Raw genomic sequence first — 72,089 nt, 5'->3', positions numbered from 1 at the left:
CTGTGATCTCACTAATGTGGGTATTCGTTAAAACATATCTAGTTATCTAATGTGAAAAAATATATCTTTTGACTTTCTTAGATTAGGGGAACAGGTTGTAAAAATGTGTTCACAAATCCAGTTACAAATTATTCTCTCTCTATAGTAGAAAAAAATAGTTTTCCCTTGCTTTGCTCAGAGTCTAGTGACAAGCCTAATTGAAAAGTGAGAAATCCATGATCTACCTCATTTTGGTAGGTGTGTTATAGAAATCAAGGCCATAGATCATTACAGGCAAACAGAAATGGTAGGAATTGAATCTTATAAGGTTTAAATTCCCATAAGTAATTCCCTTGAGCTATTAAACCATTATCCAATTTAGCAGTGTGAAAAAAAGATTCTGAGTATAATTAATTCCTTTTATAAAGTCCAAGGTTTAGAAACAAAACAATTACAAAGACAATCAGGGTCATCAATTTTATGTAGTCAGCATTAGTGAAGAACCAAATATTCTGTTCTAATATGGATAGTTAAAATACTCCTGACAATTTCACATAAGTAGTTAATGTGTTCATAGAGTTTTTGAATTGAAAATAATTCAATGCCAAAATTAATATAAATTGTATAATGTGCTACATTATAAAAAGAACTTAAAAGCTTGTCTTATGGTTCAATTTGGCATGATTTGAGGAAGGAGAAATGATAGTAAGGACACACTACATACTCAGTAAGACTGAATTTCAGGAATTGGATTTTCAAAGCATTCATGAGATGAAATTGGTAAGCTATTGCTACTCAACTAGAGAATCTAGAATCCAGGGTCAGGAGAGACTTCAACAAATGAGCCCTCTTCTCCACTGTTCTTGCTTTATCCCTGGAGTTTCTGAGCTATACAGTTTGAATGAAAGCCCTGTTCAAAGTCATCTGGCCCCAGTCTGGCCTCTGAAATTCAGTCTACTTTGCCAGTTGCCTATCAGGCATTTCAAACTGGATGTCTTGGAGACATTTCAAACTCAATATGTTTAACACTGAATTTGTGATCTTTTCCCTCAAAACTTTCCAAACTTTCCTATTTCTATAGAAGGCACCACCATCCTTCTAGTCTCCCAGGTTTATAACTTTGGCATTATCTTCAACTCCACACTCTTCCTAACTTCATATCTCCAATCAGTTGTTAAATCTTACCAGTTCTACCTTGCAATATCTTTTGTATCCTATACCTTTTCTCCACTTACAAAGGCTTCATCACTTTGTGCCTGGTTTGTTCCAATACCCTCCTAATTGATCTCCCTGCATTGTGTCTTAGCACTCTAGCTTGTGTTATATGCTGCTGCCAAAGGAATTTTCCTTTAAGCACAGTTCTGACCATGTGAGTCCTCAATTTAATCAACTCCAGCGGCTTCCTATTGCCTCTAGGATAAAATGCAAAGTCCCCTGTTAAGCTTTTAATGACCTTCACAACCTGGCCCCAAACTGTCTTTCAACCTCATTCCATGTTACTCCTCCTCCCACACACTGCAATCTAGCCAAACTAGCCTCTGTTCTTCACAAAGCATTCTCCAGTCTCCAAGCCTTTGCACTGGTGATCCTACATGTCTTGAAGAGATTCCTTCTTTGCTTCCATATCATCGAGTCCCTCTCTTCCATTACAACACAGCTCTAGCATAATCATCTCCCTGAAGCCTTTTAGTATTCCCCCAACTTCAAGTGCCTACCCTACCAAATTACTTTGTACTTAACTACTTTGTATTTATTTGTTGTAGTAGTAGGAGCAATATTTAATAATAATAAATCATTATTAATAATGAAATGGCGTTTAATAATGGGCAGCTAGGTGGCACAGTGGATAGAACACCAGCCCTGGAGTCAGAAGGACCTGAGTTCAAATATGGTCTCAGACAGTTAACTAGCTGTGTTATCCTGGGCAAGTCATATAACCCTGTTTGCCTCAATTCCTCATCTGTAAAATGAGCTGGAAAAGGAAATGGCAAACTACTTCATCATTTCTTTCAAGAAAACCCCAAACAGGGTCATGAAGAGTCTGACATGACTGAAATGACTCAACAACAAAAATATTTATTTCATGCTTCAAGGTTTGTAAAGTACCTTATGGATATCTCATTTTATCATTTATTGTATCTATTCACTTACTTTTATTATGTAGATAGATATAGATATATACTTGTCACGCCATTAGAATATAAGCTTCCCAGCATCTAGCAAGGTACCTGGCACGTAGTAGGTACTTAATGAATACTTGTTGATTGGTTGGCTGAATGACCAAAAATGCAAGTTGTCATGAACCCATAAACCTTGCGAATTAACTCTAGAACTGGAAATTATCACATTTGAAGGTTTGCTATCCTTCAAAATTTAGTCAATGGCATTCCATCTCATCCATTTCCTTCAAGGTCCATTTAGGTGCCACATCCTCTAGGAAGTCCCCTAACTCCAGGTGGAAATGATCTTGCCTTCTTTATATTTATCTTGGCACTTTGCCTGGAACTCTTTCTTTTATCTTAGCTGTTTGAGGGCAAATTTTTCATCCCATTAGATAATTACCTCCATGAGAACAGTGTCTGGGTCCTATTTCCCTTTGAATTCCTAGATGTGCACAGTGCATTGCACAAAGCTAGCACTTAAGGAATGTTTATTGAAATAGATTAAGTGAAGACAGCCTCACTTGACTTTGAGCAGGAGGCCTTATAGGAGATGGAGGAGACATCCATATTTATCTGACCTCATAGCATCCCAATGACATGTCTAAATTTGACCACTAATCAAGATCTTCCAATTAATTACACAAGAAAATCTTGACCACATACACCAATGATTACAATGGGAAGACTTTTACTGATGTTTTTTCTAGGATATGTTCATTTTAATACCTTTTATTCTTTAAAAAGATACTGATTTTGTATGAGGCCTTTATTACAATTTTATTTTATTTCTTTCAGCAACTTGAAAGCTAAAAGTGAAATAGATTTGCAACACAGATCTTTTTTTTCTTTTCTATCACATTTATACTTTTTCTCTTCATTTTTTGCAGCTACAGAGTTGTTTCTATAGATTAGCCTGTTAACATGACAGCACTGGAAGATTTATTTCAAAAGGAAAAAACCCCCAGATTTTTAAGAAACGGCATAAACTTTCCATATATATTTAGGGGGAAAAAAGAAATAAGTTATGCAGTGTAAGTGACTCTGGCCTTACTCTTCTGGAGCCACACCAGCTCCACTTCCCCCACAGGGTTCTAGTGATTCCGTTGAGAAGTCTGGAGTGTCTTTCTCTAATACTATTGGCTAAAACCCCCATTCTGGTATGTTCTTTCCTCTATTAACTGACAGTAATTAATGCTTCAGTTCTATTGAGCCAATTAAATTTACAGTGAGGTATTTACTTCTAAGATATAGAAAGAATGGAAGCATAAATTTACCCCACCCCACCCCAATACTTGGGCACACCTTCTTCCCTATACCATCTAGCTGCCTGGGGAGAGTGAACTCTAACTAGGTTTCTATGTAGCATTTTCCACACCTGAGTCCACATTTTAGCTACCCCTGGTCTGGGTCCAAAAGGTTATTTCTCAAGTTATTGAAACTGGCCTGATTGACCACTAAGCCCAGCATGGACTCCACTCTCATACATCCTTGTAGGTCACTCTCTTGACTTTTTAAAGCTTATAAGGCAATAGACATCTCCAATCTCCTTTCATTAGAAGCAGGAAGAATAGACACAACATTGAGAGAAACAATAGCATGTTCATGTGCTCACTGGCCATATTATAGCCATAATTATAGACACAATGGCTTGAGGCCTCTCTCCTCCTAGAGTGCTTAGTTCTTACCTCTTCATTTGAACACAATCTCAGGAAAATGTAAGACCAAGGGACAGAGAAAGGTTGACTAGTACCTTTTGAATATATCTCAGTTCCCACTTCATAACCAGTCAAAACAACTCTTCCACTTCATGGTTAGTGGACAAAAACTAGTTATAGAAAGTCTGCACGTATTCCAAAGTCCACATGAGGACTGGATCAGCTAAGCATGCTCAGGAGGGCTGGGCTAATTGGCCAGGCTTCTGTTACAGCTGGTATTTACAATTTTATTCTGAATAGTAAAATTTAAAGTTGGTTTAAGATCAGTAGTAAGAAGATCTGGATCCTAGTTAGTCCATGTTCTGGCACTAATTAACTATTTGTCTTCAGGCAAGGTAAAAATTTTCTGGACCTTAGTTTTCTCAGTTATAAAATGAGGAATTTGATGCATATTATTTCTGTGATCTCATAGCTGTATTGGGAGGGAGACAAGGCATAGTCGAGAGAATCAGAAAGATATAGGCATCTGGGTAAAGTTTAAAGCAGGGGTTTTTAGCTTTGTTTATGGCTTGGAAGCCACTGGCAGTTTGATGAGGCCTTTGAATCTTTTGTTAGAATAGGGCTTTTAAATTCATTAAAAAAATTACGTGGGGTTACAAAGGAAACCAATTGTTAGTGAAAATAAAGAGATAATTTTTGCCCATCTGAGTTCACCCAAAAATTTATCCAGAGATCCTTTGGAGATTCATGTACTCCAGGATAAGAATTCCTGGTTTAAAGTGTGAGTAAGAAATTATTGTGGAAGAGGAGAGAGGACAGATTTAAGCATAGAGAAGACAGGGAGAAAAGAGAGGAATAAATCTATGAGAGCACAGAATGTTTTCTGGGAGCTGAGATTAGTTTATTTTGGAGAGCAGAATGTGTGGAGGGGAATAATATTGAGACAGGGCTAGAACTTTGTATTTTAAACTAGTGGAAATAGGAAAAGATCATGATTTGGGTGATTAAGGATGCCATTAATGACCTTAGAGAGAGTAGTTTCAATCCAGTGCTCAGAGCAGAAACTTGATTACAAGAGGTTAAGTAAAGAGCAGGTGGTGTAGACAACTTTTTCAATAGGTTTAATAGTGTCCAAGAGAAAAGATATGTGATAACTGGGTAGCCTAGAATGGTAAAGAGAAAGCTTCTTTTGGATTGAGGAGATATGAATATATGAGAAGGAGGAGCCAATAGTGAGTAAGAGATTGAAAATGTATGAGATAAAGATATTAAGGTCTTGGAGGAGGTAAGAGAGAATGGATTCTAGGGTATAAATATAAGCATTAACCATAGTCAACTCTAGGGGATTGACATATCTTCATGGCAACCTTGTGGGCAAATGGGCAATCTAACACAGAATGGGTGTTAGGTATAATCTGACAGGTACCTGATATTTGTGCAAAGTAGATTTCAAATGGTTCAAAGAAAGGATGTGTTCAATGACCTAATAGTGTTTCCCCAGGAAAGTTGATCCAAAAGAGATGGGAGGCTCTGAAAATGAAACTCTAAAGAACACAAGCAGAAATGATACCGATGGGCAAAGGGGGAAGAGGCTGATAAGCATGTTTATGTAAATCATCAACTGATTTTTTTTAAATTATAGGAAATGGAAGCAAACACAGTACAATGCTATAAGAATAATGGCAAAAATGCTAAAGACAAAAATTAATTGAAAGTGGAATTGAATTGGAAGGACAGAAAAAAATTACTTCTTTAGCTATGTTGTAGGGAAGAGGAGGAAGAAAGGACCATTGATTAAGGCAGAAGGTATTATGATAATTTACAATTGGATTCAACAAACATTAAATGCCTACTATGTTCAAGGCACTGTGCTGGGAACACAAAGATTAAAATGAAACCATTCCTGCCCTCAAAGAATTTATATTCTTTTGAATGAGGATACAAAATGTATGCAGATAAGTAAATACACTAATTCTAAGTAATTTTGAGAAGGAGAAAGTACTAGCAACTGAAGGGATCAGAAAGGCCAAGATGTTTATTGTAGGTACAAACAAAATGGTCAGCATGTTTAGAACTCATCCTTAAACTGTAGAGGTAAAATTAGAGAGAGCAAGCAACCATGGCCTCTCCCAAGCAATTCCTTTGATGACCACCTTGAATAACTACATTTAAAAATAGTTTTGTTATGTCTTCTGTTTTTATATCACAGTAATTTCCAGATGTTGTCCCCCTTCTTCTCTCAGAGATCTTTCCCTTGCAAAAACAAACAAAAACCAGTTAAACAAAACTAGTCATGCAACATTGTACATCCTGAGATCTCCCACCTCTCCAAGGAAAGGAAGTACTCCTCTTCATTGAAAGATTAAATTGTAGAAGATACATAACATTAAGCTGATCTGGGGTGTCATTGTCTTGATTTTTCTCTTCTTGTATTTTAATTGTCAACGAACCAGATATATTTGTAGCCACAGAATTTCAATTATACAGGGGGTTTCTGGTTTAATGCTATTTCCATTCTATTTCCAGAGCATGAGCTTATACTTGTCCTATAAGGATTTTATTTTTATAGGAACATAGGACTATAGAGTTTGAAGGACCTTGGATGTCATCTACTTCATGGTTGGAAAACTACAGCCCACCTCTTATTTTTGTAGCTTATGGCTGTACAAAAACAGATTTCACCCTCAGGCTGTAATTTGCTAACCTCTGATACAGTGTAACGTCTTTACAAATAGAAAGCTGGGTCTCAGAAAGATTAAGTGACCTGTAAAATGATAATACAACAAAGAGTACTGGCTTCTTCAATTCAGGATGATGAGCCCAATCATTTACTCATTTCTCTGCCTATACAGCCCTGGAAGGAATATCACCTGCTGGTCAAACTTCCCAGTGTCATGGCCAAGCCTCTCTATTCTCTCATAACCATGTGTGACCACTCAACACATATTCTTTATATTCTTCCCAGAGCCCTACTTCAACTCCAAATTCAAATATCAGGCTGACCTCTGGGTAAAAGTCTGCACAGTTGCCATGGTTACTTCTAGCACTTCACATTCCCATGACAACGCTCGCTAAACTCCAGGCCCAGAGGGGTTATATACTTTCCTAGGGTCAGAAATCAGATGATGTACACTTGAAATCTGCAAATACATATCAGAAGCATCAAATGAAGCAACAACACTATAAAATAATAAGTATTATTATTCCAACATTCTAGGTAATCATCTTGGATGTGTATTTACTGCAAATATGCATTAAAATACAAACAATAGTCATAGTATAACACAAGGTATCACTTGACAAGTAGTTTTTATGACTAGATATATAACTTAAATGCAGGATATGATACAACCACATTCTAAGAGTCAACAAGCACGTACTAGCACGTACTAACCACTGGTGATATAAAGAAAGGCAAAAGAAGTCCTTGCTCTCAAGGAGGTTACATTGTAACTGGGGAGACATTATGTAAATAACTAGGTACATACAAGACACCTATGGAGTAAATGGAAGGTAGTTAGAGAAAGGAAGGCACTAGCATTTGGGGGGACCTGGAAAAAACTCTTGCAGAAGGTGAGACTTCAGGTGAATCTTCAAGGAAGTCAAGGAAACCCAGAGGCAGAAGTGAAGGGACAGAGCATTCCAGGAATGGAGACCAACCAGTGCAAAGGCATTGGGTCTTGATAGATGGAATAAGGTGTGTGAGGTTACTGAGGATGGTGGTGGCACTGACAGTAATAAGAAAATGAAGAAGAAGGGAGATTTAGGGGTGGGGGTGAAGATTGCTTTTGAACATGTCAAGTTCAAGATGCCAATAGGACATCCAATTTAAGACATTCAATAGTCAGTTGGTGATGTATGAATGTAGCTCAGGAGAGAGGCTAGAGCTGAATATATGGCTTTAGGAATCATCTGCTTAGGTATGAACCATTGACTTGTGGAGATCACCAAATGAGAAAGCATAGAGTGAAAAAAGAAGAGGACCCAGGATAGAGCATTGAGACATATCAACAGTTAGTGGGTTAATATGGTTAAAGATATGGCAAAGGAAAATGAGGAGAGGTCAGACAGATAACTAATAAATAATAATAATAACAACCAGCATTTGTATAGCACTTTAAAATTTGTAACACACTTTACATATGTTAGATTAATTGATCCTCACAATAATTCTGAGAGGAAGGTGCTATTATTGTACAATTTTACAGATGAAGAAACTGAGGCACAGAGAGATTAAGTGACTTGCCCAGAGTCAGACAGCTAGTCAGTCTCTAAAACAGAATTCTAACTCAAGTCTTCTTGACTCCAAGTTCTGTGCTATATCCAGTGTGATACAGGAGGAGAATGAAGAAAGAGTAGTATGGGGGGACCTAGAAAAGAGAGAGGAACTAGAAGAAGAGGGTGATCAATAGTTCCGTATGCTACAGAGAGGTCAAGAAGGAGTAGGATTGAGAAAAGGTCATTAGACCGGGCAATTAAGAGGTCAATGATAAACTTGGAGAGGGCAATTTCAGTTGAATGGTGATGTTGGAGGCAAGTTACACAGGGTTTATTTAGAAGCATTAGAGGGGAGGAAATGGAAGTACTGAGTGTCAATGGCTTTTCAGAGAGTTTAGCCATGAAGGAGAGGAAAGCTATAGGATGATTGCTATCAGTGATGGTGAGAATGAGTAAGGTTTCTTAAGGATGGAGAGACAAGACCATGTTTATCAGCAGGAAAAGAGCCAATAGATAGGGAGAGATTAGAAGTAAGAAAGAGTGGGGATGGTAGTGTTGTCAATTTGCTGGAGAAATTGGGAGGGGAGGAGATCTAGGGTGAATGGAAAAGAATTAACCATGGAAAGTAGAAGGATCATCTTTTCATCTGAAATCAGCATCAGCATGAAGGAGGAAATAGTGGGGGAGAAGATGTCTGAATGAAGTGAGATGAAGATGGGAGAAGTAAGGGTTCTCAGTGAATGATTGCAGTTTTTTCAGTGAAGGTTCTCATCTGAGAAGAAGGAAGCAGGGAGTGTCATGGAAGGGTGCAGGAATTTTTGGAATAGACACTGAGGAGAGTGGGGTTGTGAATAAATGAGGGAGGAATAAATTATTTGTCTCACTGAAATGAAAGACCAGTTGAGACTAGATAACATAAATTTGTAGTGGTCCCAGTGAGCACGGTTTCATGATTTCCTCCAGCTCTGTTCCATAGCACATGAATAGGAAGTGAGTAATGAGGGTAATGTAAGGTTGGGGTTTGGCAAGATGTAATTGGTAATAGGACAAGGGGGAAAGGGATCTGAGAACAGAGTTGAGTTGGTTCACCAAGGGGTCAAGATAGAGAATGGAAGTGACTGTAGCCATTCAAGGGTGATAGACTGGGAGAAAACTGAGATGGAGGCAGGAGAAGTCACTTTGAGGCTGAAGAAAAAACTTAGGGATTGTGAGGCACAAGGAAAGATGGAATGACAAGTTTACAATCATATAAAGGAATTTCAGAGTTTGCAAACAAGAACACTTGTGGGTCATGGAGGAGTAGTAAGGAATTGAGTAGATTGAGGAACTGGAAAATAAGGCATGCATATGCATATCTAAAGAATACAAGGAAGTCATGATACATATTAATCTAAAACAAAGCTATAAATTACATTGCCTATAATAATCCATTTGCCTATAATTGCCTATCCATTGCCTATAATAATTACATTATATGTACATTGCCTATAATGTCCATTGCCTATAAATATCCATTTGTAATATAACATATCCATTGCCTATAAAAGTACATTATATGTAAGTATTATGCACAAATAAACAGCTAAATAGGCCATCACTAACAGACAGATGTTGCTTATACTATATACATAGCACTAGCATATAAGTAAATAAACATTATAAATAATAAAAAATAAAACAATAACTAGAATAATAAATAAAATAAGAAAGAATAATAAATAGAATAATAATATTAATAATAAAAAGAATAACTGAAAACATGCAGTAATTTACATTCTCATCAACAAACATATGCAAGTATATGCAAAGCAAACATTACATTGACAATCCCTAGCCTTGTTGTCTAGCTACATGTGTAACTACTCTTTTAATTTCACCTGTAATATGATAAATTAATGTAGTTTCAGTGCATATGAGTCTAGCTCTCTTGTAATCCACTGTTCTTTCTGCTACTGTACCTTAGTTGGTTGATGATGCGGCCTCAATCATCATCTTCTCATGCCTAAAGTCCTACATCTCTACACCTGTATTTGCTGAGGGCCTAGGATCGCTATCAACATTTCAGTGTTCTCTGAAGTGTGTCTGTACCCCAGAAGTCTCTCTAACTGAAGTTCTAGGCAGCAGGGGTACTGCCTCTGGATATATTCCTCCTCACCTGTCTGAACTGCATTTCTTTCCATTTCAGGGTTACGGTACAAAATATCTTTTTCACTAGACACAGTGAACCTGTATTCCCATTCAGAGTCTTTGTATAACTTTGTATAACTGAGTAATCTCTTGCTCTGAAGTGTGTTAATCACTTCTGTTCTGTTCATCAGTGAGTCAGAATAATTTCCGTATGAAGAATAACTCTCCTATGAGCAATAGTGGTTGTGATCAATTGTCTTTATATGGTCCTTGACACTCTTTGGGTCTATTATGTAAGCAGGCAAGTCCAGACTCTCAAGATGTTGGTATGGAGTATGCTGCTTTCTATCAGTCTATTAACTTGTATTTCCTTTGAATACCAAGATTTCTCAGGAAAAAACTCCGTCATCTTCTTGGAGGTCTTGACAATACCCTTGGGAGTTATATGATCATTTGTTTTTGTCAGAGCTCTTCTTAGCTGAGCTATAGTAGTTGATGGGCTCCTGTCAGTTTCTCTCTCAGCTAAATGACATACTGATTGTGAATATTTACATCTTCTCTTTTTTTTTGAAATTTCCAAGTAAAAATCAACAGGTCAGTGTGGCTCTCACTTCAACACCAGCAAAATAAGCTGGTGGCAACATTCCTAGGAATTGTCATCTATGTACTGGAAATGCCATGTGTTGATTACATTACGATTTTAGTGCTGGTCTTAGAGTTCCTAAAAGAGGCTGGATGACCTGATATCAGTAATGTTGTAGAGAGGAGTCTTGTTCAGGTATGTATTGGATTATATTGCCTCTGAAGTCTCTTCCACCTCAGGTTCTATGATCTTCTGTGGTAAGAGGAAAGGAGGAAAAGAGAAAACGATAATCTTAAGAAGGTTTGAAAAAGAAGTCAGGTACTTATTAGATTTGACTTAGGCTAGGGGCAGCTAGGTAACGCAGTAGATAGAGCACTGGCCCTGGAGTCAGGAGGACCTGAGTTTAAATCCAACCTCAGACACATAACACTCACTAGCTGTGTGATCCTAGGCAAGTCACGTAACCCCATTTCCTACTCCAAACCGCCACCCAAAAAAATAAAAAAAAGATTTGACTTAGCCTTGACCATTCCATTCCCCTAACCAATAAGCTCCAGTACCTGTTTATTGCTTCTGGGATAAAATATAAAGTCATCTCACTGTCTTTTAAAGCTCTTCATATTTGAGCCCCTTCTTACTTTTCCAACCTTTTTACACATTACTCATCCCCACACGCTCTTGGATCCAGTGACACTGACCTCCCTTGTTATTCCTTGCACAAGACACTTCATCGTCCAATTCTGGGGATTTTTATTGGCTATCTCCCATTTCTGGAACTCTCCTCATCTCTACCTCCTAAGGTCTCTGGCTTCCTTAAAGTCTCAGCTAAAGTTCCACTTTCTGTAAGAAACCTTTCCAGATCTCCCTTAATGCTAATTCCTTCACTGAGGTTTTCTCCAATTTATCCAATATGTAACTTGTTTTTACACAGTTGTTTGTAGTTTGTCTATCCCCTCAGACTGTGAGCTCCTAAAGACCAGGGACCATTTTTACCTTTCTATCTCCAATGCTAAGTACAGTGTCTGGCACTCAGTAGGTGATTAATAAATAATTTTTGAGTTAATTTTTCCCTGAGTTTCCTTCTAACTTTGAGATTTGTGAATTTGTGAAGGAAATTCACTTTGGATGGTCTCAATATTCTTCGTGAAGTAGAAGCATTTGTCGTGTGCAGTTGCAATATGGTAAAAGAGGAATGATTTGGATCAATCTCTACTCCTGGAGTCCTTTAATAAAGGCCCAGTGTAATATCTCTTCTTGCATTAAGATTAATTTAGTTCCTGAATGCTTTATTAGTGGTGTACACTGACAGATCATACTAACCTGGGAAGATTTTGAGGACAGGCTTTGACAATAGATTGAATGTCTTGTCATTTGATGATGGAAATTGCAAGGCTGAACTGTCAATAAATATTTATTAAGCACCTACTATGTTCTAGACACTGTGCTAAGTACTAGCTGTAGAAAGAAAAGAGAAAGACAATGCCCACTCTCAAGGAGCTCACAATCTAATGGAGAAAGACAACATGCAAGTGAATTTGCACAAACAAGATATAGAAAGGATAAGTTAAGGATTAAAAAGCAGAGAGAAGGTACTAGAATGAAGATTGGGAAAGGATTCTTGCAGAAGGTGGGATTTTGGCTGAGAGTTGAAAGAAACTAGAGTAATGTGTTTTTGTTTAATGACAGTTAACTCTTGAAGACCACCTCCTAAGTTGCAGAAGAGCTGTGATCTGTGTCAGTGGAAGGCATATTCACATCTGTACAATCATAGATCCTTAAAGTACTGAAATTAGATTAAATTACTAAAATTTAAATTAAATTATCAAAAATTATTTTGCCAAATTAGAAAAAAATAATAAAATTCACTTGGAAGAACAAAGACTCAAGAATATAAAAGGAACTAATGAAAATAAATGTAAAGGAAACAGATTCAGCAGTACTCAATCTTAAACTATATTATAAGGCAGTAATTGTCAAAACTATCTGGTACTGGCTAAGAAAGGTGGATCAGTGGAACAGAGTAGATATATCATTTACAGCAGCAAATAAAAATAGTAATCTTGTATTTGACAAGTATAAAGACTTAAGATTTTGGGATAAGAATTCATTATTTGATAAAAAAAATTGTTGGGAAAACTGGAAAGCAGTATGGCAGAAATTAGGCATAGACCAATATCTTACACTATTTACCAAAATAAGGTCAAAATGGATATATGACCTAGATATAAAGAGAGAGATTATAAGAAAATTTGAAGAACTTAGAATATATCACTTATTAGACTCGTGGATAGGTGAACAGTTTATGAATAAGCAAGTAATAGATAACAGTGTGAGGTTTAAAATGGATAATTTTGATTACATTAAATTGCAAAAAAATTTGTACAAATAAAACAAATGTAGCCAAGATCAGAAGAGAAGCAGAAAATTGAGGAAAATTTTTATAGACAATTTCTTAGTTGTGCGTGTGTGAGTGTGTGTGTGTGTGTGTGTGTGTATTTTATGGGGGAATAATGTTCAAGGAGACTGGCGATATAGGTTGGGGCAAGGTTGTGAAGGGTTTCAAAGCTAAATAGTGGCACTTACATATATACATACACACATACATATATACACATACATATACATACACACACATACAAATGTATGGAAGATTGGGAGGATGGTGGTGACAGGAACGGGAAAATTTGCAAGAAAGGTGAGTGTGGTGGTGGTGGTGGGGAATTCTGTTTCAGACATGTTGAATTTGAGATGTTTCTGGAAAATCCAATTTGAAATGTTCAATACATAGTTATTGATCCTGGACTGAAGCTCTGAAAATAATTAAACTTTGTTCTATGGATTTCTGAGTCATCAACATGGAGATGATAACTATACCCATGGGAACTGATGAGATCACCAAAAGAGACAGTGCAGAGAGAGAAGAGGCCTAGGACAGAGCTCTGGAGAACACTTACATTTAGGGGGTATGATATGGATGACGAGCCTATGAAGGAGAATGAGTAGTAAGAGGAGAACCAGGAGAAAGTAATATCAGAAAAATGCAGAAAGGAGAGAATATCCAAAAATATATAGGGTAGCAGTCGATAGGTTTAGAAAGATGAGTCTGAGAAAAGAGCACCAGATTTGGCAATTAAGAGACTGCTGTTAGCTTTGGAGAGAACAATCTCAGGTTAGTGGTGAGATTGGAAGCTAGATTTTAAGAAGTAAAGAGTAGGTGAGGTAGGAAATGTAATCAGGAAGCATAGATTTCTTTGGGGGGTTTGAGAATGGGAGGAGAAATATAGTTTGAGAGGATTGTAGAGTCTGGTGAGGAATTTTGTTTGAAGCATTGGGAAGATCCATTGCACATGCATGAAGACAGTAGAGAAAGAACCAGTAGATAGGGAGAGATTGAAGATAAGAGTGACAATGGTTGAATTGCCATCTGATGGAGAGGACAAGAAGGGGTAAGACTGAGGGCACAGTATAACCATTGGCTTTGGCAAGAAAGGCCACCACATTGTTAGAGACTGGACAAAGGAGTAGATAGTTGGGGATAATGTAAAAGGGTTTGAAATGAAGAGAAGGGCAGAGGTGGAAGCTTATGTTGAATGGCCTCAAATTTTTCAATAAAGTGAAAGCCATCAACTGAGAGAAAGGGATGACAGGCAAGTGTAGGAGGCAAGGTTAAGAAGAATTTCTGTGGGAAATGAGATAGGGATTCAATGAGAACTGAAACAAAGTAGATGCTTAAAAATTGGAGAATGGCTTGACAAGTTATAACACATGAACATAGTGGAACATTACTGTCCTATAAGAAACTATGGGGGGCAGCTAGGTGGCAGCCCTGGAGTTAAGAGGACCTGAGTTCAAATCGAGCCTCCGACTCTTGACACTTACTAGTTGTGTGACCCTAGACAAATCACTTAACCCCAATTGCCTCACCAAAGGGAAAAAAAAAGAAACTATGAATATAATGAATCAAGAGAAGCATGGGAATCATAGAATTTTCACAGAATTTAAGAGTTGGAAGGATCTTCGCAGTCATCTAATCTAACCCATACATAAAAGGAATCCTCTATAAAACATACATGACAAGCCAGCCTTTTCTTGAAGACCTCCAAGAAGAGAGAACCCATGACTTCTCTAGGCAGCCCATGCCACTCTTAGGCAGTTCTGATTGTTAGGATTTTTTTTTACATCAAGCCGAAACTTACCTTTTTGCAACTTCCAATCATTGCTCCTAGTTTTTCCACTAGCATTAAACAGAACAAGTTTCATCCCTCTTCTATATGCCAACCCTTCAAATGTTTGAAGATAGTTATCACGTCCTGCCCCCCTGCCCAAGTCTTTTCTTCTCCAAGCTAAACATATCTAGTTCTTTCAATGGACTCAAGGATTTTTTTTGGCTAGGCAATGGGGTTAAGTGACTTGCCCAGGGTCACACGGCCAGTACATGTTATGTGTCTGAGGTCAGATTTGAACCCAGGTCCTCCTGAATCCAGGGTCAGTGCTCTATCCACTGTTCCACCTAGCTGCACCTGATTAAAGGATTTTCACTCTACTGGCTGACCTCCTCTGATCTATCTAGCTTACCACTACTCCGGTGCAGTGAGACTTTCTGATACTGACTCTGTTATCCATGTTTTTAGTTATCCCTCCCAATTTTATGTCATCTACAAATTTGATGAGCATTATCTTCTACCTTTATCCAAGTCATTGACAAAAAGGTTAAACAGCACAGGGTCATGCACAGAACCTTGGGTTCTCCACTGGAAACCTCCCACCACATTGTCATTAAACCATTAGCAATGACTCTTTGAGTCTGGCCATCCCACCCAATCAGTTTGGAATCCATCTGATTAAATTATTATCTAAAACAAATCATTGCATCTTCTCTTAAAAAACAATATGAGGTACTTTATCAAAAGCTTTGCTTAGATCTAGGTAAACTATATCCACAACATTCCTTTCACCTACTAGTCTAGTAATCCTGTCAAGAGAGTAAATGTGGTTAGTCTAGTGTGACCTATTTTCAATGAAACCCTGCGGGCTCTTTATAATTATCACTTCCCTTTCTAGATGTTTGCCAACCATCTCTTTAATCATCCATCCTAGAATTTTCCCAGGAATTAAAGTCTAGGTCACTGGACTGTAGTTTTCAGACTTCATTCATTCGGTGATACCTCTCCTGTTCTCCATGATTTTTCAAATATCAATGACAGTAACTCAACAATCACACCTGCCAGTTCTTTAGAGGGGAAAAATGTTTATATGAACTGATGCAAAATGCAGTAAGCAATAGATCCACAATTACTACAACAATGTAAATTAAAAGAACAACCACAACAAAACAATTTAAATCAAATGCTACAAAATTTAAATGACCAAACTTGGCCCCTAAAAAAAGAAATGAGAAGGCACCTTATAACTCTCTTTGCAGAGATATGAATATGTATGCAGAATACTTCATGTATTAGGCTTTTTGATGTAATAGTTTTGCGGTATTATTTTCTCTCTTCTTTATACTTTTTAATGTTGTTCTTACTCAGTCATTCAGTCATGTCCAACTCTTTGTGACCCCATAAACCATCTCTCAAAGTCTGTCCAGCTTCATGTTCATCATTTTCATAATACTATCTAGCTATCTCATCCACTGCCAACCCCTTTTCCTTTTGTCTTCAACCTTTCCCAAAATCAAGGTCTTTTTCAATGAGTCCTGTCTTTTCGTTACGTGGCCAAAGTATTTATAAGGCATAGCTATTTGGAAGAGGTAAGTGAGAGAGATACATTGGGAAATTTGTGACATAAAAACAAAGATAAATTGTTTTTTTTTTAATTTAGGAGAATGACTCAGAGGAATGCAGATGATAGCAATGAGTGGAATGGATGGTATAAGCAGGTTGCAAGTTATTTGCTCATTTAAAAATGGTGATACAGAAACGGCCCTTAAGCAATAATGTGGACACAGGAAGGGTATCCGGGAGGTGTAGCGAAATGGGAATAGTGACATGTGATAGAGAGATTTCAACATATTTGTTTCTTCATGGGAAAGGTTAAAGTGAGAAGAAATGTTTAGTTGAAATTCAAAGATGTAGGGAAATTTGTGGGCAATACAGAGAGGATTCAAAAGGACATAGTGGAATGGCCTGGGCAATGGATGAACTGGGTTGGAGTCAGGCTGGGAAAAGTAATTAGAGTAGAGGGGCGGGGGATGGGGTGGGGTGGCTCAGAAAGAGGTAATATAAGCAGTGAGACTAGATGATTAGGATTACAGAGTAGCAAAAAGGAGATTGGCATGACAACTTCTAAGCCAGCAGAACTCAACTGATGGAAGTTAAAAAGTTGTATCATTAGTTATCTCTACCTCTTTCTACTTCTATCATAACCTCCCTATCATTTATAGCTAAAACTATATCCTTTTGGATTAGACCTGTGATTTCATGGGTATAGGAAACTAGCAATGAAGAAACTGTGTCAACCAATGGAGATTGGCAACTGTTCTCCAACTTATAATAATAGTGAGTTGCTTAGGACATTAAAAGATTAAACATCTTTCTAAAGATCACACGGTCAGAGTATTTCAGAGGCAAAACTTGAACCTTGGTGTCTTCCTGACTCTAAGGCTAGCTGTCTAATCCACTCACTATGCCATGCTCCTCAACCCTTCCCTCACTCAACATAATGATAAAACTAGCATTTATTAAGGTTCTATAGGCCTTAACTAAATGCCTACAATGAGATAGGCTTAGTAGGAAACACAAAGAAGTATAAGATATGGTGCCTGCCTATGTGACTTTCAAGTTATTTTGGGAAAAAAGTTGTGTTTATGCTGTGCTGCAATATTTGAAACTGGTTAAATATGAAGATTTGAAAACTATGGTGATCTCGAGTCAATCCACCTTGCACAGAAGTAGATATTTCTTAAGACACACAAAAAGAAGCAAAGATTTTTAGTTTAAAATTAAATAGAAAATAGAAAGCATAGATTATTCTCTAGAAACATTTTTCCCATTACAGGTAGCCCATAGACTGTATCTAAATTCTTTTCTGTTCATAAGACACTGCATACTGCTGAATCATTGGAAACTTGATGGCTACCACTAATATGAAAATTCCAAAAAAAAATTGTTAATGCCTGAGTATAGAAAATAACTTCATTATCGAATACAAAAACCTGTCTGTCAACTAGAAAAGCTAATGACTACCAAGGTCACAATACATTTAGCAGTTGTGGACATTGATTCAATGAATCACAAGCATTAACTGAATGCAAAGTAGGAGCTTGGGTACAAAGAAGTATCACACACATATAATATCTATGCACACAATGTATGTGCATGCATATATGTGTACATATATGTAATTATGTGTGCAAACATATTTCCATAAGTAAATACATGGCTTCTAGTTCATTCAGCATGATTTGTGCTTTCTATTCCCTATCTAATCTTATGCTGCACATTTTTGGTTATCTTTGTGTCAGACTTATGAAAGACCTACTTCTGTAAAAGGTGGTTTGACTTGAGATTATCTTAGTTTTCAAATCTTAGCATTTTTTGATGCATACATTTTCTTTTGAGTCTAGCCTCATTTAAATGCTGATTTCTATTTTAATAGAGCTAGTTTCTTGTTCTCCTCTATATGCCCTCAGAACTGATCTGAGTGTGAAGATTTCATTCACTTCAAAGAAAACTTCAAGCTTGCATTCTCTTCACAGGGGGCACAGAATAAGACAAAAATGGTCTCCATTGCTTTTCTGCCTGAATCTATAAAAAATGCTTTCCCTCTACATTTAACATTCTAAGTAATTGAATCTGTCTGCCTGTCAGAACATATATGCACCTTTGCTATGTCATAATCTTAAATGGCCTTTTAACACTGAGAAATTAAATGTTTGCCATGGCATTGAAATATTCCAAAGTGGCTCTTACTTTCAAGTAAGCAATGCACTATCTTATTATTCTCATGTGTATATATTAAGAGTGATCATGCTGTGGGAAATAATTGAATACATGATAATCAACATCCTTTACATGCAAAAAATATCTTCAAGGGAGAACAAAAACCTATTACTATAATGTGGACAAATAGTATTTATTTATTATATAATTCTGTGTGTGTGTGTGTGTGTGTGCATGTGTGTGCATGTGTGTTTTAGTGACTAGTAAATTGGGGTTAGTATTTTCTTCTGCCTTTTCTGAACTCTACATTGGGCCTCTGAATATGCATAACTTGGAGACTACCATTTTGGTTGGGAAGTAGCTACATTGCCAATATTCATATTTCCGTTTCTCACATTTGTGTCAATTTGCATAATTTGAAGTGTTTTTTTTAAAGCAATGTAGATCTACCTTAATTTAAATGCAATCAAGCTTTCTCTTCATTCAATTTAAATTGAAACAAGAAATCAGTTTATAGGCCGTTCAAAGAAGGAGGTTAATATTTATATAGAGGCTGAGGTTAGCTTTTTAAAAAAGAAAAATATCTAAAGCCCAAACAGTTTACCGTGGCTTTTCGAGTTTTGTTTTGTTTGGGTTTTGCTTTTGCTTTCTGTCCCAGCATTGATAATTTGAACATTCTTGGCTAGAGCTATTTGTGTTTCAGTTGAAGGAAAAGTAATTGGGAAATAAACAATAGATTTAGAGTGAGAGGCCCTCAGTTCAAATCCCACCTCACCTACTTATTGCTCATGTTACCTGGACAAATTATTTAACCTCTCTGGGCATCAATTTCATCATCTGTAAAATCAAAGGGTTGGACTGGACGATCTTGAAATTAGAAACAAATGGTTAAACACAGTCTATCACAGAATTTATGCTAAGTCCCTAGAGAGCAATCTAGAACTGCATAACATGCCACAATAGAAAATAAAAATAGTCATAATAGCAGTAATAAAAATCTTTTGACAAAGGGGCAGCTAGGTAACGCAGTGGATAGAGCACTGGCCCTGAAGTCAGGAGGACCTGAGTTCAAATCCAGCCTCAGACACATAACACTTACTAGCTGTGTGACCCTGGGCAGGTCACTTAACCCCATTTCCTAACCAGAAAAAATAAAAATAAAAATAAAATAAAAATCTGTTGATAAACAACATCACATAGCAAATGGAAGGTCAGTTTTCAAATCGGGAGGATCTGAATTCACATTCTGTCTCTGAAACATAATAGTTTCATGAAGTAATAGTGTGATTATTGACAGTTAATTCATTTAACCTCACAGTGCTCCAGGAAACTCTAACACTGTAACTTTGATAAATTGCAGAATTAGATCATTAGGGAGAGTTTCCATACTGGGAGTTCCTTGCAGTGATGAAATGACAGGTCTGGACCAAAACAATAAGGATAGTAATAAAAACAGTAATAATATGACAACAAAAATGCCAACCCCTCCAAGATCCAACCAAGAGTGCCTGCTATGTGTCGGTGGTGGGAAATGGGGAGTCAGACTGCAAAGTATAGAAATACCAGCCAGGGTGATATACACTGGGAATTTCTGGGGTGTTGGATCTATTAAGGTAGTTTAAAAGGTCTGGCAGGAACTCTGAAATGCTGGAGAATTGAACTGTCAATATTGCCGATTGGATTTGCAGCCTTCTCAGTTTGATGCAACTGCTCCTAAGAGTAAAAGAAATAAATGGGGCAGCAGGGGGTTCAGGCTATTCCTACTTCAAACTGTCTTGGTGATCATCTTGACACAGAAGCTAGTGGCATTAGTGCTATCCTTTGGGTTCTGGTGCCACAAGAAGACAAGGTGAATCAGAACAAATCAGAAATACCAATAACCCACTTGATAGAAATGCTTCCCTGCAGATGGTGCTGATTAATTAGGTGGACAAACCACAAGTACACATGAAATAAACTGAAGACAGGAAATGTTCATTATGTGCTAGGATTATATCATAACAGCTTGGAAACAAATCTTACTAGTCATAGGCAAGGATTTCATGCTTCTTGTTTGCTTATTTGCAAGTGAATTCCCAGCTCCAAGTCACGTACAACCATATTGCATTCCAATGAAAATGACTTCATTCCTAAGCCTAAATTATATGGTATAAGAAACAAAATCAAGGAGTTACTAAAGTCTGAAGAGAGAAAAGTAGTACAAGCTATCACCATTGAAAGTCTTCATTTAACATAAACTCTAGAAATGCTACCTAAAAATGAAATGGATGAAAAGACAGTATCAGTATCTTAAATGATTTGAAAAGGAGGTGGGCTGCTGGTGGAGTTGTGAAGTGGTCCAACCACTGGAGAGAAAGAGAGAGAGAGAGAGAGAGTAAGGAAGATATGCCTCCCAAGATTCTGTCCTAAGACCTTATCTATTTTATAATCGTTTTGTCTAAGATCATGATCAACATCTCTACTTTTAAAAATTGACTTGAGGTATAATAAATTCTACTCCAATCCCTCATTTATGTGCCTTATGTCTCAAATGTTTCTTTTAAGTGACATATTGTTGAATTTTGATTTCTAATTCATTTTGCTACTCTTCATTTTCTGCGTGAGTTCTTCCCATTCCCATTCAGGATTATGATAGTTATTTCTGCATTTTCTTTCATCATCTCTTCTTATACTTTTTACTTTCTTTCCCATTCCCCCTTTACAAAGAAAAGAGTGGTAAAAATGAAGGAATATGATCATTCCTAGTGATTCATAATTTAGGTGGTCTGCACTGCCTTCTCAGTCCCTCCTCTAGTCACCTAGCACAGACTCTGATCACTGATCTGTCTCTTTAACCCTTCTGTTATGATCTATCCGATGAAATTGACATTTGTTTTTTCTTGTTACTATTCTCTCTCCAGCTCTACCAACTCTTAAATTCCTTTCCTCTCTCTCCTGAAACTTTCTGTTTCCATGCTAAATTTAATATATTTCCATATGAAACTCTGTATGTATGTATATTCAGACTTCACTTGCCCAGTTCAGATAAGAATGAGGTTCATGAATTTCCCAATCCCTCCACCCCTTCTCCTATGGTTTTAGATTCTTATGTATCCCAATTATGAAAAATAGTAATTTGCTCCCTTTTCCCTCTCATTTCTTTTCAAGCATATTCCTTTCCTCCCTCTTTCATTTCCTCCTTTTAAAAGCAAGATAGAAAAAAGAAAAATTAATCCTAGATCATGTATTTGTCCTTCTTTACTCTTTCTATGATCCTTGAAGACAATGGGCTTTTGAAGAGAACTTTGCCTTTTCCATCCCTATTAGGATTAGATTGCACCTCATCATCAGTTAGTCCCTTTGAATTGCTCAAATGTATTTACACAGAGTGTTCCAAAAAGTATTAGCTTAATAAAGCTCAAAACTGACTTTGGGGACACACTGTATTTCTAGGTTTCTCTTGTCTCCTGTGTTTGCATTTGAAAGCATCTACACAGCTCTAATCTTTTTTAATGGGAATGATTGAAAGTCCTATATCTACATCTATATCTATCTATCTATCTACCTATCTATAAATATAGGTAGATATATAGGGATAGAGATATTGGTATGTGTGTGTCGCTATATATGTATATATATGTGTGTGTGTATACATATACACACACACATATATAAATATATCATTTGATTATGTGTAGTTTTCAAGGATAAACTATTCTTGGTTATAATCCTTTTTTCTTTTTAAAAAATATTTTTTTAATAATTTTTATTATCCCCTCCCATTGCCTCCAATTTAGCAATGCAAAAATTTAACAAAATGAACTACTCACAAAACACACACACACACACACACACGCACAAACTAGTGTCTAAGGTAGGATTGGTATAGTTGGGTCAAAGAGTATGTAGTTTAGTACCTTTTGGGACATAGTTCCAAATTACTTTCCAAAAATGAATAACTACCAATTCATAGCTCTACCAACAGTGTATGAGTGTATCTGTTTTCCTTTGACTCTTCCAAGATATCATTTTAATCTTTTGCCTTCTTTGCCAATCTGATATGTATGGTGTAGAACCTGAACATATCTTTAATTTGCATTTCTTCAATTATTAGTTACTTGGAATTTTTCACATGGTTGTTAATAGCTTGGATTTCTTCCTTTGTAAACTGCCTGTTCGTGTCCTTTGACCATTTATCTATGGTTAGTTCTTTTTTGTTATTCTTAGTTTATGAGACCTTTATCTGATAATGTTTTGCAAAGATTCTTTCTGAGTTACAGACTTCCCTTTTTATTTTAACTGTATTATATTTGTTTGTACAAAAACATTTCAAGCATTTTGTTTTTTGGTACATTGAATTACAAGATTTCTTCTCTATCATACTTGTAGCACAGTCTTATCTGATCCTGACTGTGGTTCTTGGTACTAGAACCCCTTTGTTCTAGATCTTAGCAATACTTTCTTTGTCCTGGAAGCTCTGGATTTTGACTATGACATTCCTGGGTGTTTTTTGTTTCTTTTAAGAAAATGACTCTCATACAAATGAACAAAGGACCCACATGTACAAAAATATTTTTAACAGCTCTTTTTGTGATGGCAAAGAATTGGAAATTAAGAGGATGCCCATCAATTGGGGAATGGTTGAACTAATTGTGGTATATGAATGTAATGGAATACTATTGTGCTATAAGAAATGATAAACAGGCTGACTTCAGAAAAAACCTGGAAAGACTTGTGTAGTTTGATGCTGAGTGAAGTGAGCAGAACCAAGAGAATGTTGTACAAAATAACAGCCATGTGGTGCGATAACTAATACCGATAAACTTAACCCTTCCCAGCAATACAAGAATCTAAGACATCTCCAAAGGCCTCATGATGGAAAATGCTATTCACATCGAAAGAAAGAACTATGGAATTTGAATGCAGATTGAATCATACTTTTGCTATTTTTTCTCTTCTGTTGAGTTTTGTTTCCTCTTTCTGGTAGTTCGTCCTATTGGTTCTAATTTTTACTTACAACATCACTAATGTGAAAATATGTTTAACAGGAATATATATATGTATAGCCTATATCAGATTGTGCGCCATCTTGGGGAGGGTGGTGGGGAAGAAGGGGGAGAAAGATTTTAAACTCAAAAGCATATAGAAGTGATTGTTGATAAATCAAAATAAATTAATAAAAAATTAAAAAAATTAAAATTAAAATAAAAAAGAAAGTGACTCTTGGGGCAGCTAGGTGGTACAGTGGATAGAGCACTGGCCCGGGAGTCAGGAGTTCAAATCTGGCCTCAGACACATGATACTTACTATACTTAAAGTATTGCAAAAACATTATAAGGATGTTGCAGTGAGGAAAATAATGTTATAATGTTAAATCAGGGGTCAGCAGCAAATAATGAAGCCTTCCTGGATTAAAGAAAATTAAAAAATGGGAGACTCGATCACTTTCTCCTATCCATTCCAATTCCTTCTTTGAGTGGAAAATCTCTATCAAAATAGTTGATTATGGGTAACCTAGTCATTTGCCCTCAAGGTAACAACAGGAAACTCAAATGATATTTATTTATTTATTTTTAGGCAATTGGGCTTAAGTGACTTGCCCAGGGTCACACAGCTAGTAAGTGTCAAGTGTTTGGTCTGAGGCCAGATTTGAACTCAGGTCTTCCTGACTCTAGGGACGGTGCTCTATCCACTCTGCTACCTAGCTGCTCCTCAAATGATATTTATTAAAGAATAGTCTTTACAGAGGGCTATAGATTTGACCTCCAGAATGCATCAAAATTGTAGCACTGGTATTGGCATTCCTCAGCTGGAGCTGATGTAGAAGGTGGCTTCCCAGCTCATCCTTTATGTATCAAAAAAGTCCTATCTTATGAGAAGATGATTCCTCCATCCCCCAGTCCTTTTCAGAGGTAGTGTGACCTGGGGTCCACCAGTATAGAATCTTGCCTATATTGTCAGATTTTTCTTCATATGTTTTGATCAGTTTTGCTGATTTTTTTCTTCCTCTTTTTTCATTTTCTTTGAAAAAGTCTTTGTTATAAAGGATGACTCTCTGGAAGAGGGGAGGAGGAAAATTTATGTGACATAAAAACTAAAGACAGTAATAAAATTTATTTCTTAAAATGAAAGAAAGGTCCTATCTCTAATGTGTGTTAGAGGCATTCCCTTATTTTGGGGGATTCCAGAATGACTTTTGATGGGAAGCAAGGTTTTTTATTTCTGCTTTATCTACTTCCAGATTTCTGGGATACTGAATTAATAACATTGGATTAGACTATTTCCTGATCTACCCAATAATAGCTAACAAACAAGTCATGGATCGTCATAGGATGTTAAGGGCTATAGGACTCTTCATTTTACTTGCAAAGTTAAATCAAGTTATACATAATCACAACAACTTATGTCAACAATTCATTTTGTGTTTTGATGGCATCATGTAGGTGTAGTCTGCATTTAAAGGAGAACACAACTATTTTTTTCTCTTTATGTTCCTAAGGCTACATTCTTTAAATTTTCTCACTGTGGTTCAGTAGGCCCTATACTGATAGCCTTGTGAAAACAAAGTTGTGTTCCTTTCTTAAACCGTGCATTGGCAGGATCATGGATTTAGGGGGGAACTCTGTTTTTCAGGTCCAGCACCATTTTTCTTAAAGCAAAAAGGGAGGCAAATGACATATTATTTTACTAAAACATGATGAGAATTCTTTGCTACTTATGAAACCCCTCGACCTTTCTGGTAGATGGCTCCAAATACTAGACTTGTTTACATATTTAATAGGGCAGGACAAAATGTAAGTGAGGGTTTCTTAGATGAGCTCAGCTGGAAGCCAGAAAGAAAAAGTCACCAATGATAATCAAGAATAGTGATGGGGAGAGTCTACTGCGTAGTATAATTTCCTGTTGATGTTAGGCAAAGAGATGTTTATATATAACTCTAGTTGGCCCATACATCTAAGTGATGTTTTAATAGAATAATCTAAAATAAACTGGCTAAGTCTTCTGTTGAACAATTAAGTTACTTAATGGTCTATGTCTTTGTTAAATTGGTTAATTTCTGAAGATACTCTACTGTAGGTTAAAGGCAATTTTTAAAGGGATATCGGATATAATGAAACTAGCAGTTGGAATATGTAAAGACCTAAAGGCAATTAGCTGGTTGAGATAGAAGTCTAATAATAATGACAAAGTAGCTAAAGGTAGGAGAAAACTTTAACACTTTGTTAGCCATACTAATAGTCTGTTGCTTTTCTTAGATTTTTCAAGAGCAATTGGCATGAGCTATACAACAGACCTAGGATTCAGGAAGGATATGACAGACCTATTGCTGAGACATACATATAATGTGAGTCAATTTGACTATCTCCCCCATATGTTCATTTGTAAATTGAGATAACATTATTTCACTTGAGCAGCAATATTACTAATGTGTAAAAAAAAAAAAGTCAGATTCTGTAGGTTGGAAGCAGAACCAAATATGTACATAGGCAGAACAGGGAACTATAATTTGACAGGCATAAGAAAATGTATTTTTAAGCCATCTCCTCCACTAGACCATTGTCTACTATTAGCGATAGAATCCTTTTACACATGAAGGTTGTGTTTGCAGTATTCAAGAACTCCCTGTTACTGCCATGTAGGAGCATTCTGCAAATACCACCAGGAGAGTGATGCCTAATGCTGTTAACACCTCGCCGAGGATTAGCCCTAACAATGATGATAATCACCACCTTTTCATTGAATCACAGATTTGAAATGGAAGGGACCTTAGTGGTCATCTACTAATTCCTCTCTCCCATTTTACAGAAGATGGAACCGACGTTGGGAGTAGATGTGGCTTTTGCCCAATGACAAACAAGCAGTAAGTGTTGGAAGTGGGATTTGAACCCAGGTCTCCTGACTCCAGTAGCAGTGCCCCTTCTGCTCTGTACCATTCTTTATGAAACGTTTTGTTCATATTCTCTCATTTGATGTTCTAATTATATAAGAAGGTCACAAATAATAATAATAATAGTAAGGTCAGTAATTACAACAAAAAAAATAGTAGTGGATATATTATTATGCCCATTTTACATATGAGAAAATTGAGGCCTAGTCACATGACTATTAATGTATCGAGCTAAGACTCCATTAATCTTTCAAATATAAATTCAGTGCTATTTTTACACTGTCATGCTGCCTAGAGGCAGCTGATAGTTCATTGGATAGATCTCCGGGCCTGGAATCAGGAAGACTGGAGTTTAAATCTGGCTTCAGACACTTACTAGCTGTGTGACCCTGGGCAGGTCATGTAATTTGTGTTTGACTAAATTTTCTCAACTGTAAAATGGAGATAATAATAACACCTACATCCCAGGGTTGTTGTGAAGATCAAATGAAATAACATTTGTAAAATAATAATAATAATAGTAATAACATGGCACAGTGACTGTAATTATATAAATGCTTAGTCCCTTTCCTTCTTCACCCTTTATTTTTTAAAAAATTGGTACCAAATAGTATTCACATCAAAGATGCTGCAAGATCCCATAAAGCATGTCAGCCAACAAATAATTTCTTTGCAATGCAGATAGACATGGTAGTCAAGAGGAATGAGTACAAGCTCATTTGCAAAAATTTACAAAGGAGAAATATGGAAGATTATGAACAATATTGACTCACGATACAAAGAAAAGCAGTAGATGAGAAAATGAATTTGAAGAGAGCTTGGTATTATGTTCAGCTAAGGCAGATTATGTGGAGAGCATTTGTGAATGAAATAAGAAGTATAACAAGCATATAAAAAATGGAACAATGAACCTAAGATCGTCAATCCTGTAAAAAAAAAAAACCAACCAAACACCTTATTTACTTAATTCTCTCGATGATGCTGTATGTTTGTGAATCATGCTACACCATGATCTCACATGAATTAAAATCTCAGTTGACCAAAAGGACATTAGAAAGAGTGCATGTAAATAGTCTAGAACATATTTATTAGTTATATCTTGTATATGAGCAGTGGTGAAAAAAATACATCTTTGAATGGTATAACTTAAAAAGGAGGTGGGCTGGTCATCTAGTGAGAATAAAAGTCAATGGATGGGTAACTCTACTACTTGACTGGTTATTCTGAGATATTAAACATTTGCAACAATACAGTGGAGTAAGGCTTCCTGCTCAATGAAGGAATTAACTAGTCAATCAATTAATCAAGCAAACAAGAATTTATTAAAGTGCCTCCTAAGTGTTAGGCTTTGTGATAAGTGCTTAGGGATACAAAGAGATCGAATAGTCTCTTCCCTCATTGAACTTGCACTTTACCAGGAAAAATCTACACAAAATAAATGCAAGGTTGTTTTTGTTATTGTTGTTTTTGTGGAGAAGGTGCTAAAAACATAGGGGATGGGGGGATCTAGAAAGTCTTCAAGTTGAAGGTGGTGCTTTGAAGGAAACTAGACATTTTAAGAGATAGAGGTAAAGATAGAGGGTATTACAGTCAAGGTGGTCAGCTATGCGAAAGTATGGACAAGAGAGATGGAATGTCAAGTGTGAAGAACCACAAAAAAGGCTAGTTTAGTTGTACTGAGGAGTATGTGATGGAAACTGGTGTATGGTAAGGTCAATTGAGGGAAGGATATGGAGAATTTTAAGTACTCTTCAAGAGGAACCGATATTTGATCTTACAGATTAATAGGGGTTTAGGAAAAGACATAGATGAAACCATAATCCTCTTTAAAAATTAAAGATAGATTTAAATAATTGGAGAGATATTACTTGTTTATAGTTATGTCATGCTAACATAATAAAAATTATAATACTACCTAACTTAATCAAAGGTCCAAAGTATTACTTCTTAGAACTAGACAAAACAACAATCACATTCACCTGGAGGAAAATAAAGGTCATGTCTATGAAAGACATTATTATGAGAGAGGGATCAGATATGTTCTGCTTGGCTCCAGAAGAAGAACCAAAAACCAGGGGTAGAAACTGCAGAGGGAAATTTAGGCTTATTGTAAGGAAAAACTTTCTAAACAATTATAGCTATCTAAAGGTGGATTGAGATGTTTTGGGAGGTAATGGCTTCTCTTCCCCTTGCTAGAGTCCAAGAAGAGGCTGAATGGCCTCTTGTCAGGCATGTTGCAGAAGAATTCTTTGTTGGGCATGATTGAAACCAGATATCTGCTGAATTGTTTTCCAACTTTGAAATTCTATGAGAGTTGAAAGATATCACAATACAGATTACATGAATTAGAGCTGGAAGTGCCCTTAGCAGTCATCCAGTCCAATGCCTTCATTTTGCAGATGAGGAATTGAATTGTTTGCCACTGTCAGTCATGGAGAATATCCAGTACAGAGTACAATTTGAAGAAGGGTTGTCCAGATGTTCCTGTTTGTGGATAGTATTTTATGAATAGCATCAATCTCTGAAAATTACAGAACTTCCTAAATGAGGTACATATTCATTCTAAACTGTGCAGCCTGAGTATTCATAGGAAAAAAAAAGAAATAGATAAGGAATGCCTATTGTCCATACTATGACATGCAGTTGGATGGATTGTCTATACAGTTGGTCCATCAGGCATCTCTTGGGCACTGTCAAAGAACAATAATCTGCATCCAAAAAATGAACAGGAGGAGGAGAGTGGGTTAGATTCCAGGGAAAATGGCACAATTATTTTAATGACCATCTTCCTGAAACAAAGGCTTTTTGTTTCTATTGTATGACTGCAAATCGTGGGACTCTGGTCTGAAATAATGAAGATGAGGATCACCTAAGAGATGAGGGAAAGGTATACATTGTAATGAGTAGGCTGCAACATCTTACAAACAAGAAGCTACTCAGAAGAATCAATCAATTAATAAACATTTATTAAGCATCTACTATGGACCAGGCACTGTGCTAAGCTTAGGGCATACAAAAAGAGGCAAAAGACAGTCCCTGTCCTCAAGAAGCCTACAATCTAATGGAAGCAGTATATAAATAATGTCTTCAGAGAATTGCATGTACTGAAAAAAATTGGTTCAATCAAATAGCAATAGTGAGGAATGAAAAATGGACAGGCCACATTCTCCACTGTTATCCACATAATGGCAATAGAGTGAGATGAAGACCCACACTGTGTTGTGGTGGATTTGTGGGAGGACATAGGTCAAACTCGCACAGGTTGGGCAAGTACAGAAGAGTGGAAATATGCATCATTGGAGAGAGTATGATATTGAAGAGATTAGAGCTCTATTTTCAAAGGATCTTCTTACACAAGTGTTGAAGTCTTGTGGAATTAGTAATTAACAATGTTAAGGAAAAACAAGTTGAACCAAATTCTCCCCTGGAATCGAATTCTTCCCTGGATCTAAATCAAGGACTCTTAAAAGTTGCATTACTTCATTCAGATCATTGAAGTATCATATCTGATATGATCATATCAGATCATAAAGTATCATAAGTGTCATCATATTAAGACTTTAATATACTATAAAGCATTCTGGTGACTAGAAAGAGTTAATTTAAAAACCATAAGTTTATGAGGGATAACTTAATATTTCTAAATGAGCTCTTTGAAAACTTTAAAGCCCCATGGAATGTCATCTGTTATGATTACCAAAACCTAACTTGAAAAGAAACAGTACAAAGGACTAGAAGAAATAACTACTTGTGATTTTCACTTTCGGCCACGTTAACATTTATCATCATAGCAATACTTTGAATAATACTATTTTTCATAAGGCCTTGTCTTCTGAAGATGGATCCATAATGCCGTACCTTCCACTGACAGAATGACAGTATAATTCTCTGTAGTCTGCATTACATAGCTAAAGTATACTGCAGTAATACTACTTCATTATTTAACTTTAGTTTCCAGATTTTTTTGTTTAGAGTTACTTTATGGCTATGAAAAATGGGAATAGTATGGAAGCACAATTTTCTTTGAAAGGACTGGGGGAAGCAAGTAGGCTCCATGTTCTGTTGGTTTAATATACAAATTTTACATTTATAGTCTCAGGGAAAAAATTTTCCTGCATGAAATATATCCTCCTGCATTGTTGTTATTTTTATTATTTTGCTAACAATCTTTCTCTTTACTGATCAAACTATCTAAAGCTAATAAAGAGATTAAAGTCTATTTTGTTCTAGTAGTTTTTTTTCTTTTCCAGACTTTTCAAAATTTAATTCAAAAAGGTTAAATGCCAAATGTTCCCATTTTTCTCGGAATGATATTTCTCATCATATTGTTGAGATATAACCTAACCTTTAAATCATATGTAACCTTTGTGTCAAAGACTGTAGCATGACATGAAGGCCCTCTCTTTCTCTCCCTCTCTCTCTCTGTCTCTCTCTCCGTCCCTCTCTCTCTTGTTCTTTGGATATATGTGTGTGTGTATATATATATATATATATATATATGTATATATATAAAATATATAAACATATATATGTATATCTACGTAGATAGAGTTAGACAGATAGAGACATAGAAATATACATTCTATGATGATTGTACAAGGCTGAATTGCAAGTGGTAAGATTTAATGAAAGAAAATCCATAAATTGTAACTTTTATACCCAATGATTTCTGACTCACTTTCCCTTTCAAGTACCTTTATTTTTGCCATTTACATTCAGTTTCTGGGCCCATGGATTTTCCATTTACATTTACAACAGTTGTGTGTGAATTACTTGGGACAAGCAATAGTTTCGAAATGTTTTGTTTTGTGATGACATTCGGTTACATATGTGTACTTCTTCTGATGCTATGCTGAATCAGAATATCTGACCCTGAGCAGATGAAACCAGATAGAGTTGGAATCCCCACCTTAATTCTCTGTCAGTTTCTGGATTTTGAGGCATACATTCATGTTTCCTTGCTTTTTTATTGTATTTTTGTGGTTTTTAAAAATGGCTTTTACTTCAGGGAACTGTGCAAAAATTATACCTTTTAAAGAACACACTTCAGTGACTGTTAGAGCTATTACAGTGTCTGCTGGTGTAGGAAAATCAAACATTTCAAGGATCATCTAAACCCACAATAAAAGAGGATCAGTTGTACCAAAGTTCAAAAGGAAAGTAAAGCCAAAGATGAAAAACAATTCTAAAAGCTGACAAACACTACAAAACATCCTAACTAATCCTCAGAAAACAAAAACCTTCAGAGAGACCTACCTAGAGCAGTTTAGTGGGGTAGTTATTAATTCCTATGCAATGTGGTATAGACTTCTTGAAGTTGAAAGAAACACGAGAAGACCATTAATAATAAAAATTTGATAACCATTGCTATGGAGAGACAATGCTTGTTGTGGCCAAGACAGTATAGAAACTGGGGTTATTTTTACTTATGAAACTGGCTTTTAAATTAAAAGCTATACCAAAGGTGTTGTCAGAATGAGTCCAAGTGATCCTGTAAGATCTGAGTATCTTTACCAGACTATAAAATGTTCATCCCTACCGAGTGTTTTGGGGTTTTTTCTAAATTTCCAATGAGCCTCCATTGAGGGAATAATGAATTCTGATATAGATTGATATGCTGAGATGCAGACTTGTTCCAGAGAAGGAATATAGCAAAACAACTAAGGTTGTGCCACATTTGCCACACTTCATGAAAGATTAAGAAACGTATCCAAGAGATGGAGATAAACTTACTTCAGTAACCTGGAAATTCATCTAATTTAAACCCATTGAAACCCTATGATCTATAATTAATATTATACTTAGAAAAAAGAGAGTTTTCAAAAGTACACTTACTATTCTATATGATGGAAGGTATGGTTTCATGATGAAGAATTAAAGAATATGTATCAAAATCTTTTCTTGTTGAAAGTTTCTTTTTTAAATATATAAAAAGTTGAAAGGTTTATTGTGCAAGCCAATGAATTCAATGATTTTACTTTGTCTCAGTTAATTTCATTCCACTGCAGTTTCCCATGCAGACTACTGGGGACTAAGAACTATGCTCATCAGAATGGAACATATATCTGAGTTGTATCATTGTCAGCCTGAATGCTGATACGACAATGTGGAGATTGGCACTGAGACTCCGGAATCCCAGTCACTCTGTAGCTGTCCAGCTTCCGATTTAATCCCAGTCCCAGCAGAGCCAAGGAACTCCCATATTATTAGAATTTCTACCGGCCATATTCTGCAGTCTTACATATTCTTAAACCCTGCCTGGATCTTTACTCTGAGACTGATACCATTCTGCTGGCTCAGAAGTTTGCACCTGAGCAAACACATCCACACTGACAACACAACTAATATTCCTTTGGATTCTAAATGCTTTCCTTATATTCACGTGCTCAAATCTGTTCTAAATAAAAACACCAAGACATGGTTTCAAACTATATTTACTCCTTTGTGCAAATTCCAACATTAGGGTGATATCCTCTTGCTTGTCTTACAGCCTGATGGCTCACAGGAATAGCAGGTGGAAGCCCTTGTGACTCAGCACATAGCTGCTAGCCCTTCAATTTGAACATTATCAGGTAAAGGCATTATTAATATCATTGACAAGGAAACATGGGGCACCAGGGATCTACCTTTTTGTGCTTCAAAATGTGAAACTTTGTTGTGCTGTAGGGGGAAGAAGCTGTTTCATATAGAAAGGAAAAGAATCAATGTTCATTTTAAAACTGCATTTTAAAACCTGCTTAAGCCCCTCATTACCTGAGGAAGGTCAAAAAACTGGACTGGCTGGCCAATCAGAGAGAACAATTTGAACCCTTCTAGACTGACATACTAATAATGCTTTGCAAAGCTCTCTGAATGAACCCCAAAATCCTCCTGTGATGTCAGCAACCACAAGACTAGATGAAGCTTGCACAGACATCCTGGGCCAGGGGTACTTCCTTGCATTATGGAAACTGTATTTCTGGCTAATAAAAGGACAAACATCTTGAAGTCAGGGGCACTTGCTTGCTTATTGAGAACTGTAATCTTAGCTGACAGAAGGCCAGATATCCTGAGTCAAGGGCTCTTCCTTGCTTCATGACTTTATAATCTCTGCAGCCTAACACCAAGTGAGCTCAGTCATGACTACAGCTCCCATGCATTCACATGCATGCCTGCTCACTTTGAAAGAAATAAATACGCATGCAGCCTAATTCTATTTGCCTTTCTTAGACCAAACTCTGGAGGTTGACACAGGTATACAATACAATTGCACCTCTTACAGGCCTTAATTATTATCTAAATGGCATCTGGCTTTGGTGTCTACTATGTCAAACAGTAAGAAATTATAAGGGTAATTTCTAATATAGCATCACCAATTTTTCCAGAGAGCTCCCTAATATTCAATATTAATCCAATAATTTTAAAATCATCTTCAGAATTCATGCTTCCTATATTAGGCACTGGTTTACTTAATGACATGAAAAAACAAACCTGAACCTTTGCCTGTTCTTCACTCTCCTCAAGGAATTTATAATTTACTAGGGAGGGGAAATATTCAAACAAATAGAGAACAACTGGAGGCATATATATAAATATTTTTTTTTTCTGACCATAATATAAATGCTGAGCCATTTCTTGGAAGGTTGTTGGTTTCTGGAAACAGATCCTGATGTATATTGTTGACATATACCCAGGACTCTTTGTTTGATATCCATGGGCTTTCAATATTAGAGTAATGTGGGTACTACAAGGTCCCCAAGAAAAATGAAAGACAAGAATGAAGTCTTTATCTATTCAATAGTATTCTATCATTTTGAGCATATGTTTCAAGGAATCTTGAGGCCATGGCCACATTTCAATGACATATGGAAAAGGTGCTTGGAGATGTGAACAGCTTGTAAGTACTGGTGAACCTAAATCACCTCATTAGCTTTGAAATTACCTTGGAGGGAGGTAAAAAGAGTTTAAAAAAAGTTAGATATGCTAGACCTCTGGAGAAAATTGAATGGAGGCAGAAAAAATATACCTTTTTCTCAGTGATATATGGCACCTGCACATGTTAGAGCATAAAAACCTCACAACCAAATGCAGAAAAGCACAAATATTAAATGCATCCTTTTCAGATCATAATCCAATAAAATGACATTCAATAAAAGGCAGTAGAAAGATAGATTAGAAATTAATTGGAAATTAAATAATCTAATCCTAAAGAGTTAGTGGGCTAAAGAACAAATCATAGAAACAGTCAATAATTTCATCAAAGAGAATGACAAAATGAGACAACATACCAAAATTTATGGGATGCAACCAAAGCAGTATTTAGCAGAAAATTTATATCTCTAAATTCTATATCAGTAAAATAGAGAAAGAGCAAAACAAAGATTTTTTTTTGGTCATACAACCAAAAACAAAAAAAAAAACAACTAGAAAAAGAGCAAATTAAAAATCCCCAATTAAGAGGCAGCTAGGTGGTGCAGTGGATAGAGCACTGGCCCTGGGGACAGGAGGGCCTGAGTTCAAATCTGGCCTCAGACACATAACACTCACTAGCAGTGTGACTTTGGGCAAGTCACTTAACCCTAATTACCTTACCAAACAAAACAAAAAAAAGAAAAAGAAAAAGAAAAAGAAAAAGAAAAAAATCCCCAATTAAACACCAAATTGTAAATGCTAAAAATCAAAGGTGAGATTAATAAAATTGAAAGTTAAAAAAAAACTATTGAAATAATAAATAAAACTAGAAGCTTTTTAATTTTTTTTATTTTATGAGGAAAAAACAAAAAGATAGATAAACCATTGGTTAATTTGATTTAAAAAAGAGAAAGAAGAAAACCAAATTACCAGTATAAAAATGAAAAGGGAGAATTCACCATTAATGAAGAGGAAATTAAGGCAAATATTAGGAACTATTTTGCTAAATTATATGCCAATACATCTGACAATCTTAGTGAAATGGATGAACGTTTACAAAAATATAAGTTGCTTAGATTAACTGAAGAACAAAGAGAATACTTAAACAACCCCATCTTAGAAAAAGAAATTGAACAAGCCATTTACGAACACCCTAAGAAAAAACTCCCCAGGGCCAGATGAGTTCACAAGTGAATTCTACCAAATGTTTAAGGAATAATTAATCCCAATACTATATCAACTATTTGGAAAAATAGGCAAAGGAGTCCTACCAAATTCCTTTTTTGACACAAATATGGTGCTGATACCTAAACCAGGAAGAGCCAAAACAGAGAATGAAAACTATAGATCAATTTCCCTCATGAATATTGAAGCAAAAATCTTAAATAAAATACTAGCAAGGAGATTGCAGCAGTATATCACAAAGATCATACACTATGACCTGGTGGATTTATACCAGGAATTCAGGGCTGGTTCAGTATTAGGAAAACTATCAGCGTGATTGACCATATCAATAACAAAAACAACAGAAATAATATGATTATCTCAATAAATGCAGAAAAAAACTTTTGACAAAATACAGCACCCATTCCTACTCAAAACACTAGAAAGCAGAGGAATAAATGGAGCTTTCCTTAAAATGATAAATAGTTTCTATTTAAAACCATCAACAAGCATTACCTGTAGTGGGGATAAACTAGAAGCCTTCCCAATAAGATCAGGGATGAAGCAAGGATGCACATTATCACCACCATTATTCAATACTGTTTTAGAAATATTAGCTATAGCAATAAAATAAGAAAAAAATGGAGAAATTAGAATAGGCAACGAGGAAACAAAATTGTCATTCTTTGTAGATAATACAATTGTATATTTAGAGAAACCTAGAAAAACTAGTTGAAATAATTAACAGCTTTAGCACAGTTGCAGGATATAAAATAAACTCACAAATATCATCAGCATTTCTATATATTACCAACAAAATCCAGCAGCAAGAGATAGAAAGAGAAATTCCACTTTAAAAAACTGTAGACAATATAAAATACTTGGAAGCCTATCTGCCAAGACAAACCCAGGAACTATATGAACACAATTACAAAGTGCTTTACACAGATATAAAGGCAGATTTAAATAATTAGAGAATTATCAATTCCTCATGGATAGGCTGAGCCAATACAATAAAAATGATAATTCTATCTAAATTAATTATTCAGTACCATACCAATCAAACAACCAAAAGTTATTTTGTAGAGCTAGAAAAAATAATAACAAAATTCATCTGGAAGAACAAAAGATCAAGAATGTCAACACAATTAATGAAAAAATGCAAAAGAAGGTGAACTAGCCATACCAGATCTCAAACTTTATTGTAAAGTGGTAATCACCAAGACTACCTGGTACTGGCTAAGATATAGAGTGTTGGGTCAGTGGAATAGATTAGTTATATAAGACATAGTAATAAATGACTGTAGTGGTCTAGCAGAAGACCCCAGCTTCTGGGACAAGAACTCACTATTTGACTAAAATTACTGGGAAAACTAGAAAAAATATAGCAGAAAGAAAGGTCAAAATGGGTACATAATTTCAACATAAAAGTCGATTTCATAAGTAAATTAGGAGAGAATGGAATAGTTTACCTGTCAGATCTATGGAGAAGGGAAGAATTAATGACCAAACAAGAGATAGAGAGCATTACAAAATGTAAAATGGATAATTTTTGTTATATTAAATTAAAAAGGTTTTGTACAAAAAACCCCAAAGATTAGAAGGAAGCAAAAAGCTGGGAAACGATTTTTAAACCAAATGTCTCTGATAAAGGCTTCATTTGTCATGTAGAGAACCAAGTCAAATTTATAAGAATACATCATCCCCAATTGATAAATGGTCAAAGCATATGAATGGGTAGTTTTCAGATGAAAAAAGTCAAAACTATCTATAATCATATAAAAATGCTTTAAATCACTATTGAGTAGAGAAATGCAAATTAAAACAACTCTGAGGTCCTACCTCACACCTATCAGATTGGCCAATATGACAAAAGGAAAATGATAAATGTTGAAGGGGATGTGGGAAAATTGGGACACTAATCCACTGTTGGTAGAGTGGTGACCTGATTAAACCATTCTAGAGGACAATTTGGAACCATGCCCAGAGGGCAATCAAACTGTGCATACCCTTTGATCCAGCAATACCAACTACTGGTCTGTATTCCAAAGAGATTAAAAAATAATGATAAAAGGAAAAAAAGGATCTACTTACAAAAAATTATAACACCTCTTTTTCTGGTTGCAAAGAATTGGAAAATGAGGGGATGCCCATCAACTGGGGAATGGCTGAACAAGTTGCAATATATGTATATAAAAGAATATTATTGTAGTATAAGAAATGATAAGCAGGTGGATTTCTGAAAAACCTGGAAATACTTACATGAACTGATGCAAAGTGAAGTGAGCAAAACCTGGAGAACATTGTACATAGTAACAGGAATATTAAATGATGATCAACTCTGAAAGACTTAGCTGTTCTCAGCAATACAATGATCCAAGACAATACCAACAGACTCATAAGGAAAAATGCTATTCACATCCAGAGAAAGAATTGAGGGAGTTGGAATGCAAATCAAAATATAGTATTTTCACTTTATTTTTCATGTTTTTTTCTTTTGATCTATTTCTTTCTTCAAAATATGACTAATATAGAAATATGTTTTACATAATTATACATATATAACCTATATCAACTTGCTTACCATCTTAGGAAGAGGGGAGATGAGGGAGGGAGGGAGAAAATTTGGAACTCAAAATTTTTTTAAAAAAATGAATGTTAAAATTTGTCTTTACATGTCATTGGAAAAATAAAATATTATTTAAAAAGAAAATACCTTGGGAGAACATGAGGAAAGAATGATTAAAGTGATAAACAGGCTAGAAGAATCTGTTCTGAAAAATGTTGTTGACAAGTGCTGGTTTTGCAGAACCTCTGTCAGGTATGTGTTACATAATGTCTCAAAAGGGTGTGAGCACTGATCCAGAGAAGGTAGAAGCACATATCTTCTGGTCACTTTGAAATAACCTTAAAGAAATAAAGATGTTTCAAAGCTTTGGTGGCTATTATTGAAAATTTATTTTAAAAAATTAAGCTATCATTTCTAAGTCTCTCAGTGATTTCACATGTGGACACATGATTGGGAAGAAACAAAAGGAGAAGGTCAAGAAGAGATCATCAGAATAAGAAGTATGAACAATATCTTAAAGATTTGCCAGTTTAAAGATTGTCCATTGCCTCACAGATTTACCAAACCCTACTTGCCTTGAAGAATTGGGTAAAGCCCTGTAATAAGAAAGTGGTGGTGATCAGAAATCTATTTCATTTGCCAATGTAAGTATCCCACATTATCCTACACACAGATTGGAGGTTTTGCCCACAAAGTGGGCAGTAACTATGAAATTCAATGATTCTGTACAATGAAATAGGACCACCATCTACCAGGATTTATACCCCCCAACCCTTCAACTGCCTAAACCTAGGTTAAGATAGTTTTTCCCTGAAAAGTAACAAAACTATCTCAAGGACTTGAATGGCTCAGGCGGTTAATGCTTCAGCTAAGCCTCCTTTGACATAGCTTTCTGGTAACCTTGGACTGTATTGACAATCAGTGTATTTGTGTCATCAATAGATATAAACTTTGTTACATTGTATCAATCCTCATTGCCTCAGGTGACTTTGGCTATGAGAACTGAAGCAAGTCATGAATCACAGGAGTGACCCTCTGGTATTCAAGAGGGCATCTTACTATTGAGAAGATAGCAGAAGTTGGGGCCATGTTATGACAGTGCTATAACAGTCTACTTCATGATAATGACTAATAAAAATAATAATGATAAATAATAATTAGCATTTATAGCATTTGTACAATACTTTAAGGTTTAGTTTACAAAACACTTTTAATCTATTATCTCATTTGGTTCTCAAAACAATCCTATGAGGTAGGTGCCATTATCATTCTCATTTTATACATAAGGAAATTGTTAGATAAAGGTTAAGTGATTTGGTCAAAGTCACACAACTAAAAAGTGTCAAAGGAAGGATTTGCATTTACATCTTCCTGATTCCAAGTCCAGTGCCCTACCCACTATACAACCTGGATCAAACGTATACCATTAGCAAGTAGTGGGTACCCCTCTAGACACTTTGCTCTACAGTCATAAAAACATTATATAATGATTTTGAACATGGGTTGAGAAGATGCAAGCTAGTATGTAAAAGATTTAACTAGCCCTAAATGTCCATAAGAAGCATGAGACTTGTGTATGACCTATTCAAAGAAAAGTGTTCTCAAATCATGCAACATACTGGGAGAGCATAAACTGCTGGAGCTTGTGTATATAGGTTCATTTTTTAATCTCTGGAAGGAAAGAAAAGTGTAAGAACATCTTAATGGTGATTTGCTATTTCCACCTGGTATGAATAAATATACCCTGTACCAAAAAAAACTTCTACATGTGCTAAGTATTTTGGGACAAGTATTTCTCTGGAGAAAACAGAAGAGGAAGAGAATTTTTAAATGCTTGGGGGAAAGGAGAAGAGAGCTGGATATGATGTTAGTGGATTTTGAGAAGATGAGACGGGAAGAAGAGGAAAGTTGTGTTGAACAGCCTCAATTTTCTCAGTAAAGTAAGAGTTTTCAGTTTAGAGACAAGGAAACTAATAGGTGTGGGATACTTGAGAAAAGAAGAGAAGATTTGGAATAGCTTCTCTGGGGAGTGAGATAAGAAACCAATTAGGGAGGAATAAAAGGATTGTCTCCTTACAGTTGAAGACCCAGTTGCAGTTGAATACCATGAATTAATAATAATGTGTGACTTTCTCCAATCCCTTCAGCAACATATGAGTAGGAATGGAGAAGGTGGATGGTGGAAGTGGTCCAGGAGAAAATTACAATTTGGCAAGGGGTGGATATTAATAAGACAAAGGAAGGAGCAGTTTGACAGTAGAGAACAGCGCAAAGTTGAATCAGTTAACTTTGAGAATGAAAAGGGAAAAAAAATCAGAGTAGTGGTAATAGCCTGAACACAGTACTAAGAGATGGGGAGATTAGAGGTCTTGATGAAGGTGAAAAATAGGTTTTGGAAGGGCGAGGCATAGGGAGAAATGACTGAGAGTTGGTTTTGGTCAGTTATAAGCATGTCAAAGCTTTTGGTTAAGGAACACTTATGAGAAATGACAAAATCCTATGCAACTACCCCTATGAGTGGCTAAGGTCATGGGATTTAAGAAGACTGAGGAATTAAGAGGTTAAGGAGTTTAAGGGAATATCAATATAGATAGTGACTATATAGCCTACAAAGTCCAAACTTCAGGTGAAGAAGAAGATGTGAGCCAAGTGTTGAACTCTGTGTGATAGGAGAGAGAATGATCAGGCAACTGGTATACAGAAGTCACTAAGATCTGGATTGGTTTGGAAATATTAATTAAGTGAACTTTAAAAGAGTTTTGGTGCTGAGGGAAAATACTGAAGCGATAGTCCAGAAGTAGCATTGGGGAATAAGAAGTATTCTGACTTTTTATCCAGTAGTAATGTGTCATGTGATGCAACTGAAGGTATACCTAATGCTAGAGAAGATGGCCAGGGATACAGTGTGGTCAGGGAGGAGCCAGGTCTCAGTGAGGACTAGTAGATGGAAGGGTTGAGAGAGAAAGAGGTCCAAAAATAAGAGAAGTTTATTGATTATGGAGCAGGATTTAGAAAGGGCACAAGGTAAGAGGTAGGCAGGGTTGAAGTAGGAAGTGGGTGAGATTGAAGCAGATAGGGGTGAGAGAATAGAACATGGTGTTTTAGGAAAGTTAGCTCCTATGTGGATGATGATTAATATAGGAATAAAGGGGAAAGTGGCATAGGAGACTGTTCGCCATAGGGGCAGTAGTAGGTGTCAGAGGAGTAATAGAGTCTCCACTCCCCAAATGGTGTTGTTCCTGGACAAGGACCAGAGTATACTTTAGTCACTACTAGGCGGGCAATTAATTGGTCAGTTGGGTTTCTGCAACCAGCAGAGGGAGCTGGGTGAGGCCTATATCTGGTTTTCCTCCCACTGCTGCTGTTCCTTTTGTGAAGTGACATTTTCTAGATAACATCTTTTACTCCTATTCTTCTTTGAAAGTCCTTATTGGTTGCTTCTACAAGAACTTCCATGAATCTCTCTATTGCCCTCTCTGAGAAAGTCATTTTTAATTCTTTAGAAACTATTGTCTTCCTTTTTTCTCTGCCAAACAGCAACACTAGTAGAATGTAGGGGATAAAAGATGAACCCTTGTTTCCATAGAAAGCTTGGGGGTCATTCAAAGAGCTTTGTGGGTTCCCAAAAGCATTCCAGCCCAATTTCTTCCCGATCGACTTGGACTAGTCATAGTGATCAATTGAATAAGGAAGAGTAGTAGCCAGGACTGTGGAACCTAGATCTTAAACAGATGAAAACTTTGAATACAATGAAGAAATATTACGAATTAAGAGGAATCAAAGAGATAAACCCCCAAAAAATAGTAACCACCAAGTAAGTACAATTGGATACACAGAAAAACTGACTTGACCAAAAGAACTCTAAGAGAAGATGGAAGGAATGAAAAAAGACATGAAATATGAACTTAGAACTAACAAGGGAAAAAATAGAATAGCTGAGAGTAAAAGGTGATAAACATGATCCAAATAGTAGACTACTTGAAAATAAAAACAGAACATAGAAAAGAGAATCCAATGTTTCGATGAAAGAACAAGAAATATTAGAACAAAGCCAAAATACTGAACAATTAGAAGAATATACAAAGTATCTGCTATCAAAAGTAACTGAACTGGCAAATAGGTTAAGGAGAGATAAAAGAATCATTGGACTCACTGAAAACCATGACCAGCCAAAAAACCTGCATCTCATATTTCAAGAAATCATTGAGGAGAACTGCCAATATCTGTTAGAACCAGAGGACAAAAAATTCACTGGTCACCTTCTTAAAAAAAAAGCCTAATTGAAAACACCCAGGATTGTCATGGTCAAAATCCAGAGTTCTCAGGTCAAACAAAAAATACTGCAAACATCCAGAAAAAACGAATTCAAGATTCTTCAAACTATGAAACTAATATTACATATTGATGCTTTGGTGATACAATACAAATCATTAAATATTTTAAGATGAAGCTATTTTAGTTTGCAAAAACTCAAATCAATTTTCCATATTCATAAGCATGGCTGGGTTCATTATTTCATCAACTCGTGGAGAGACAATCTAGTTTCTTGAATGTGTTACAAAAAATTATATTGTTACATAAAATGATTTTTATATAAATACAAAATTTAATTCTTTTGTTTGCTTGAAGAATTCATAGAATGTATAATTTGTATAAACTCATTTCTGAAAAAAATCTTTCCAGAATTATATTCATTATGTTTTTTTTAAATCATCAATTCTGATATATGATATATATGGTCAGTTACAAGCATGTCAAAGCTTTTGATTAAGGAACACTTATGAGAAATGTTAAAATCCTCTGTAACTATCCCTATGAGTGTCTAAGGTCATGGGATTTAAGAAGACTGAGGAATTAAGAGGTTAAGGAGTTTAAGGGAATATCAATATAGATAGTGACTATATAGCCTACAAAGTCCAAACTTCAGGTGAAGTGTTGAACTCTGTGTGATAGGAGTTTCTTGAATGTGTTACAAAAAATTATATTGTTACATAAAATGATTTTTATATAAATACAAAATTTAATTCTTTTGTTTTCTTGAAGAATTCATAGAATGTATAATTTGTATAAACTCATTTCTGAAAAAAATTTGCAGAATTATGTTCATTATGTTTTTTTTAATCATCAATTCTGATATATGATATATACTTTCCCAATTTTCTGAAACATCACTAAAGATCTTGACCCAGAGCAAAAATCACCTTCAGTATGATCAGTAGCAGCACCCTTTTTAATGCCAGATTGCAGCTCAGAAATAAATTAGACCCTTGATTTAACCTCAAATGATTAAATTCCATTCAAAGATGCAAAATGTAAAATAACTTACTAAGTGAAAACTCTAGGTGCTATATTTGTCTGTTCTGGGCCTGTGTTATCAATTTGGGGAGTCTCTTTTACCAGCAAAGTTCAGTGGCTCAAATTGTAACTTAAAGTCTTAGAGGATTATTTGTGGCATAAAGGAGCTAAGTGACATTCCTGTGACCACAGAACTGGCATGTGTCAGCGTTAGGAAGTGACCCTGGGTTGTTTTAAGTCCACAACATTACCTCCACATACTGTGTCATATTGCCTCTGATAGCACAAGTATTTACAGAAAAAGTGAGTTCTCAATATTTTTTCAGTAGTCTTGAAAAATTCTTTCCATATTATTTTTAAAGTTTCTAAAGTTTCACAGACTAGAATTACGCTGTTTTTTCTCTTTCCAAGTACCAAAAGAAAATAAGCAACAATTGTCTTAGTTACAACTCAGTTCAAAAATGCCAGAGCTCAACAGTAGAAATGTATCTAACCTTCAGAAATCAGACTTTGGAGCCAGAATAGAAGTTTGGCATTTAAACATCACCCTTGAATGCTACAGAAAATGGCAGCAACCCCAGCTTTGTGTTTGTGTTCCACCCTCCACTCCTGCAACATACACGCAGGATAATCCTGTTCAGGCCAATATCTTTTATAGTCCTTTCTATTGAAAAAAAAAAACGGTCCTGAATCTTTGTCATATGGTGCTTTGTTTTGTTAACTTATTTTACATCCCCTGGATTGTAAATTTGTTGAGGTCAGAGACTGTCTTCTTTTTTGACATCCACAGCGTCTGCCCCAGTGCTCTGTATGAATCAATGTTTTGACTGACTGAAGTATGTTATGACGATAGTTGGATAGTCATATCTGGTTGGTGGCAGAAGATCCACATTTTGATTAATATACTAGTGTCCCTTTCAAATCTTATGCTACTTGGTCGTGGAAAGAGACTGAGAGAGTTAGTTCATCTGCTGGGTCACTGAGACATAGAATCAGTTTTTGATCCAGTACCACTATAATTATTTCTATGTATTCAGTAAAAGACAATTAAATACTTATAACAGTGACTCTCAGTTGAGCTAGTTGACTGAGGCAGCTAGGTGGAGCAGTGGATAGAGCATTGCACCCAGAGTCAAGAAGACTCTGGATTCAAATCTGCCTCAGGCATTTAATAGCTGTGTGACCTTGGACAAGTCACTTTGCCACTGTTTGCCTCAGTTTCCTAGTCTTTAAAATGGGGCAATAATAGCACCTACCACTCAAGGTTGTTGTGAGGATCAGATCGGATAATAGGTGAAAAACACTTGGCATGAAGTAGGTACTTAATAAAGGTTTGTTCCTTCATTCCCAAATCAGTCACAGTCCACATACATAGACACATAACTTCCAGAAACCCAGCAATATTTTGTCAATGAACATACAGATAAACCCTTGATGGGCTGATGTTTCTTTAACCATACATCAATACTTAGAGATCTGGAATTTTATGAGAGTGAGCATTCACCCCTTTTCCCTCTCCCACCAGTAAAGTTCATGGTAGTCTCTCCGTGCATTAAGAGAACATTTTTATGAGTTGTTGGATACGAAAAAACATTCTCCACCTGGGGGTCTGAATTTAGCTAAATGAATCCTCAAAGGACAGATGCATAAGCAATATCCAGGCCTATCCTGAAGCTTTCCAGGTTGATAGGACCTACCAGAATTTTTGTTCCAATGGTATATCCTCAAGGTCACCTTCATGGCACGAAGGGGAATTGAAATAGGGCTTTTAACATATATGAGATAGCACTTGGCATACAATTAACAGAAGATATTATGAGTATCAATATAAATATTGACTGAAGACACTTTGCAGTACAGATTGAAAGCTGCTTTTTCTACTTTCATGACATTTAAAATATTTTCATTGATATTACTGATCTTTTGTTTCTATATTATCTTCATTTCTAAATATGTACTTCTCCTTTCCTTTATCCTGTGTTCTATCTCATATTACAAAGAATAAAAAAAGAAAAAAGAAATTCAATAAGATTAACTAACAAATCAATCATTGGTAGAGGTCATAATCTTATCAATATGTATTAATTCCTTTTGTATCTTGGATATTGAATAATTATTAGAGATATTTGATACATTTTCTCCCCTAGTGATGACTTCCATTCTTATTCAAACTTTGGTAATTTTATTTGGATAAAAGTTTTTCAATTTCATGTAACTGAAATTATTTTATCTTTTCCAATGATTTCCCTCCTTTGTTTTTGCTAAGAATTTGATCATTAGTCATAGCTGCAAAAGGTACCTGATTTCCTTTTCTAATTTTTTAATGATATGATTTTGAATATTCAGGTTGAAAATCCATTTTATGGTTTCTGCTAAAAGTTGTTGATTCTAAACAATTTCTGCCAAGGTGCTTTACTTTCACCACTGAAATTTTTGCCAAATAGGGATGTTCTCCTCAAGTAAATCAATATTCTTTGGTTATGGAACACTAAGTAATTGAGTGCAACTGTTTCTGTTTTATTATTATTATTCGTTTTCATTTTGGAAACTGGGTCACCCTATCCTACCCAAGCTAGAAGTGTAGGAGCTACCCATAAGCTCAGTCCTAATACTGATGGACACAGAGGCTTTGACGTGATCTATTTTTCTGGCTTGGGATGATTTACTCCTTCTTAGATAGTCTGGCAGCCCTGCCTTACCTGGGACTCACCATATTGGTACTTGACTTAAGTGTGGGAATCTGATCAGCTTTTATCTCTACTGAAGCTCAAAACTCCTTAACTAAAGAGATCCACTAGCCCTAGCCACTCTAGTAACTGGAGTTACAGCTGTAAACTATCATATCTGACTTTCTGATTTTTCCTCACCTAGTTTCTTCTATTGATTTACCAGTACCCAATAGTTTTGATTGTTATTGCTTTGTAAAAAAATAAACATATGTGTGGTCTGAAAGTGCTATTCTTTCAAATAAATTTTATTGTTAACTTATCAAGCTCCTGACAGTTCGACTGGAAATTAACTTAGGTAGTGTCATCATGTTTATTAAAATAGTGTGGCCAAAAAGTTCTTGACCTGAAGTTCATGAATTTGGTGTACACACACACACATATACATATTATAATATGTGTGTATGTATGTGTAGGTATATGTATATGTGTATGTATGTATACATGTATATATGCATGTATTAATATGAATGTATATGTATACACACATGGATATATGTCTCTTGATATAAATGGCATATTTAAAAAATTGTTCTGAGGAGTTTATTGCTTTTACCATATTGTCAAAGAAGTCCACAACATGCACAAAAAAAAGGTTGAGAACCCCTGGTTTAGCCCAATGACGAGGAATGTATATAGCTCCAATTATTTAAATAATTCTTTTTTTAGGGAATGTTTTGTTATTGCATTTAAATACATGGAATATGTCATTAAATGAACTCCCAGATTATTTGTGCTTTTGTACCATCTTTGAATTGTTTCTTTTTATTATTTCTTTTTTTTTATTTCTGTCTGGATTGTGTAATTGCTATGTAGAAAGGTAGACGACTTTGTGGATTAATTTTGTATTCTCCTACTTTACTAAAGTTATTCATTTTCTCAGTTGGTTTCTTTGCCAATTCTCTAGGGCTTTCTAAGTTAACCATATTGTCATCAGCAAATAGGAATAATTTTGTGTCTTACTTTCTAATATTTATGCTTTTAATTTCCTTCTCTTTGATTATTATTATTTTTTGAGACTGGGTCACCCTATCTTACCCAGGATGGAAAAGCAGCAGCTTACTCATAGGCCTGATTCTACTGCTTATTAGAAGAAAAGCTTTGACCTACTCTGATTCCAATCTGCTCCAGTTTGCCCCTCCATGGGAAGCTTATCTACCCCGTGAACCAACCCCATTGGGCTCATTACATTGGTGTTGGATTTAGTGTAAACACCTTTCACTGACTGTAGCTCTCAGAATTCCCAAATTCAGTGATCCACCAGCCTCCCCCTCCTCAGTAGCAAGGACAATATGGATGACAATATGCCTAGCTTCTTTTACCATTACTACTAACATTTCTTATATATTGTCAAGAAACAGTGGAGAAAATCATTTTGGCTTTAGATGAATATTTTTATCATATTGAAAATGGATGTATCATGTCTATATTTTATTGGTTTTTCAGCAAAGACAAATGTACTTTCTTGCAAGCTTTTTCTGCCTTTATTCATGTATTTATGTAATCATGTAGTTTAGGGATATTTTTATTTTAATATAATTAATTATGTGAATTGTTTCTCTAATTTAGCAATTTTCATTGCTAGTATAAATCCAAGTTGCTCATAAGGAATAGTGTTTTTTTTGATATATTGCAGAATCTTTCTTTGCTAGGATTTTATTTTAAAATTGCATATCATTATTCATTAGTGATTGTGGCTAACCATTCCCTTTCTTTGCTTTATTCTTCCCTGGTTTAATTATTTGGAGCATATTTGTCCTATAAAATGATTTTGGTAGGATATACTCATTGTCAATTTCTGAGAATAATTTGTGTAGCATGGGTATTAATTGCTTTCTAAATCAATTTGATAGTTGGATAGAAATCACTTGTAAATCTGTCTGGACAAAGTATTCATCCCCACCCCCGACTCCTGGCTGTTTCTTTATTGCTAAATAGATTTTTTTGAGATTTAGTTAATTAAGATCTCTCTTTTATGTTCTATCATTTGAATACCTTATTAGTCTTGTATTTCTTTTAAATTCTCAGTTTTAGAGAGATCTTCTAGCCAAACTCCCTCATTTGCAGATGAGAAAACTGCACCCTGAATAGATAAAGTGATTTTTTTAAAATCACTTAGCAAAAGAGCTCTAGAGACAATACTAGAATTCATATTTCCTGGTTCCCAGGTCAGGGTTCATTTCACTGTATCATACAACTCTCAGGGCATCTCAACCTACGCACTTGGCAGTTCTTTGGAATAGTAATTACATTCTCTGAGATTTTTTTTTAGTGTAGCTTATCTAAGCAACAATGCCAAATGCTCTAACTAGCTGACTCATTAATGAACTTAAGTTCATTAGGAAGAAGAAATAGGAGATGGTAGACTTTCCATTATACTTTTTTTTTTGAAAGTTGGTGCTAGTCTATCAGACTATTAGTCATTTGCTCTAAGTCATATGGGATTAATACAAGTACTTCTACTTTCTGGAGAACTCGGCCTAGGTTCTCAGTCAGCCATAGATGACCTCAAAAATACTAACAGCTACACTTATTTGGGATAGGCCTTCACATTCTTTGTAGTCATCCAGAGTACCTGGAACAGAGCTGAAAACGGAATTATGTCTCTGGAGACACAGACAGTAATAACACTTACTTTTGTTAAGTCAAATCAGATATTCATAATAACTAAATTGCAACTGTAGTATTTTAATCCCTCAGGACAAGTTTTTAATCCATGCTAGTGTCAACGATGCAGGAATGGGGTGACATGCTCAAGCATTCCTTTGGCATTGTAACCTCCTCACTTTAATTGGTTGGGTATGACCCACCTCAGGCATTGTCAGGCCCTGAAGGCACAACAGCAGTAGCATCTTCTGGATGATGGCGATCCCATTTTGCTTGCACTAATACCAGTGTATACGAATAAAAGTTGGTTTTTCAGACACTGAATAAGCAGCAAAATCATTCCAAAAGCACCTCAAATATATTAATGATGAGGTCCTGAAGATGAACTTTTTTCAAATGTGCATAGTCAAAGTTGAAGTAGGGTAATCAAATTCACTGCCATTATACCTGGGAAAGCAACACTGAGGCCCAACTTCTGTGGCTATATACTTTATTTTGCAAATGGAACAAATACATGTTATTTTTCTCCTCAAAAAGGTGCACTAAAAATGAAGATTTTGATCAAAAGTGCAATACTGGGCACCTTCTAAATGAACACTCATGACAGTTCATTTTGTGGGGGAAGTATGAAAACAGCATCACACAAGTCCATAGGCATATAACAGGCATGCCCAACCTCATATGACAAGGTCCCTTAGGTGACAGGTTGCTTGTTGGTTACACTGCAGTTTCCTCAAATAATCCTCAGATATAGGGTTAATTTATAATTTCTGACTCTACCCTTACCTCTCTAAAAACACTTCCTTTTCCTATTTAGAACCAAACATTAAAATTCATCCTATTCTAATGAAAAATTTAATAGTTTAATTACTAAAATTATCACGATAACAGCAGTATCAACACCAGTAACAGGAATCATAACATATCTCAATCTTGGCCTCTGAGGACAAAGCATCCTCTCTTTGCTCATTCCCCTGTGCCTCCAGAAATGTAGGAGTTAAAATAAGGAAGTTGGCATGCTTAAAATAAAACTGCTCCCCTGCACACACCACTTTTGTCATTCAGATGTTTCAGTCATGCCTGACTCTTCATGACCCCATTTGGGGTTTTCTTGGCAAAAATACTGGAGTGGTTTGTCACTTCCTTCTCCAGCTCATTCTACAGATGAGAAAACTAAGGCAAATAGGGTTAAGTGACTTGCCTAGGTCACACAGCTAGTTAAGTGTCCAAGGCCAGATTTGAACCCAAGAAGATGAGTTTTTCTGACTCCAGACCTGGCACTGTATCCATTGTACCACCTAGCTGCCCACACACTCCACAGGGTCTTTCAATAGGAAAGCAGTTGACCACCAACTGGGGTGTAATCAGCTTGACTCAGGAATCAAATGATCCCCTGTACAATACAATGGTATGCTGGTAGAGGTTTAACAATCAACCCTCAAAAAAAAAAAAGGATGGCAGACATACTTCTAAATTTAATCTACATTATTTATATTTCTCAATGTTTCTTATTTCTAGACACTCAATAAAGCAATAAATCAAGCCCTGATTTGTAGTCTTTGCAGATTTCAGAGGCATAAGTGGACACAGTGATAATTTAACCATAGGCTCTCCTAAGCCATTTTGAACCAACTCCAGCACACCCCTGCCCTTTAGTGTTTGCCACAGCTTCACCATCTTCAACAGAGTTGCAGAAAGTCTTGGGAACATTCCTCTCCCTGGCTGCTGCCAACTCTAACAGTCTCCCTGGTTTCACATTGTAGCCATTGCACAAAGGAGGAGAGGACCACTCTTATTATCTGTAACCTGAAGCCAGAGGGGATATAGGCAGTAACTTCTTTACTCTGGGTCTAGTCTCTTTTGATTCAACCAACCTTCCCAGTTTAACTTTGTAGTCAGATGCTCCAGTGACCTGCTTCGCTACCTCCTTAAGTCAATCTCTCTAATTAGAATTTGTGTTAAGCCACCAGCACTGACCGCCCTTAGCTCAGTCTGAGGCTAAAGCAAGGCTGTTGGGAAGTGCAGCCCAAACACCCTAGGACCACATTTGAACTGGAACATATGCTGCATTTACATTCCAGAATCTCTCTCATAATCACTAGGTTGATTTGAAAGTGTGAAAGAATATTTAGACATACTCTGGTGAGTCTCACCCTCTTGCTGTATCATACCCCTTATTTTGATATTGGCAGAGGAGAAACCAGTTTTCCCTCTTCTTCCTCCCACCCCACCCTCAGTTTGGATCTGCCAACTTTCTCCGTGGTTGAGGAAACATAGCTCTTGGATTGCGAAGAGGGTATGAAATGCCTCTGGACAACATTAAAGTCTCTTCCTAAAATAAGTTTGACCTAATATCAGCATCATTATGTCAGCCTTCAGTTTGGAAACAAGGATAGAGCTTTGTCTTCGCTGAAACTCATCTTTAATAATTATAGCTAACATTTACATAGTGCTTACTATGTGCCAGGCACTGTGCTAAGTGCTTTACAATTATTGTCTCATTTGATCCTCACAACGACCCTGGGAGGTAGGTGTTATTATTATCCCCATTTTACAGATGAGGAAACTGAAGCAGGCAGAGATTAAGTGACTTGCTCAGAGTCACTAAGAAATGTCTGAAGCTGGGTTTGACTCAGGTCTTCCTGACTTTAGGACCAGTGCTCCATGAACCGGGCTACCCATTGTAAGTTACAAGCCACAATAAATTTTATAAAATGTTTTTTGAATTTGTGTCACTGTATTTAGGATAATTATAATCTTTGAATCTACCAGCTATAGTAGACCTGAGCCCTCACGCAAAGACTTTTAGTGTTGACTAATAATATGCTTAATAGACTTCTTAGTATTCTTTAAATGGACTTAGGAGCCCATTAAGATCTGTGTCACGTGGATTTTGTTGAGACTCTTTAATGCAAGTAATTATAGGAAGGCACTTGAAAGAATGGTCCTTAAGTTCCCCTAGAAAACTTTCTAGAATTGGGAATATAGACAAATGTGTCAAATGCATCCCAGCAGAATTGCTAAGGTTAGCAAATTCCAAATGGAGACAGTGACCATCCCATGGAATATATGTAGTAACAGGTTTGAGATCTGGACTCTTCTAGTCACCCATGTGCTCTGGTTAGGGCACTTCCCATGGAAAGCTGAACCTACAGTCTAGCATATTGTTAAAGGACTTGGCACTTTGGGACCACACAGCAAACCCAGGAGTCCCTCTTATGCAATAGAGGGCTGTTCCAAAGTTGCATCAGAGACAATTGGTCACTGAACTAGGAAAATCACCCCACTGAGGAGACTTTAAAAGTAGTGATTCTGTTCCACCCAGAGGTCTGCTGGTGAATGCTGAAAAATGTATACACAATACCTTGAAGCTTAATCTGCACTATTGATATTTTCTTCATGAGTTTCTTAAGTCTAGAACAATAAATTAAGACCTGATTTGTCCCATTTGCTGATTTTTGAGGTGTAAACACTCAGTGAAAATTTAATAATTTCTCTTGAGTCAGTTTATTTTGACTCCAGCACAACACCTCTGGTTCCACTTCTTTATATAAAAGAAAAATATTGCAGCAATTAGTGCTTGTGGGATGGGGGTGAGGTGTAGAGATTTGGAGAAAGGTTTGATTTTTTGTCAAGGGCTGGCTTCAGGACGGTTGAAATGCAGGGAATGAAGAGTTGATAATAGCTCCATTCAGAAGTCATCAGCGCAATGTATACTCCCCTGATCAAACACAAGTTTTCATAAACAGGAAAGCCTATTATTATTAATCTAGATATTGACCCCCTAGTCCTAATAGAGATAAGCCCTACAAGCAAAAGTAAACCAAGCCCAGGAAAAGAGGGACATGTGCTACCCTTGGGACAGGACTCCTACCCCTTTAACCTGCCACTTGTGGAACATCCTTTAAAGGGAAACAAACTCCCCCACACCCCCACCCCTGCTTAAGTGTTCCACATGGTGGCCCCATACCTGTGCACCCCTCTTCTTCACAGTGCATAGAGTGCCAGGCCTGAAGTCAGGAAGATTCATCTTCCTGAGTTCAAATATGACCTCAGACACTTACTTGTTCTGTGACTCTGGGCAAATAACTTAATCCTGTTTGCCTCAGTTTCCTCATCTGTAAAAATGAGCTGGAGAATGAAATGGCAAACCCCTCCAGTGTCTGCCAAGAAAACGCCAAATGGGGACACAAAGTGTCAGATGCAATTGAAAAATGACCGAAACCAAACTTTTTAAAAAAGAAACTGTTATAAAAGATGTAGATAACCATACAAATGAAAAGCTCAGCTCTAAGAAAAGCAAGTGCCTTACATGAGCTGATGCAAAGTAAAATGTACTGTGTACAAAGTAACGGCAGTATTGTAAGATGATCAGTTGTGAAAGACTTAGCTATTCTCAGCGATACAATGATCCAAGACAACTCTGAAGGACTATGATGAAAAATGCTATCCATCACCAGGCAAAGACATAATGGTGTCTGAATACAGATTGAAGCATACTTTTTTTACTTTATTTTTCTTGAGGGGTTTTTTTAGTCTGTGTTTTCTTTCATAACATGACTAATATGGAAATATATTTTGCAAGACTACACATGTAATAACCTGTAAAGAATTGCTTGCTTTCTAAATGAGGGGGGTAGGGAGGAAGGGAGGTGGAGAATTTAGAACTCAAAGTTTTAAAAACAAATGTAAAAAATTGTTTTTACATGTAACTGGGGAAAAATAAAATACTAAATAAATTTTTAAAAAGAGAAAAAAAAGCAAGTGCCTAAGGGTACCAGTCACTTAGTCAATAAACCTTTCTGGAGGCTGCTAGGTGGTGCAGAGGATAGAGCACCGGCCCATGAAGTCAGGAGGTCCTGAGTTCAAATCTAGCCTCACACCAAACACTTGACACTTACTTGCTGTGCAACCCTGGGCAAGTCACTTAACTCCAATTGCCTAAAAAAAATTAAAATAAAAAAATAAATCTTTCTTAAGCATCTACTATATACCAGTTACTGTGCTAAATGCTGGGAATAAAAAGACAGCCAAAATACAATCCCTGCCCCAATGGGGAAGACAACATGAAAACAACTATGTACCAACAAATTATATACAGGATAAATAGGAAATAATCAAAAGAAGGAAGGCAGTAGAATGCACGAGGAATCAGGAAAGGCTTCCAGTAGAAAGTTAGATTTTATTTGGGGGCTGGAGGAAGCCAGGGAAGCCAGGAGGCAGAGATAAGGATTGGTGGGGGGAGAATTTCAGGCATGAAGGGCAGCCAGTGAAAGCACTCAGAGCTGGGACACAGAGTGTCTTACACAAGGAACATCTAGGAGGCCAGGTCAATAGAACAAATAATGTGTAGTGGGTGTGAAGAAGTGAAGAAGACTAGAAAGAGTCACTTATGAGGATTTTATATTTAATTCTTGAGGTGATAGGGAGCCATTGAAGCTTGTTGAGTATAAGGCAGGAGCTTTCTTAGCTCTTAGAGCCTTTGATAGAGATGAGCCTTCCTCGACTGGTATTCAATACAATAAATGCCTATCAGATAGTTGTGGAAATGGAGAATCCTAGGATGTGAGAGCTTGATGGGACCTTAGAGATTTGTTTCACAAATGATGATGTTGAAACCTATACAGGTAGAGTCAGGAACAAAACTCTGAGTGTTCTGACTTCCAGCTTAGTGACACATCCATTATTATGACCATATACCTAAAATTAAAAACTGTCATTGATATGCATCAAAATATTTATTAGCAATACTTTTTGATAGGAAAGATTTGAAAACAAAGGAGATGCTCATCAATTGGGGAATAGCTAAACAAATTGTAGTACTTCAATGTAATGGAATGTTGTTACTGTGCTGTAAGAAACTACAAATGTGATGAATACAGAGAAGCATGGAAAGGACTACATGAACTGATGTATAATGAAGCCAACCTTACCCCACAAACCAATGTGCACAATGGCTACATATTGTTCAACTCTCATTCATGTCTTCTTATAATTCCTCCATGTTGAGTCCTCCCAACATTCAAGATGTTCTTTAGATCTCTTGACACTGTAGGGACACTAGTGGAGTGCATATCTCTTTCTCTTGCTCTGTAACACCTCCTTTTATTTTAATAATACATCTCTCTGGTAATGTGCCACCATTCTTGTGCTTCATTGTTAATATATCCTTTTCATATGATTAAGTTGTCTGTGGAAGCTCTGCATTTCTGATTTGTTGTCCTTTAACCCATTTTTCTCCCCGGTCTCTTTTTCTTTTTTCAGAGATATTTGCCTTTGAATTAGCTGTACCCAAATTCACTGAGAGTCTTCAGTTATAGGAAAGATCTGAATTAGGTGAAGGGAGGCAGAATGCAGCTTTAATGAGGATTTCTAGCTTTGATGTACTGCATCAGAGTCCTTCAGGCAGTCTCATCCCAGCATGGGTTGTTTATCATGTTAAATATGGGATAGATTCTTCACACACTATCCCTTGTTTTAAATCATACAGGCTGGAATAAAAGTTTTCCTAAGACATGCACAGATATATTGAAATAATCCTTCCAAAATGTTGTTGTCAACATTCTTCCCTCCCACAAGTCTAGACAGACTCATTCAAAAAAAAAAGTTTGACATTATTCCACAGATGTTTTGTTTCAGCAAATACTTAAACTTTCTGAAAAGAGTGATCACCTCCAACTTCTTCTTCTTCCTCCTGGCTATATCTAAGAAGAAACAGGATGATGTATATTATGTAAAAAATAACTACAGAACTTATAGCAAAGGGTGAGGCAGCACACAGTAAATATTATCTCACCTTTAGAGAAACGGTGAATATTTGTATGAGTCAAGGATCAGTTTTACAGAAATGACAAAAAAAATGAACTAAACCCTGAATAGCTTACAGGAATGGATGGCTCTTAAAAGCTTAGGCATACCTAGTGCAGACAAAGCAGCAGGTCTAGGTGGTAGGACTCCAGAACCCATGCACAATGAAGGCAAGGAAATAAGGAAAGCTTTAGCTGTTATTTTTTATATACTTTTATTTGATCTGAGTTTTATTCCTGGTGACTGGAAAACATCCTGTGCTGTTTAGAAAGAAGCCACAATTTTGAGTTTACCATATACATGGAACAATTGACTGCTCCTGCAACAAGACTTCCTATCTCTTCACTTTTGCCTCTGTTAGGAGCCTGGAATGTTCTTTCTGACCCTAGCCTTATTCTCATCCTAAATGAAATGCTTTGTATCTCTGAAGACTCAGCTCAGGTACCAGATTCCTTCCCTGAAGCCAGATGTGAATGTTACCTCCCCAGAATTCTCCTAACAAGTCATCTGTATCTCTCAGGCACACTTAATATATTCTATTTTATATGGTCATTTATGTCAATATCTTATACCCCCTACTAGAGTGTGAGTAACTTGAGGACAAGTTACATATCTTTATAAATTTAGGTGTCCAATAGGTTTACGATAAATGTTTGTTGAATTGATGCGGTTTTATTATCTGCATCCAGGGAAGAACTGATAAATAGAAGTATGTATAGAATAATTTTGCACACACACACACACACACATACACACACCTATTTGTGTTGAATGGCAGCTATATCTAGGGTAAGGGAGAGGTGAGGGAAGAAAAAAAAGGAAAAGAAAGAAAAAAATTTACATGGTAACTATTACATATTTGAAAGGAATAGCAACTTGTACATAATAGATTTGCAATTTCATGCACAATCATCTTTTTATTATATGTCATAGAAATGCTTATTTTATTCCATAAATTTAAAAATAAAATAAATAAATGTAAAAAAATTAAAATTAAAAAATAAAAAAGACAAGCCAGCAAGCTATTGTTCTATAGATTGTCCTTTTCCTGCTCAGCTTCTAGAAAGAAAAGACTACACTCAATATCTTCATTTCACTGTCTATTCAGTTCACAACCTCTTCTAATCTGACTTCTAAATCTGCTTGACAACCTGTCAACCTGATATAGCTTAAACATGTACAATCATGTTAAATATAGTTCCACATTAGTCATGTTATGAAAGAAGAATCAGAACAAAATGCTGAACTCATCACGATAATAATCAACAAGAATTGCAGACAACTAAAGATAGATTCCTTCTCCTGAACAGTTCAAATGAGAGTGAATGTCAAATGTTAGCCACTCCCCTCCACCCTCTCTTCCTTTTTTGTATAGATGTCTACTTCCTTACTCTGATTATGTGAAATCATTTACCCTAATTTTCCTTCTCTTCCTCCTCCCCTGCAATGTATTTCTCTTTCCTTCTCTTTCCATTATTTCTTAACATCATCAAGACATAACAGAACCACTCCCAGACCTTGTTTAATTGGACTCACTCTATGAACTTTGATGATAATAATGATCCAAAGGTACACTTGCATCATCTTCTCATATTTGAATGTTAACCAGTCTTTCTTGTTTAGTCCTTTATCATTGTTCATTCATACTCTTAATTTTTGTGTTTGACCCTCAAAATTTCTCCACAGCTCTGTTTTTTCCCCTCATCAGGAATGCTTGACAGTGTTTTATTTCATTAAAAGTACATATTTTCCCCAGAAGCATTCAGTGTACTCAGTTTTTCTGCTTAAATTATTCTTGATTGTAAGCCTATATCCTTTGCCTTCTGAAATATTAAGTTCCAAATTCTCCTTTTCTTTATAGTTGTGGCTGCTAAATCATGTGTGATCCTGACTGTAGCACCCTGGTACTTGATTTCCTTTTTTTTTGTCTTTTTTTAAAAATTTGTTTGTTTTTAGTTTTCAACATTCACCTCCACAAGATTTTGAGTTCCAAATTTTCATTCCATCTCACCCCTCCCCCACCCCAAGATGGCATGCATTCTGAATATCCCTTCCCCTAGTCTGCCATCCCTTCTCTTATCCCCTTCCCCTTCTACTTTCCTGTAGGGCAGGATAAATTTCTGTACCCCATTTCCTGTATTTCTTATTTCCCAGTTGCATGTGAAAACATTTTTTTAAACATGTGTTTTTAAAACTTTGGGTTCCCAATTTTCTCCCTTCCTCCCTCCCCACCTACCCTCATTGAAAAGGCAAGCAACTCAATATAGGTTATACATGTGCAGTTATGCAAAACATTTCCATAGTAGTCATGTTGTGAAAAACTAACTCTATTTCCCTTAATCCTATCCTGTCCCCCCCATTTATTCTATTTTTTCTTTTGACTCTGTCCCTCCTCAGAAGTGTTTGCTTCTGATTACCCCCTTTCCCAATCTGTCCTCCTCTCTATCGTTCTCCTGCTCTCTTGTCCCCTTCCCCCCCATTTTCCTGTAGAATAAGACAGATTTCCATACCCAATTGAATGTGTATGTTATTCCTTCCTTAAGCCAAATCCTATGAGAATAAGATTTACTCATTCCCTCTCACCTTCCCATTCCCCTCCCTTTTCTTTTCTTTTCTGGTTTTTTTTTTGTGAGATAATTTTCCCCGTTCTACCTCTCCCTTTCTCCTTCTCCTAATATAATCCTCTCTCACCCCTTAATTTTATTCTCCAGATATGAACCCTTTATCTTCAACTCACCCTGTCCCCTCTAGCTGTCTATCTACCTATCTTTTTCTATATCTATATATCTCTATATCTCTATATCTCTATATATCTATATCTATATATCTATATCTATATCTATATCTGTATCTATATATATATATATATATACACATGCATATAATTTTTCCCTCCAACTACCCTAATACTGACAAAGGTCTCATGAGTTATAAATATCATCTTTCCATGCAGGAATATAGACAGTTCAACCTTAATAAGTCTTTTGTGATTTCACTTTCCTGTTTACCTTTTCATGTTTCACTTGAGTCTTGTATATGAAAATCAAATTTTCTATTCAGCTCTGGTCTTTTCATCAAGAATGCTTGAAAGTCCTCTATTTCACTGAACGACCATTTCCCCCCCTGAAGGATTATACTCAGTTTTGCTGGGTAGATGATTCTTGGTTGTAATCCAATCTCTTTTGTCCTCTGGAATATTATATTCCATGCCCTGTGGTCCCTTAATGTAGAAGCTGCTAAATCTTGTGTTATCCTGATTGTGTTTCCACAATACTTGAATTGTTTCTTTCTGGCTCCTTGTAATATTTTCTCCTTGACCTGGGAACCCTGGAATTTGGCTACAATATTCCTAGGAGTTTTCCTTCAGGGATCTCTTTCAGGATGTGATCAGTGGATTCTTTCAATTTCTATTTTCCCCTCTGTTTCCAAAATATCAGGGCAGTTTTCCTTGGTAATTTCTTGAAAGATGATGTCTAAGCTCTTTTTTTGATCATGGCATTCAGAAAGTCCAATAATTTTTAAATTATCTCTCCTGGATCTAGTTTCCAGGTCAGTTGTTTTTCCAATGAGATATTTCACATTGTTTTCTAATTTTTCATTCTTTGAGATTTGTTTTACAGTGTCTTGATTTCTCATAAAGTCACTAGCTTCCAATTGCTCTATTCTAATTTTTAAGGAAGTATTTTCTTCAGTAAGCTTTTGGACTTCCTTTTCCATTTGGCCAGTTTTGCTTTTTAGGGCATTCTTCTCCTCACTGGCTTTTTGGATCTCTTTTGCCATTTGGGTTAGGCTATTTTTTAAGGTGTTATTTCTTCAGTATTTTTTTGGGTCTCCTTTAGCATGCTGTTGACTTGTTTTTCATGATTTTCTTGCATCACTCTCATTTCTCATCCCAGTTTTTCCTCTACTTCTCTTACTTGCTTCTCAAAATCCTTTTAGAGCTCTTCCAAGGCCTGGGATTGATTCATATTTTTCTTGGAGGCTTTGGATGTAGGAGCTTTGACTTTGTTGTCTTCTTCTGGTTGTATGTTTTAATCTTCTTTGTCACCAAAGTAAGATAATATAGTCTGACACTTCTTTTGAGGTTTGCTCATGATCCCAGCCAATTATTTGAGTTACAAACTCTTTATTAAAGTAGAGGTCTGCTTCAGGAAATGGGGCTGAGAACTAGCTTCTCTCTCACCACAGAAACAGACTTTTCCCACTCATCTTCTAAGTTGTCTTTGGCATGTGTGGGTTGAGAAGTCTGGAAACGGCCACAGCTGACCACGATTCAGTCCTCTGAGGCCTACATGCCCACACCAAACTGCGCTCCTCTTCCAGCCCAGAGCAATATACCTTTCTGATCAACCATCCAGGTTGTCTTGGGCTAGAAATTTGTTTCTCTGTCTTTTTGTGGGTTCTGCTGCTTTAGAATTTGTTTAGAGCCATTTTTGTAATAGGTATTTGGAGGGGCTTGGGGGAGAGCTCAAGCAAGTCACTGCTCTCACTCCGCCATCTTGCTACTTGATTTCTTTCTTTCTGTCTGCTTGCAATATTTTTTCCTGGACATGGAAGTTCTAGATTTTGACTATGATATATCTAGGAGTTTTCATTTTGGTGTTTCTTTCAGGACATGACCAGTAGATTCTTTCTATTTCCACTTTGCTGTCTGATTACAAGAAATCTGGGCAGTCTTCTTGAAATAGATTATCTTTTATCTAGGCTACTTTTTGGTCATGGCTCTCAGGTAGTCTAGTGATTTTTAAATTCTTTCTTCTTGATCTCTTTTACAGGTCAATTGTTTTTGTTATAAGATACCTTACATTTTCTTGTATTTTTTTTGCTCTTTGACTTTATTTTCATATTTATTATTGCCTTATGGAATAATTTGCCTTTCTTTGGTACATTCAAATTTTGAGGGAGTTTGGTGCTTTCAGAAAGCTTTATACCTTATGTCAAGCTGTAAATAAATTCTCTTTATAATTTTTTCTTACATAGCTCTCATTAATTTTCCTTTTCTTCCCCTCAAGCATTCTCATTTCATTTATAAAAATATTTTAAGCTCTTTTTAAGACTCTTGCTTCATCTCTTTCAGGAATTCTAGTTGAATATGTGCCAAGACTGAATTTTTCTCTATGGCATTGCTTGTAGATGTTTTGGAGCAATTTGGTTATTCTGCACTTGTGTCTTGAGTGTCACTGGCCCCATTGTGTTCATTGTGGTGGAGGGTTTTTTTTTGCCCATTCTTCTAACCTACTTCCTAACTTTGGCCTTGATATTAGAACTAGGCTCTACCACACGCTGTGTAGAAAAGGTCTGGGATGATCTTGCTGCTTTCTTCTTGAGTGTTGTATTACTCTGGGCTCTCCAGGACAGGCTGGGTACTTGAAAGCTTTCAGTGCTCTCTAAGTGGTCTGTTCTAGGGAAAAGTTTTATTGCTGCTCCCCTTTCCTTGTTCTGAGCTCTGAAAATTCCTGACATGAGTTTGGATCTGTGCCAAAGTAGGCTGTTGCTGGACTCCAGCCCTGTCAGCCAGTTGGAAAGCTCTGTTGGCTCAGCAATCAAACTGTAGGCTTCCCTTTGGTTTGGGATTCTGGCCTTGGTCATTCCTCTATAGGCAGTGCAAGACACTGGAGTTAGGATCCTGCTTTGCACCCAGGGTCTGAGCCATGTTAACTGCTGTTGTTGGCTTCTGAATGTGCTCCTTTCGTAATACACCATCTAGGACCTCCCTACCTAGAATGGCACTCCCCTGTACATGTCCCTTTCTTAGTCTATCTTGCATTTGTGACCCAGATCCTGCTAGTGGGTGACAAAACTGCCAGTTCACACCTATGCCTATTGCAGTGCCAAGGTGAGAATCTGAGGGCAAACCAGTAAGCATCTTGGAACTCTTTTTACATTGATGCACAGCTTCTTCTGGGACACAGAAGTGCTCCCTGTAGCATAGTCTTCATATATCCCTCTTGTCTGTCTCCAGAACTCCCTGTCTCCCCACACTTAATTTGCTAGACAAAGGGCTCTCTGTGACTTTTTTTTTCTGGATTTCCCCATTAGAATTTGGTCTAGTTCATTTTCTAGGTCTAGTAGAGGAGTTCATGGACCAGAGTTTACCACATTGCTGCCTATCATTCTGCCATATTGACTCTAATGCCTCCAGTTCTATTTTCCCTGTAGGAATCCAGAGTGTTGGACATCCTCCCATCCTTTCCCTTCATAGTAATTTAAGGAGACCCATAAACCCTCCCCTCCCCATAAAGTAGTACACAATTTGACTGCCTTTGAATTCTGCCCTGCCTGAGGCAAAGCCCCATCAGTTCTATTCTATGACTCAATCAGGCTCAAGACCTTCATTTTACAGATGAAGAAAATGTGGCATAGAGAATGCAAATGATTTATCCAAAGTTACATATCTATTTAGTGGAAAAGCTTATACATGAAGCAGGTTTTCTGACTCCTGGTCCATTATATCACCCAGAATAACTTGTAAATGCTGAAGGGTTTGAAAGAGGGATTCTTAACCTGGGGTCTGTGAACTTAAATACACATGCATATATACATACATACACACACACACACACATACACGTATACATACATACACACATATGCACACACATAAACACATACGCACACATACACACATGCACACATATACACACATATACATACACACATGCACATACACACATACACACACGTGTGCATGCATGCACACATATACACATATGCATGCACGCACACACGTGCACATGCATATATGCATGTACACGCACACGTGTACATATACACACACATACATGTACATGCATACACATGTGCATGCACACATGCACACACGCACACACACATATACATGCATACACATGCATTCATACACACATGCATGCATACATACACACGTATATATATATACACATATATATATGTATTTGATTACTGTTTCAATATTATGTTTCCTTTGTAATCTTATTTATTTTATGCATTTAAAAATGTTGTTCTAAGAAGGGAACCCTAGACCTCACCAAAATTCTAAAATGGCTCACGATGCAAAAAAAATCCTAGGAACCCCTGATTTAAAGGCTTAAATTACTTTATAGTTATAGCCAGAAGGTAGCAAGTGCTGGAAATTTATGGTAAGAAAACAAAAGCTAATTAATCTAGTTAACTAAGAATTAACTGAAGAAGAGATGTAATTAGAATATTTGGTGACTGAAATCATTAAAGTTATCATCTGCAACTGAAGAAAGATTAAGGAAGTTTCCTTTATTGCCAGAAGAAATCACTGCTCCTGAGTTTATTGGGGAGAAGGCCCAGTCTACACTAAGAGAGGCCTAGATTTTGTTGAAAGCTTCAGCCTGAAGCATATAAAATATAAACATAACTTGGCTGCTGTCCCAGATTACAGCTTCAGTCCTGAAATCAGCTGATGGACAAACATGCAAAAAATATTTATTTCTTTGGGGTCTATGTTAACTAAATATAGTGAAAGTGAAATCAGTCCCTTTCTGAAGAGGATCTATTCTGCCACCATTCAGAGACTGAAATAGTTAGCTGAGCACTTATTCTCCCTCTGGGTCACCTCTGGACCAGTCAAATGAAACTAAATAGGTGCAGCAGCTTAGCATTTCCCTTTTAAACAGGAAAAAGAGAAAAAGACATATAATAATCCAGTTCATCCTTCCTGCCACGATGAAAATTTTATTGACCCAGTTTTCCTTGCCAATCCACAGGTGGTGAAGCAAGTGATTTTTTGTGACTCCCACAAGCATGTCCTATGATTCAATAAATATGCTGTCACTTTGTCATTCACCAGGTATTTGAGCATCCCAAAACAATATCCTGGGGAGCAGACCATATTAAGAAATAGATGACTTGCCTCAGTGTACCTGAAAATATAGCAGAGTGTGATGAAAAAAAGTAATGGATTAGAATCAGAAGACCTGGGATCAAGTGTGAACTTGGGCAAATGATTTCGTCTCTTTAGATCTCAGTTTCTTCATTTGTCAAATGAATATATTAATATATCAATATATCAATATATATTGATATTTATATGTCTATATATCAATATATATATATCAAATTAATATAGCAATATATCTCCTTAACTCATAGGCTTGTTATAGGTATAGCAAGGACTACACATCCTTCCCTTTTTAAGGTGCTTGAGTGTTAATTTTCTCCTCCCTCCTTGCCCTAGGAGCAATCTTTTGGGAAGTAGTTATTTAAACAATACCTCTCAGCTGCCCAGGAAGAATTATAATAGACTGAGAAATAACTGGAGGGAAGATATGAGATACAGAACAGTGAATGGATTCTATGTCAGGGACCAGAAATTGGTGATCTCTGCCAACTATAACAGGAGGTGAAAGATGAAGGAAAAAGCAATGCTTTAACAGAACTTCTAGTAATATGACTAGAGTGAAAATGTTAGACTAGAACTTGCTCTCTCTGCCTTTATCTCAAAAACAGTAAGAAACGTGCCAAATGGAATAAAAGACTAACAAACAAAAGAAATTCCCGTAACTTAATCTATGCAAAAATTAACACACATGCATACACAAAACACACCAAAAGTTATTATATTAGCCCTACACAGCTGTTTAGAAGCTGTATTGGAAAGTGGAGAGGCTGAAAATCAGGAGTCCAATTAGGAGGCTGTTAAGACAGTTCAAGATCCTCTCTCCTAGAATCTTGCATTTTCTCCTAAAGAGGACTAAATGTGCCTGGATGTATCCTCCCTCCACGGTCAGTGCTCCAAGTTGTGCATAAGATCATAGACTTAGATTACATAGCTATAATAACTTTTCAATTTCATGTAATTAAAATTACATATTTTATCTTTTCTGATATTCACTGTACTTCTTTTGGTTAAGAATTATCCCTTTAACTGCAGGTGTGCAAGGTACTGGTTCTGGTTCTGGTTCTCTTCTAATATTTTAGTGGTGTGACCTTTTATATTCAATTGGCTTATGCATTTTGACCTTATTGTGGTATATAATGTAAGATACTGGTCTAAAGCTAATTTGTGATAAATTACTTTCTGGTTTTTCCAGCATTTTTTTTTTTTTTTGCTTTTTGGTGAGGCAATCAAGGTTAAGTGACTTGCCCAGGGTCGCACAGCTAGTAAGTGTTAAATGTCTGAGGCCAAATTTGAACTCAGGTCCTCCTGACTCTAAGGCCAGAGCTCTATTCACTGCACCACCTAGCTGCCCCTCCAGCATTTCTTATTCAAGTAGAGAATTATTCTAAGTTCTTAGGTTTGTTGAACACTGAGTTATTGTGTTTTATTCTTTATGATTCTTCCTTATTTATTCAGTTTTGTTGATCGTAATTTGAGGTCTGGTTGGTCCCCCTTCATTCCTACTTTTTTTTCATCATTTCTCTTGAGATCATAGACCTTTTGTCCATTCCAGTAAAATTTTTTTTTTTTGGTCTAGCTCTACAAAGTTTACCTTTGGAATCTACCTTAAAGGCCAACTTCTCCAACTTTCCCATTTTATAGGTGAAGAAATGGTCTCAGAATGATTAAATGACTTGACCAAGGATGGCAAACTAGGAAAGGAGAGAGGTAGAATTCGAACCTGGGTCCCTCTGACTCAGGGAAGCTAAATGTCTCAGTGATTGAGCACTGGACTAGGAGTCAGGGAGACCTGAGTTCAAATCTAACTTCAGACACTTACTGACACTTAACCTCTGTTTGCCTTGGAAGTAATTAAGTGACTCAATAGATACAGTGCTGAGCATGGGATCAGGAAAACCTGAGTTCAAATCTGGCTTCAGACACTGGTTGTGTGTCCCTTGGCAAGTCACTTAACCTCTGTTTACCTTAATCCACTGGAAAAGGAAATGGCGAACTACCCCAATATCCAATAATTTTTAAATTATCTCTCCTGGATCTATTTTCCAGGTCAGTTGTTTTTCAATGAGATATTTCACATTGTCTTCTATTTTTTCATTCTTTTGGTTTTGTTTTACAATTTCTCGATTTCTCATAAAGTCATTAGCTTCCAATTTCTCCATTCTAATTTTTAAGGAAGTAATTTCTTCAGTGAGCTTTTGGACTTCCTTTTCCATTTGGCCAGTTCTGCTTTTTAAGGCACTCTTCTCCTCATTCGCTTTTTGGACCTCTTTTGCCATCTGGGTTAGTCTAATTTTTAAGGTGTTATTTTCTTCAGTATTTTTTTGGGTCTCCTTTAGCAAGCTGTTTACTTGTTTTTCATGATTTTCTTTTATCACTCTCATTTCTCATCCCAGTTTTTCCTCTACTTCTCTTACTTGCTTCTCAAAATCCTTTTTGAGTTCTTCTAGGGCCTGGGACTGATTCATATTTTTCTTAGAGGCTTTGGATGTAGAGCTTTGACTTTGTTGTCTTCTTCTAGTTGTATGTTTTGATCTTCTTTGTCACCAAAGTAAGATTCTATGGTCTAACTTTTTTGCGCTGTTTACTTATGATCTCAGCCAATTATTTGACTTTTTAATTCTTTGTTAAGGTAGGGATCTGCTTCCAGTGTGGAGAATGTACTGTCCCAAGCTTCAGGGCTTTTGTGCAGCTGTTTTCAGAGATACTTCTAGGGATCTGTAAATTTTCAGTTCTTCCAAGATTGTACAATCAAGGGCGAGGTGTTTACTCCTTTCCTAGCCTGTGCTCTAGTCTATGAGTGAGCACAAGCACTCTTTTCTGCCTTTTAACTGTGAGGATTCCCTCTCCACCACCACCACAAGCTCCACCACGCCAGTGCTCTTCCTCACCCCAGGAGCTCCACCCAGAACTGTGACCCAGATCCAAACACGGGCAAAACATCCTGCCTCAGTGCCAGCAAAGAGATCCCTGCAATACCCCTCTGATTAGCCATGCAGATCCCCCCTCCCTCTGTGGGCTGAGAGCTCCAGACTAGGGCCTGACCAAGCTCCTCTCTTGCCACAGTCACAGATCTTTCCTACTAACCTTCTAAGTTATTTTTATTGTCTATGGGTTGAGAAGTCTGGAAACCACCATAGCTCTCCTTGATTCAGTCTCCTGAGGCCTGCTCCAGGTTCACTGAGGCCCCATCTTTGTTTATGTGACCCATGCTAAACTGTGCTCCTGTCCCAGCCTGGCACACTAGACCTTTCCAATCAACCCTCCAGGTTGTCTTGGGCTGGAAATTTATTTCACCTTGTCTCTTTATGGTTTCTGCAGCTCTAGAATTTGTTTGGAGCCATTTTTACAGGTATTTGGAGGGGTTTGGGGAAGAGCTCAAGCAAGTCACTGCTTTTACTCTGCCATCTTGGCTCCACCCCCAAAATGGGCCTCTACCCCAATATCTTTGCCAAGAAAACTCCATGGACAGTATTGGCATGCTGTGGTCCATGGGGTCATGAAGAGTTGGATACAACTGAAAGACTTTATAACAACCTCTGACTCAATAGAAAGTATTTCCCATCACACCTTGTATCCCTGGCATATACCACACTACCTCTGGCTATTGAAGGGGAAAAGTTTTATACCAGTTTCAAATAGGGTGGACAATCACTGAGAATGTTTAATTAGTCACTCTAAGCTGAGTCTCCCTTGACAACAAACAGTTTAACCAGTCTTCCACCCTCAACAAGGGAGAGTTCAGAAGTTAATCTCTTTCAGGGATAAATAGCTACAACAGAAAGACTGGGAAAATGACCAAAGGAAAACTTCTAAAACAACATTGAAATACTGTAACTAGTGTAGATAATCACAGGATAAAACTCACAATAAATATGTATTAACTACAACTATAACCCCAGAAAAAATATAGAATGGCCACAAACAAAACCTCTAAGTATGGTTGTAAGGTCTAATAAAAGAACTGAAGGAAGAAATAATTAATGGAATGGACAGTTTAGAACAACCTCAGCAAAGCAATGGATACCCTGAAAATGAAAAGCAGAGGAATACATACTGTATAATACATTATCATTATCTTCAATGATACAATAAGAAATAGGGCAAAATAAAAAGGCAACATTTTAAGAATGTTGAAACATCTATAAAAGAAAAAAAAACTACCTGACTTGGAAAATAGGACACAGAGAAATAATCAAAGAATTTTTGAGTTCCTAGAAAGTGTGATAAAATAAACAGCTTTTTCTTGCCCCAAAATCATTTTTCACATGATTCATTTTTCAAGGATACTTAAAAGAAAATTGCTCAGAAGTACTGGAATTAGGAGTCAAAATGAACTTTGAATCCACAGGTCCCCAAGTGAGAAACTCCAGATATAACACATGTAAAAATGTGCCTACCAAACTATAGAACTCCCAGGTCAAGTGGTTGCAAGCAATAAGCAAGAGAGAGATCACAAACAAATGGAAATTCCAGTCAGGATCATACAGAACCATATATCATCTGTGAGAAAGGCAATAATAGACTAGAATATTATATAGTTAGAATATTTTATCCTGGAAAGTTGATTGTAATCCTATTGGAAAGAAATGGACTTTTAATAGAATTAATTTTAAACACTCCCCTTGAGGAAGTTAGAGCTTATAAGAGTCTTTGAATTGTAAATGGGATAAAAGAAACTTAAGAGAAGTAAACAATATTTGAAAGAGTTACATGATGATCATTTACTTAATTTCTAAAAGGAGAAGAGACTATATTGTCACTTCAGAGCCCCAACATCTCTAAGGACAAATGAGAGAACAAAAAAAAAATCTGAAAAGCCTCCTAACCTCAAATAAACAAAAATTTACCTAAGGAAGGAGAGAGAAAGAGGAAAAAGGAACATTTCTTATATAGGATAAAAATTTTCAAATACGGAGAGATGGGAGTGGGAGTAGAGAATTTCATTAAACTCATTTTCATATGTCTGGGCCAAGAAAGGCTTAAAATTTTAAGACTTGTGGTAGAAATACAGTGAATTAAATGGGGAATTATATAGTTACAGATGGAGGTAGTAGTGAATTTGAGAGGGAGGATTGAGAGGGAGGAATGGATAGCCTCAAGCAAAACAAAGTAGAGTAGAATGTAAATTTCTTGAGAGGAGGATCTGTTTTATATGGCCAGTAACTCCTTCAGTGCCTTGCATGTAGTATGTCTTGCAATAGGACAGGGATTGAACCTGTGATTTCATTGGTATAAGGGAAAAAAAGGAAAAAAAATGGGTAAGATCCAGTAACTTGGGTCTGGTTTGAAAAAAATAAAGGGAATGGAGAAGACTAAGTACTCCCAGAGAATATACTGGGTTTCATGTTTGCCCTTGTATCTCTATCAATTAGTAAACATTTATTGTTTGCTATGTGCCAGGCATTGTGCTAAGCACTGGGGATACAAAAAGAGGCAAAAGATATTCCCTGCCCTCAGGGAGCTTACAATCTAATGGGGTAGACAACATGAAAACAAATATATACAAAGTGAGCTATAATACAAGATAAATAAGAAATGATTTTTAAAAGGGAGAATGGGAAGGTACTAGAATTAGAAAAGTACCTGACACATATCAGGCATAGAGATAATAATTTCATTGGTATAGAAGAACTCCCTGTTGAGGAAGTTCTCTCTATTAATTGCATGTTGGCGGTTTTTTGCAACTTGTAGTCTTAGAGAGTTGCTTAGAATTCTGAGGTCAAGTGACTTGCCCAGGGGTAATACAGGCAGTATGTGTCAGAGGAAGGACTTGAACCCAGGTCTTCCCAGCCCTGAAGAGGCTTTTTATTCACTATGCCATTAAACATACTTAATGCTTAATAAATGCTTGTTGATTGATTGAATCATTCCTTTTTTGTAAATCTTAAGAGGGCAAAGAGGAGAGAAGAAATATTTTGACAAGTTTTGATGTAAGGAAATACTAACTTAAGACTCCTAACCATTAAAGTGAATGGTACAAACTCATTTATGAAATGGAAGAGGGTGGCAAAATACTTGATTAGAAAATGAAACCCCAAAATTTTTTATTTCCAAAACAGAAGACTCAAAATGTTAGGATGTGAACAGAGTCAAAATGATGATTTAGAGTAGACTTTACAATGACTCAGCAGAACTCAAAACCGATACGTGGTAATCATTAGCTCTGATAATGAAACAATAAAAGTCCAGCTTCTGGTCTCCCCTCACTTTAGTTCTCCTAGTTCTCCTAGCTTTCAATAAGGTAGTGGAATACTTCCTTCAAGAATGCTTCTCCCATCTCCCTGAATGCCAGTGTCTTCCTTCACAAAATGTCTCAAATTTATCATGCATATATCTAGTTTGCACATTATTGCTTTCCTGTTGTCTCATCCATTAGACTGTGAGCTCCCTGAGAGCACGAAATGACTTTTTGTCTTTCTTTGTATTTCCAGCACTTAGCCCCATTTCTGTAACGTGATAGGTCCTTAATAAATTATTTATTTGACTTGATTTGATACTTCCTTCAAAGTTTAACTGCTTACTCATGATGTCACAGATTCTAAACTTCTACTTACTCATTATGTCATCCCAAATTCACAGTCATCTTCCCTACTCATATCTGATAGCACCTATTTTTTGTATCCCACATTTGACACATTTCATGTCACATTTTACAGTACTTTTTTTTTTACAATACTATTTACAATAGTTATTTTTTTTTAAAATTCATATGTTCTGTTGCCCCAACTAAATTGCTGGATTCTGCAGAGCAGATATCATATCCCCAACAACTAATGGTATTTTATATATAGTAAGCATTCAATTCATGTTCAAAGATTGCTTCATTGGCCCTTTTGTGATGATTCTAAAAAAGAGTCACCAGATCTTCAGTTGCTTCAGAACCAGCCTGGCCCATGAGCATTCAAAGGCCCTCCATGTTGGAGCTTCCAAAAATCCTTACCACACAGGCAATATGTCAGTAGGTTTAGATTTATTATTTGAAGTTTATTTATCTGAAAGCATCTGAAATGATTTTTACTGTCTTTTTCTAACAGCTGTGATATTGGTCCTAAAGATGATATGTTTATTCTATCACAATTTTGTAAATTTGGTTGTCCCACTTACAGGCTTTCTAGGCCAATAGTATTCAATCTCCCAAGGTTCAGGCTTTTCCATTTAGGCTAATGAGCAAATTGAATTTGTCTTACTTATTTGGCACAGCCCCCTACCTCCTACTGTATTTGGTTTGCTGTTTTTATTCCTTAACCAACCAATTAATCTTAATTATATTTAGCTGTCTAATCTCCTGTTGGGATTTGAAGCTTCAGAGTTCAAAACAAGTGAATCTAATTTAAATTTAAAGACATTAAAAGTAGGAGATTCTGGAAACTAAATCCACTCAGGTTATAGGTGAAGAAAATTAAGAATACAGCAAAAAGTATGAATGGGACACTTTGTTTCATCTTGGTGGAAAAGGGGAGAGAAAATGAGAGGTCTTTGAAGGAAAGAGAGATTTTGAAACTGATTTTATTTGTTGTTAGATTTGCTTGAAATTGAACGTGAATAGAAATTGCCATTTGGCAAACTGAAATAGTCTGAAGTTATTGATTTACTTAAATCTGTGGTAAAGCAATACTTTTGAATTATAATGCCCTTGGAGAAATTATATTACAAAGCATTTTCTAAGGATATTAGAAATGTGCTTTCTTGTCCAAGATGACTGAAAATACATGGTAAAGGGGCTGTGAGATGGCACAATGGATAGAATACTGGCCCTGGAGTCAGGAGAAGCTGTGTTCACATCTGGCCTCAGATACTTACTAGCTGTGTGACCCTGGGTAGGTCATTTAACCACAATTGCCTCCCAAAAAGAGTATGGAAAAACAAGAGATCATTCTAGAGATGGCCAACACTCAATATGTTGCTTCTACTACCAGAGCATAGACTTTAAGAGTTTGTACAAGTATTGGCTTTTAGACTATAAGGAAGTGTTAAGTTTCTGGTGGCTTCTTTAACAGTGTTCCTGTGGCTACAAAAAGCCCAATGAACATTATAAATAAATATAAAAAAAAATAGAGTAGCTTCTAGAGACATTGCCATGGATAGTGGTTTGCTACAGGAAGTATCTGTGTGGGCATGTACACCTGATCAAGAATTACTCAATGATTAGAAAGGAATCCAGATGGTACGATCCAGATTGTTCACCACTAGTATAATCATTTGGGAGGCTAATTAATCAAGCCTTGCTGGGACATAAACAGTCTTTGCAGTGCCGCTAATTTGACATTTCACATTTCACCTCTACTTAGTAGAATCCCATCAAATGTCAAGCATGAGCTTCTTTTTCAGTGGCCTACTCTCCTCCTGGGGACAACCTGCTCCTACCACCACTACTGCTGCTGCTACTATAATCCACCCCTCCGGGGCATACTGAAGCCACTGACTTGCTGGACTGCTCGATTACTTGCTCGATTACTTTCTGAAGCTCAGAAGGTCACTTGGATTCATTGTCAATAAATATTTTTCATGTATAATTAGTGAATAGCAACTCTAAATTGTAGTACCTGAATAGGACAGAGATAATAAAGCATTTATTTTGCAAAACTTTTGTATGAGGTACATACATAAGAAAGTGCAAGCAAATAACCCATAAATAGGAGATAAGATTTGAAAAGAGACTAGTAGAGCAAAGAAATAAAAAGGGAGCAGTAAATTAATGTGTCTTGAAGT

This window comes from Vombatus ursinus, unplaced genomic scaffold, assembly GCF_900497805.2.
Source record: "Vombatus ursinus unplaced genomic scaffold, bare-nosed wombat genome assembly UNPS02014792.1, whole genome shotgun sequence".
NCBI classification, from domain to species: domain Eukaryota; kingdom Metazoa; phylum Chordata; class Mammalia; order Diprotodontia; family Vombatidae; genus Vombatus; species Vombatus ursinus.
The sequence above is the reverse complement of the archived record's forward strand: the minus strand, read 5'-3'. Positions refer to the sequence as shown.